The sequence below is a fragment of the Ambystoma mexicanum genome, chromosome 9, assembly GCF_040938575.1.
Source record: "Ambystoma mexicanum isolate Mex_15411 chromosome 9, UKY_AmexF1_1, whole genome shotgun sequence".
Lineage (NCBI taxonomy): Eukaryota > Metazoa > Chordata > Amphibia > Caudata > Ambystomatidae > Ambystoma > Ambystoma mexicanum.
In genome coordinates, this window is record NC_090931.1 from 1,505,590,291 (window position 1) to 1,505,662,379 (window position 72,089).

General features: G+C 47.9%; 1 protein-coding gene across 1 annotated transcript; it reads right to left on the bottom strand.

The window, feature by feature from the left end:
• Positions 1 to 6,129: 6,129 nt before the first annotated feature.
• On the bottom strand, positions 6,130 to 41,332 carry LOC138489351 (zinc finger protein 79-like). The gene is made up of 2 exons (XM_069617069.1): positions 41,156 to 41,332; positions 6,130 to 7,843 (listed from the first exon to the last, which is right to left on the bottom strand). The coding sequence occupies exons 1-2, from the start codon at positions 41,177 to 41,179 to the stop codon at positions 7,121 to 7,123; spliced, it is 747 nt and encodes a 248-aa protein (XP_069473170.1). The 5' UTR covers positions 41,180 to 41,332; the 3' UTR covers positions 6,130 to 7,120.
• Between the last annotated feature and the right edge of the window lie 30,757 nt (positions 41,333 to 72,089).

Below are 72,089 nucleotides of genomic sequence, written 5' to 3' on the forward strand. Positions count from 1 at the left end.
GGAGCCATTTAAAATGGAAAATTGTCTTATTTCCATCAAAGTTAACCATTTTTCTATCCTTGATGTAGAACCGGGCTTATAGTTTGTAAAAAGGTTCATATTGAAATCACTGGCAATAATCGTTGTTGAGATATTAGGATTCAATATAGACTGATCTAGGATCTCTTCAATTTTGTCAATAAATTGGGCTTCAGTTGGTGATAATGGATTCCAATTTAAGTTTATTAACATCATCATTGGATAAAAAGGAGGATTCTTATTCAATGTATGTATGATAACTGGTTGAATGCCATAATCAGGGGAAAGAAATGGCTTAATGGTTAGTTGTGAATCGTAACGCGCTGCTATTAGGAGACTGGCAGCCGGTCTACCTTTAGCAGCTTTAGAGGCCAGTATTAAGGCAACCTGATGATCTGGCCACACTGGAGGGGACATCATCCAGGTCTCTTGTATAGGACTAAATCATATTGATTCAATAGTACTGGTTTGGATGTCATTAGGGTAGTAGTCAGTTTGCAAATTATTATTTACTTCCTTGTCACCAGTGTGAGAAAGCCAGGCTCATTTTGAGATCACGGTTTGAGGAAGATTAGTAGGAGCAATCTTACAGTTGCAGCACGTATGAGCACCAACAATAGAATTGGTACTAGGATTGTTATTTGAGCAGGACTGTGAGTCAATTGCTTTGTTTGAATTGCCTTGTACAGGTACCGTTGTAAAGACAACTTCCAAAGCTAAGCCTTTTTCAAACAAGAGATGTCTTTGCTGCCACACGTAACTTTTTATTATTAGCGAAGGAATACGAATATCAACAATATCCTGATGAGCTGGTTTTGGGTAAGATACCCGTTGAATGTCATTTGAGTTAATTTTCCGTAAGGCAGGAATAACATGGAAAATAGCCAACAGGGTGACTCGACTTGGAAAGGGATCAGAGTAAACCCTATCTATCATGGTAATTCTCAAAGTTTCATCTTGCAATTTGCTCATTTGTGGAGGGTGGAAGGCTTTCATGTGCTACTGCAACAGGGTCTTTTATTGTCAGAGATGACTGTGAGCGTTCAATATTGTCACCTTTTTCAGACTTGGGCGGAGAGCCTTTGGTAAAAGGTAATCGTTTAATAAGGTCATTGCATTTTTGTTCAAGAGTTCTGAAAGATGTAGCATCATAATTTAGGTTCACACAAAACTTAGGACTTTGAACAAGAGGAGGGACATTACTTTCATGCAGACTCTGATTAATAGCGTCATGAATGAATACATTATTATTTGAGTAAAGAGAGAAATGTATCAATTGTTCATGATATTATTTGCAATGCTAAATTCAGTTGATGGAATGGTAGCCATGACAGGGTTACACATGGGATCTTCCAGTGTCTTACCTTCAGATAGTGCTAGACCAGGAATAGAAGGGCGTGAATCAGCCGGAGAAGGATCAGTCAGCCTTTCTTTGTCGACTGGAGGACTAAGATCTTGTTGAGGCTCCGCAATGGAGAGATTTGCCACAAAAGCTTTAGTTTTAGATCTCATTTTTTAATTTTTTTTCAGAATGGGAAGATTTTTCCTTTTTTTCCTTTTAGTCTGCTCAATAGATAGGTCTTGATCAAAACCAAGAACAGAGGTACGCTTCCTATTCCGTTTTCGTTTTCTACGCTTATTCTGGGACGGTCGGCAAAAAACATCATAAAGTGGTAGCTCTAATTTGGATTGATCAAGAGTGTCGACAATTATACATTCCTCATTGGTTGGAGGCAATTTATTATCAGGTATCACTTCAACTGGTATCACAGGAGAGAATGGCGTCACCGGGGATGGTGTATCGTTCGGCCTAGACACTGGAAGCACTTGACTGAATGTACAAGGTATTGCGCAGGGCAGAGCACTTTTTAGCTGCTCTGTAAATTCAGGGCTAGCCAGTCGAATTAATTGGTAAGAGCTGATAGCATGATTTCTTGAGAAGAAGCTCTACTTTCAAGAGATTCAAAAAGTTTAGTTAGTGTAAAGATGGTTGTGTTAATCGCCATGAGGGCAGCATCCAATACTGAGCTGGAGACCGAGTGAAAGCCGAATGAAGGTTGTGGTATCGGCTTGGCAAAGGAAGGAGCAGCAGATACAGCTGAGGCTGATGGAGAAATTATATCATTGGGACAATCAGTAGGATATAGTTCTGGTGATATGGATAGTCTGGATTCTATGGAATCATGCACAGATGCTATATCATTGGTTGAAATAATGGGAGCAACTGCTTGAGTTGACTGAGCCACAGGAAGTGACAAATTAGGGGTCTAATGCTGAAATCGAGATTCTAGTTTATCCGCAAAGGCAGCGGCTTCAGCCGCGTTGGAAGAACCTCTTAAGACTTGAGAATAAAGAGAGCAAGTAGTGGGAGGTATGATGGATTGTGATGCCTCAGAGTATGGCCTTGTTTGCATAAACTGGATCGCAATTCGTAGTATGCAGACCGGCCTCATCATGAGTAGTCATATGCTCAGCAACGTGCTCATGCATAGTGTTATCCAAAAGAAAATGCACTTGATTAGATTCTTCTGAGGCACATTAGCTGGGAGTTGTTTAATGCTAAAGGAAGGGCAGTTTGCATTCCCCTTTCCTTGCTGGATTGTTGAAGCTGAATGCCTCAGGGGCCCTTTTGAAACAATTGAAACCCCAGGGGTATATTCAATGGCATACGGTAGGAATAGCATAAAGGAGGAAGCGGCATACCAGTTGTTAACCGCATCATTTTAAGACCAATTATTCTCACAAGTAATTATATTATTTCGATTGAGGCTTCTTATAAATGTAAACAAAAGGGCACAGTGCCGGGATCAAGCGGAGCCAGATGCTTTAGCTGCTAATGATTGTACAGGTTGGAAACACAAAGAATACGTACAATCTTCAGCATAAAAGTGTGGCCATTAAACGTTGCACAAATGTCTGTGACAGCATCTACAGGGGGGGCAAAATTAGGGGGGAGAGAGAGAGAGAGAGAGAGAGAGAGAGAGAGAGAGAGAGAGAGAGAGAGAGAGAGAGAGAGAGACAGAGCACAATGGACCCGCCCACTCCCAATTTTACTCTGCTTTGCTAAATGGATACGCTGGATTAGGACTTAATATCAAACCTGCTTGGTTTACACCATGAAAGCATGCATGGGTGTCAAGTAAAGGACGCAGTGAAAAAATAAAAAAGAGAAAGAAAAAGGAAAAAAGGTGAGTAGCATGGCACAGCAAAGCAGCGTTCAGCAGACAGTACTCGTCCGGTACTCACTCACGGTGCGCGCACGAGATTTGAATTTGTAGCGTCAGTGGGCGTAGCTACAAGAAAACAGAGAAATATTAGCTTTAGCATTGCACACTAAGATAAAGAGTTCTTGTCAAAGTCCTTTGTAGTGAAGTCTGTTGAAGGATGATATACCCAAGTTGATTGATAGAGATGAAAAAGATGTAGTCAGCAGGCAATCCGGGCATAGTAAGCAGCAGAACAGCTGACAGTACCCATCCGGTACTCGCTCACGGTGCGCGCGAGAATTGAATTTGTAGCGTCAGACGCTAAGTGGGCGTGGCATGGCATATTTACCTCCCAGCATCTTAGGACTCACACTCAACGGTGAAGGTTCTGAAATATTTGAATTGCCAAAAAAAAGATAGCTCTTTGACCAGCTCACTCATCTATGCTGTTCATTGCTCACTCAGAGTTGAAATCCATTACCCAAGCCCTCGTCCTCACCCTCCTGGATGCTGGTAATTAATTTCTCAAAGGTGCCCCAGCTTTTATCCCAGAACAAATACCACTGGTATTCAGAAATTAAAAAAATCTTTATTTATAACACATATAGCCTCATCACGACTTCGGCGGTAACCCTTAAATCTGGCAGTAGCGCTATTACCGCCGGATTTAAGGGTCCGCCGAATCAGGGCTTCGGTGGATTTCGCCCCTGCTCTGAGCTGGGGGGGAATCCGCCGAAAATTTGCGCTTTTACCGCCAGTGGGAAATCCGCCGGCGGTATTAGCGCGTAAATTCCCCATTGAGCCAAATGGGGAATGGGGCATTCCCGAATGGGCTCAGTGGGGAATGGGGACTTACATTACTGCTGAACTCGTGATCCGGCGCTATTAGCGCCGGGGAGTTCGGCGGTAGGGCTAATACCGCCCGCGCTAATAGCGTTACCGCCCAAGTCGTGATGAGGCCCATAGTATTTAAAAAAAGCATTTTTTTCATGCAAATGGGAGAAATACAGATTTCAAAACACATTTCATCAATTCAACAATCAATATTTCATCAGAAAAGTCAATCCACCATTAGTTTGCGCAATATAATTTATCAGAGCATATTCTCTAGTCCGCTGAAAAAAATCAGCCCGCAAACATTTAGCAAAAGGAATTTAGACACATTGGACCTCATTACACGGATGGCGGTGAACCATGGCGCTATTAGCGCCATGGTTCATGCCGGTAAAATACCGGCACCGCCTTGGTGGAAAGGGGAATTACCACCCTATTCCAAGGTTGGCAGGGCGGTAATTCCCCCTTCCACCATTGCCCTTCCCATTCCCATTTTTGCCCCATAGGGCTCTATGGGAATGGGGAAGGCGCTAATTACGGTACCGCAAATTGCGGTACCGTAATTAGCTCCCTGGTCCCTTTGCGGGTTGGTTTTTACCGCCTGCAAAAAGCAGGCGTTAAATTCCACAACCCGCAAAGGGACCTCGTAGTAAGGCGGTAAGGATTTACCGGTACCGGTAAAATACCAGTACTGGTAAACCCTTACCGCCATCCGTGTAATGAGGCCCATTGTGTTTCAGCCTGGCAGGAGCCCCACACAGAAGGGCACTTCTTTATTTTAACGGCCTTCATGAGGACAAGCTTAATTATCAAAATCCAATTAATGGGGACACTCAAGTGTTCTTCATTGAGAAATAATATTCTGAAGATCTAAAAATAATTTTAAAAAACAACTGTTGCTTCCTTAACACTGTGCCCTTTAAACAATGGTTGCCTATAACCAAGTGTATAATCAAACAATTAATGAGTTACATCATGGCAAGGTTCTCTGTACCTGGTTTATACGTCTATCTTTTCCCCTTTCTCTTTAATTTTCAAAGCATTCACATTCAGGATTTAATCCATAAAGGAAATCGGTCTGGGGAGCCTGCTCATTACTAATGACTATTAGAACCTCAGCGAGGGTCAACCAGAATGTAACAACCATTCTGATTGGCCCTCGCCAGGGCTTTACCTGGCTGGGAATCACTCAGCCGGGATTACACTCCTTTGTTCCCTTCAGGGGGTGTGGCAGCCCCTCAGCCAATGAAGAGGCTCGAAGCGGGGTCATCCCCGCTCCGAGCCTCCACACGGCTGGAGGCCACCATCGTACCCTGTCGTGGATTCAGGTAAGTTTCCTTTTTTTTTCTCCCCTGCACACAATCCCCTCATGCCCTTCCAACCCCACTTATCTTCGTATTTCTCCTTTTCGGGAGCGAACGTACTAGGAACACTTCAGTCCCCAGCATGTCCGCTCCCGATGGCTGCCATGGAAAGGGAAAACAGACTGTTTTCCCTTCCCGGCGGCCATTTCCTTTGAATTTATTTTCTGTTCAGAAATGCTGCAACGTAACTATTGGCCCCGGGGCATTACCTAACTCGGTAATGCCCCCGCGGCTCGGGTTTATTGCTTAATTAGTCCTTATGACCATCAAATATTAAAAATATTTTTTTAATAAATGATTGTATTGTATTGTAAATGATACCTTATCAAGGTTGGAGGCAACTTCTTATTCATGTATATTTTGATATGTTAAATGTCGGCGTCTCACTCATGCCACCACGAGAAATCAAGGAGTACATGCTACTTTTACATTTATAAAGAAATCAATATTTTGAATATTTGAGAGGAGGAGGCAAGGAGCAGAGGAGGGGAGGTGTAAAGTACACCAGAGGGAAATATTTACAGTAAGAAGAGGAGTGAAACATGAGGTGACAAAGAAGTGGAGGAGAGGCAAGAAGCTTCAGAGAATATCAGAGTATGGAGACGAGGAGGAAGATAAGCTTTAGAAGAGAGAGGTAGAGGGACATCAGAAGCTGTAGAGAATGAGGATCAGTTTTTTTGCTTGAACAACTTTAGTTCGAATTATTTGCTTCAATCTTTTTTATTGAAAGTGAGGGGAAATCCCCTTCTCCCTTCCCACTGCCCCTACATGCCCCTCCACCCCCAATATTGCCTAACCACAAATCACCATATACATTTTTAGGAACTATTTGACCAAAATAATTTGACTTAAAATGCTTTGATCGATAGATCTACTTCTGAGAGACACCAGAGGTGAAGAGAGCATCAAAGGGTGGAAGGGAGGAGGTGGAAAGAACAGCAATGAACGGATGCAGGTGGTGCTGAAGGAGCAGTGTTGGAATGAACTATGAAGCACAGGGAAAGGGAGGAGATGCAAAGGGCGCAAGACAGTACCAGTCGAAGCGATGATGTGGAGAGGAGGCAGGGACAGTTCTATAACAAGGAGGGTGTTGGTAAATAATCAAAAAGGAAAGGATGGGTGCAAGGAAGAATGAAAGGAAAAAGAAGAATGGGTTGGAGCCGAGTAGCCTCAAAGGTTCATAGAAAGACCTACTAATGTGTTACACCCCACCACCCCAAACCCAAGGTGACACTGGGTTCCTGGGGCAGATGACACCTGGCCTATGAGCACACAGTGGCTGGCCCGACTAATATGGCTTCAAAGAACATGGGACGAGAAGCAAAGGAGCAACATCCTTTCAAGAAAGACAGTGGTCAAGAAAGTAGTGCAACGTCACAAAAAATCCTAAGGATTGTGAGTGAAACTAGTTAAACTTCAGGAGGGCGCAGCCTACGAGAGAGGGCGTGGACTGAGGACTAAGAGAAAGCATTATCCTGCATTGCTCAGTCTTTCTTAAAGCCCATAGACTGCCCAATCTTATCACTTAGTTTATTGTTACATTAATAAAGTCCAATTGAACCTTTATCCTCGATTCAAGTTGTCAAACTGAACAGGATTATTGATAAGGCATAGACATTGATAGGGCTTCACCCCTGTGTGGATGAACTCATGCTTGATCAGATATGATCTACAAGTGAAGCTTTTCTCACGCTTCGTTCACTGGTATGGTTTTCCGCCAGTGTGCCATTTCTGGTGAGTCCTCAGGGTTGATGCCAAATTAAAGTGCTTGCCGCATTCTGTGCACCCATAGGGCTTTTCCCCACTATGGATCACTCGATGGCGGTTCAGCAATGTGGTACGACTGAAGTTTTTCTTGCATTCTGGGCATTGATAGGACTTCAACCCTGTATGGATTACCTGGTGCCTGATCAGATCCGAGCTACAGGTGAAGCTTTTCTCACACTCCGTACACGAGTACGGTTTCTCCCCGGTGTGGCATCTCTGGTGAGTCCTCAGGGTTGATGCCTGAGTAAAGTGCTTGCCACATTCTGTGCACCCATAAGGCTTTTCCCCAGTATGTATTCTTTGATGGCGATTCAGCATTGAAGCACATATGAAGCTTTTCTTGCATTCTAGGCATTGATAGTGCTTCTCACCTGTATGGATCATCTGATGTTGGTACAGATTAGAACTACAAGTGAAGCTTTTCTCACACTCAGTACACTGGTATGGTCGCTCCCCACTACGGACCTTCTGGTGCTCATACAGATTTGTGATCCTTGTGAAGCTTTTCTCACAAACTGAGCACTTGTATGGTCTTTCTCCTGTGTGGGTTCTCTGATGTCTCTTGAGGTGTGACGCCCAATTAAAGTGAATATCACATTCTGTGCACTCGTTGGACTTCTCCATAGCATGGATCCTTCGATGGCCGCTCATTCTCTGTTGAAAGAAGAGGTTCCATGTAATATTTGACATCACCATACAGACTAAAAATCAATACACATCATGTAGAGCTGTTCATTCTCATTTTATTCCCCACTCACAAACTCACTCTGGGTGACCACAGATCAATTTCATGAGTGAAAAGGAAGAAGATCTTGAAACCTCAGCACATTCCAACCCTCGGTAAACATAGCAATATATATCGTTCTGAGTCTTCACCTATCAGGAGAGATAAATTAACTAAATATACTGGCATAAGATTACAATCTTTATGTGCACAATGCTGAGCAAATATTTTACGGAATGTTCCCTAACCCAATTCAGGAACAGGTGAGACCCGGGTATGAATCTCACTTTCACTAGTTGATGCAATGTTTTTAATATAGGAAATGTACTGTGGAAAAAGAGAATTATAGATGGGCAGCTGTCAGGGGGTTCTGAGTGAGATCTGATGGACCATGAGAGCGATTGTCAAGCAGTCAATGACGTAACTAGGAATCCATAAAACAGAATATACACTGTAGCGAGAGTTACCCATATATAATGTTATATTGTCTATGGCCACATGTACCTCTTACACTTCTTGTAGTATCCCATAGGACCAGCCTACAGGAGTAGAGAGGGAATGCATGAGGGACTATATCCTGCATCAAAGATAAAGATAGCCCCCTCCACATGAAGAAAATGTGCATGCGGCATTCTGCGACTCACGCTCAACTCCATCACCAACTCCCACTGTGCACCGTTTACTGACAGTGCTGTGACTGAGATGTGTACAGTTTGCAAGAGCCATGGCTCCCTCTCTGTCGAAGGTAGAGTGGCCTTTGAAAGTACATGAGTCACTGCGCTCACAAACTGTCAGAATCGTGGCTCCTACACTACCAAGGAAGCCAAGGATTGATGTGGCTGGGCTCTGGGCTTTTCCTCCTCCCACTCAGGTTTTAGAAGAACCGAGAAGCCAGAGCAAATGTTGTTGTATTCTCCTACCATGAAGTGCCTGCAGTTGAGTCTGGATTCCATAATGTATTTGAAAAAAATACATAGTTTCCATTGGAAGTCATCGGCAACTATCTGAAATAGAGGTTATTATAAAAGAAACTAAATATAACGGACCCCAAGTTAACATATGGTCCTCATTACAAGTTTGCCGGTCCAGAAACAAGGGTGCTGGTAAGCTCACCGGCACCCTTGTTTCCGGACTGGCAAACTACAAGTCTGCCTGCCGGAGCCGCTGTGCCCGACAGGTCTGACCGTTAAAGGTGCCGGTGCTCCCGTGTCCCCACTCCCATAGAGTCCCATAAAGTCCAATAGGACTTTTACAGAAATGGTGCTAGTGTGAATTCCTTGTTCATTACCTTTGGGTATAGTGTATCCAATTTATGTATCCAAAATATTTCTCTTTTCGACACCAATATCGTGAGATTGCCCCCGCGGGGTGCTTCTTTGATTGTTTCCAAAATTACAAACTGCAGTTGTGATATGGCATGTTTCAATGCTGTGAAATGTCTAGCCACTCGAGATTTTTCATTCTTTGTCCGAAAGTTAGATTTATGTTCGGTTATTCATTCTTTTATTTTATGTGATGTTTGGCCTATGTATAATTTACCACATGGGCAAATAATTCATATATTACATTTTTGGAATCACATGTTGCAAAATCTGTTAGCATTATCTTTGTTCCCGTGTTCAGGTGCCTGATGTGATCTCCTTTCTGGATGTTGTTGTCCACAATGTTGACATGGGAACGTCCCCTGTTTTGGTTTTGATAAGAATGGTTGATTCAACATTTTCACTCTTTCTGCTTTCACTAGGCTATCTTTTAGGTTTCTCCCTCTTGTGTAGGCCACCATTGGAGGGTTCGGAAAATGTTTGTTAGGTTGAGAATCCATTTTGTTATTTTCCAGTTGTTTTTTATCAGTCTGTTTATCTGTCTCGATAATTTCATAATATGAATTTATTCATGAGCGTTGGTGTGTTGTTTACGTGCTAGCAGAATGTATGTACTCTAAGACACACATCTCGTGATTGCCTTGGTCAGTATGTCATCTGGATAGCCTGTCTTTTTGAATATATTAGATATCTCATCTGTCGCTTCTTTTGCCTTGTTGTCATTAGATATAATTCTCTTCATCCTCAAGTATTGGCTCAAGGGGAGATTATCCCTCAAATGTTGAGGATGGAAACCTTTGTAATGTAGGTTGTTAGTCACATCTGTGGGGTTACGATATACTGTAGTTTCTCGCTTATTTTCAAAAGAGGTGACTTCATCCAAGAAATGAAAATCTGGATTTCCCATTTCTAACATGAATTTAATCATTGTATGACATGTGTTCAAATATTCATAGAATTGCTCAAGTTCTGCTCTTGCGCCGATCCAGATTCAAAAGATGTTGTCTATGAATCTCTTCCATGTAAGTAATGTCTTGAGATGGAGGCTTATCACCCATAAATATAATCAAGATATTCTTTGAAAATGAGCACTTGTGACAACAATTTTATCTATACAATCTGGTTGACATGGTTATTATACACTTAATATAACTGGGAGCCCTGAATGAGACCTGAAATATTGCAGAACGCTGTTATGGTGCATGATGTCATCAAAAAACTACAAACTATGTGATGATATCACATTTTAACGTCACAAAGGTGACGTTACATAAAAAGCAGCCATTTTGGACTGGGCATGAACGTCGGCACAGCCAATACATGAAATTAATACTGCTTAGCATCCAGGGGGTAAATAGACTTCATGTTTCCCAATTAGGATTCAAATTCAGCTAATGTGCATCGTATGTACAGGAGAGAAGAAGGATTACTAACCTTCCACTTCAAATCACTTTTTCCTAATTAGATTTACATTTCTAATGAACACAGAAGTTCATAAACCTACTGGGAACACATGATGGTTCTTATAAAATCACTATCAAGGAGCAGAGTTTGAAAGACATTCACATTCATGCGAGTTGGCTATACAGCCCACTTTTATTTTTTAGCTTTTTCTAGAATGTGTGGTGAGATTTTAAAACACTGTGGTTGGTACCTATCTCCACAGGGGAATGCCTGAAATGAAAGTTAAGGATTGCACACCATACATTACTGAGAGTAGCCCTCGTGGACAGACTCCAGAACAGGTGAGCAAGCTCACATAATCTAAGTGGAATAGATAGATGAAAACAGAGAACCTAAGGAGAATATATTACATGATTATACATGACCATACATTACTTCTCTTATAGGCAGCGGGCAGTGAAGACCCATACACTGCGATTCTTGAAAATCTACCTGAGGTTGGAGCATGGCATAGTCTAGCCAGGTGAAAAAGTATTTGATTTCAGATAATAATCAATTAAAACGTGAATACTAGAAACCCTTAAAATATATTCCAATGTATCCTTTAGATATTTTTGAAAACTCATGGAAGAAAGATTAATCAGCTCCCGGAGAAGGAATTCTCCTGAAACGCCTTTAGCTATTTTTATGTTTGGATTATTGCAGTTTTGAATTTAAGCGTTACTGTGATTAACATTTATTAATATAAAGTTTTTGGATTTCATAAACACTATGCCTAAAGAATGAATTTAATAAGCCCCACCATTGCCACTCCTGATATATCATCAGTATTAGAATATTAGGCCTCATTACGAGTCCGGCGGTAAAACCGCCTGGTTACCGCTGGACTCGTATTACCATTCCGCCTACGTGATTCCTGGAATTACCGGGGCATTACAACCCCGGTTTTCCGGGAATCACGGAGGCGGAATGGTGTAAATCCCCATTCCCATTGAGTCCTATGGGACTCAATGGGAATCGGGATCATGGAAACACCGGCAGCATCTCATAATGCTGCCGGTGTTTCCTCGTCCGCCTGCATGCGGGAGGTGTTAAACCCGCCAGGTCAGACCTGGCGGGAACATCACCTCCTGCCTGCAGGGGTCGGGATCAGGCGGTCCGGAAACAACGGTGGCGGCGGGTTTACCGCCACCGTTATTTCCGGACCGCCAGGGTCGTAATGAGGCCCATTGACTGCCTTTTTAGACAGTACTACGTACGGGTGTGCAGGGGATGGTAGTGTCCATTAACATAGGAAACGGTTTTTGTACTTGAACCAAGAAATTAAACAATTTTAAACAACAATAAATGATAAATAGATGCAGATTCTTCCTCCATATTGTTTAACTGTGATCAAAGTCCAGTAGTCGTTTTGAAAGTTCAAGTAGTGTCCGAGGCCATGCACGTACACCAAACATCCACAGTTCATTTTAATTGACATCAGCATGTTTGTAGCTCGGGTGCCATTTAATACTTTAAATACTACAAGGTAAGTCATGTGACCCATCAGAGTGTGAGCGGTTCAGGTATCTCTCTCGTATGGTGGAAAGCTAACACTACGGCCATGTTGGTCTGTAGGGGTGTCACAGTATTAGTTTTATGACGGTACAATAACCTTCTTGCCAAATGACGGTATATCATGGTTATCTCGGTATAGCAGGTGGAGTTAACTAATCTTAACAAATATTTTCTAAAAGGTCATAAATTGTCAGATTTATCATCACAAACAAAACCAGGCACCTAGGGCCAGAATTGGGCTTTTCAACATACTTTCCACTGAAATGCCACCCTTGCTTCCACCAAACACAAACACACGTGTGGAGAGGAGAGGCGGAGGGGAGCCCTGCTGCGACTGGCAAAGCAAACTGAATAGCTTTTCTTAAGTGGTCATTTTGGCTTTTAGCCCCCCCACTGGTACTGGTGAAGATGAACATGTTGCCATCTTGATAACCTGCATGCCACAGATCAATGGAGTCTGATGGTAGTATACGCTTGTGCACATACACACACACGCACACACGCACTCTCTCTTTACATTACAGCCTTCAGTTTACTTGCGGGCCAAAAGGTGTTCAGTAATCACGGACATGTTACACTTTGGCATGGCAGCAGAGAATACCCACAGAGATTAGTACATTTCGCACTGTGACTTATTATATGTAAATTCAATGATGGAACCAGGGAAATCCCCCATTGTCATATGTTTAGAAAACATTATCCATTATAAATATATAAACCCCAAACCGCCAACCCAAAGTAAACCCTTTTCCTTCTTGGCACTGTATTTATTCTTCCTATTGCTAACATATTGATTTTGTGTCAGGCACGTGTGGTTTATGGAATGGCATTAAAAACTGCTCCAACTGAAACTACTTGGCAGACGGCACATCCAACAGTGCAAGACCAAGACTGCACAGCACTTGCTTACTGCAGCCTTTCCAAATCAGATTGAAAAGCACACTTAACGGTATGACGGTATACCGGTATAAACAATGTGACGGTTATTATTGTTCAATTAAGTGGTTCACGGTATCTTTAACGGTATACCGTAATACCGTTACATCCCTATTGGTCTGTCTGCCATATCTTAACGCTGAACCTTATAAAGTACATCTACACTTCTAGTAACTGGTGATAGTCGTTACACTTGTTATTGACATAGAGAATGTTGAATGTGCTTTGTGAAAAAATGTGTATAGTAGTTTGTCATAAGGTGTTACTACTGAAGAGGGGCTAGAAAAGCATATGTTCACAGATCATTTTACAGTAAAGTTGTCCATACCAATTGATCGTTTAGTCCTGAGATGTGGGATTTGAAATGGAATATTAATTTTTGCTCAATCCTACTGAAAATGGTCTCCACACTGTTATGTTATGTTATTGTGATTTATACAGTGCACCGCTGCCATTTTCATGGTTTCCATGCACTCTGGCAGATCTGATAAGGAAGGAAGGCTGGGAGGGCTTTGATGGTGGGATCAAGAGGGAAAGCACAAGGGAGCTTTGATGTGCTGTTGGTAGCTTCAGTTGTGTGCTGGGTTTGTTTTCTGTTGGTACTGGTTATGTGGTGTTTGGCGCATGAGTGAGTATGGGAACAGATGTGTCTAACTGGTTTAGTTTATGTTTAGTCGGGTGCTGCCGAGTGTGAGCAGTTTGCAGTAGTTTAAGGTTTCTGCTGCGGTAGAGGTATATGTGTGTTTTGATTGGTGTTTGAGAGGGAGTAGGCAGGATATAGGAAAGTGATTAGTAGGTTTAGTGATGGTTGATGTCTGTTCCTCCTATGCTATGGTTGTGCTGGTATGGCAAGGTTCATGTTCCTCTATGGTGGATTGCATTAGAAACTTTTGTTTCCTTTGTTAGTTGTTTTAGGTTTTGCCGTTTTCGGTATTTCAATTGTGTTGGCTTTTTCCATTCAACAGTGTTTCCCGCTTCGCTCAGAGAGATAAGTAGCCATGTTTTTTCAGATTTTCTGAATTTAAGGTGATCTTCTGTTGCTCGTATTTCCTTTGGTAGTGAGTTCCAGAGTTTTGCTGAGATTCAGGAGAAATCCGATACAAGAAATGTCCACTTTGGGTATTGTTTTGGCTTCAGGCAAATGTCGTTGCTGGACCTTAGTGTTTGGTTTGTAGATGGAGAGGTTTACCTGTATGAATCCCGCTCCTTGGTCATGTATTGCTCTGTAGATTATGCAGAGTGTTTGGAAGAAAATTATTTGTTTAACCGTTCTCAGTGCTGGTGTAATGTGTTCTATCTTAGGGAGTGTGAGAAGTAGTCCTTTTGCTGCATTCTGTACTCACTGTAGTAGTTTAGTATATTCTGAGATCGATGCAGTTGGCATAGTTGATTCTTGACATGACAAGCGATATGACTGCAAATGTTCTATGTGGGTGGGAAGGTGTGAAAGGGTAATATCCGCTTGACCTTGTGGAGGCGATTGAAGCATTTCTTTACTACTGGGTTGACTTGCGTTTCAGTGTTAGGTCGTTGTCCATTAACAGGGATCGAAATTGGGATTCATGGAGCAGGAGCTGAAACTAGCTCCTGGGTATCATGATTTGTTTCGGACTAGGAGTCGTTTCTTCTGACCAGGAGCTATTACATTTTGTTTTCGAAATGCATTCATAGCTGTCCTTGAGGGACTTGTACTGACATGTGTAAGAAACTCAGCACAATTTAAGACAGCTTTAATAGCCCATATAGCTTGCACACTGTTAAAGTGGTGCAGAAACTTTAAAACAAACTTAATTGCGCATACAATGTGTGCATTGTTATGTTGCATTACCTCAGCCGGCAACGGTTTGTACGTTTGCCAGCTTGGCTAGGAACAAGGAAGTGCGTTTCCTGTCTCAGCCAGCCGGAGCGCAAACCACAAGGCTTCAGATGGCAGCTTTTAGCTGGTGCAGATAGCACAGGAAATCACCATCAGTGGAAGATCCTTCTGACATAGCTCGCAGAGAACGTGATTCAGAACCTGATACAGAAAGCCTTCTGACATAGCTCGCAGAAGAACGTGATTCAGAACCTGATACAGAAAGCCTTATGACATAGCTCGCAGAAGAACGCGATTCAGAACCTGATACAGAAAGCCTTCTGACATAGCTCGCAGAAGAACGCGATTCAGAACCTGATACAGAAAGCCTTCTGACATAGCTCGCAGAAGAACGTGATTCAGATCCTGATACAGAAAGCCTTCTGACATAGCTCGCAGAAGAACGCGATTCAGAACCTGATACAGAAAGCCTTCTGACATAGCTCGCAGAAGAACGCGATTCAGAACCTGATACAGAAAGCCTTCTGACATAGCTCGCAGAAGAACGTGATTCAGAACCTGATACAGAAAGCCTTCTGACATAGCTCGCAGAAGAACGTGATTCAGAACCTGATACAGAAAGCCTTCTGACATAGCTCGCAGAAGAACGTGATTCAGAACCTGATACAGAAAGCCTTCTGACATAGCTCGCAGAAGAACGTGATTCAGATCCTGATACAGAAAGCCTTCTGACATAGCTCGCAGAAGAACGTGATTCAGATCCTGATACAGAAAGCCTTCTGACATAGCTCGCAGAAGAACGCGATTCAGAACCTGATACAGAAAGCCTTCTGACATAGCTCGCAGAAGAACGCGATTCAGAACCTGATACAGAAAGCCTTCTGACATAGCTCGCAGAAGAACGTGATTCAGAACCTGATACAGAAAGCCTTCTGACATAGCTCGCAGAAGAACGTGATTCAGAACCTGATACAGAAAGCCTTCTGACATAGCTCGCAGAAGAACGCGATTCAGAACCTGATACAGAAAGCCTTCTGACATAGCTCGCAGAAGAACGTGATTCAGAACCTGATACAGAAAGCCTTCTGACATAGCTCGCAGAAGAACGTGATTCAGAACCTAATACAGAAATCCTTCTGACATAGCTCGCAGAAGAACGTGATTCTTCAATGTTACAAATACTCTACCTCTGATAAATAAAAGTGATACGTCACCCATTTACTGTTGAAGTGGATGTTACAAATCCACACATGCAGAGCAGTCATTTTTGCAAATACACATATAAATATATAGCCACAGCATGAAGAGCACATACACACAGACGAGAGACCATCAGACTTGCCTACGCTTTGAAGCCAGAAGGGCTGGGGAGAGGAGAGGAGAAAGGAAGGTCTAAGGAAGCAGATGCCCATCAACCTCAGAAGGAGCCATTTACTTTTATGCTGGTTCCTCTCTAGAAACGAGTACAAGTGAATTCCCTGTTGCGTAGAGAACATAGGTATGTAGTGTATTTTAGCAGGGGAAATGTGTTTCCAGTGTTTTTAAACTAAACATCATTTCTTTCATTATTTGAATACTCAACATGCTCTTTGCTTACATGATAATCGTGTTAACAGGATTGATGATATGTTATATCTGCTTTTACACTTGCTTGTAAAGATAAGAACCTCCCAAAATAAGGGATCATATTAAATACATTAAAATGATAAATCTTTGTCAGTGTATATTTAGAGCAATGAGTCAGAATGTTATCTCTGAGTGAGTCCGGAACCTTCTTTCCCTGACTATGGGCCTGATCACGACTTGGGCGTTACCGCCGGTGGTATTACCGCCGGCGGTAATAGCCCTACCGCCAAACTCCCCGGCGCTAATAGCGCCCAATCATGAGTTCGGCGGTAAAGTAATTCCCCATTCTCCATTGAGCCCATTCGGGAATGCCCCATTCCCCATTGGGCTCAATGGGGAAAATCTGCGCTCTTCCCGCTGGCGGTAATAGCGCAAATTTTCGGCGGATTTCCCCCCAGCTAAGAGCTGGGTCAAAATCCGCCAAAGTCCTGATTTGGCGGACCCTTAAATCCGGCGGCATTAGCGCTACCGCCGGATTTAAGGGTTACCACCAAAGTCGTGGTCAGGCCCTATGTGTTTAATCGTGCTGATAGCACCTGTCCTTAGCGCTGAGAGTCGGTCTAGGGCGTTTCAGACATGAATGACTGATGACCAGGGGTCACTTGTCACAGCCTTGCAAGGGGTGGAGCCAAATGACTCGTGGTTACGCCTGAATCATAGGCAATCAAGACTCTACTTTCTGAATGCTAACCGTGTCTGCACTCCTTGCCAGCAACACATTTGGAAACCATGAAGATCTGTGTTGTAGGTATGCATGTCAGTGCCCGTATGTTAAAGCACAGATGTACTGAATACTGTGAGCCTGAGAAAGCAGGGTTTTGGAGGTTTTGGAAAAATACACTCTGCATGTCCAAGGATCCGAATGTACCCCTAGTTCCGTGGGCAGAGGAAATAGGTTACTGGGCCGTCACATTTTCAATACAAAGCCACAAAATATATGTTCACATTTAAAGGTGTCAAAATCCAGTTTTAGCGAGTATTTTACAATAGTGTGATGCAGTCATGAAAAATGGATGTGATCGTGGCCATACAATTCTTGTAAATATTCCAATGGAGTTCAATCAAGCAGCATCTATCCTCACTGTAATGGACATTAGCACCCTAACGGGGGAGCTAGCCAATCAGGTTGCTAGGAACGTGGGCTTGAACCGCTGGTGCAAGCCCGCATTCCCTCCCACCTGACGGCTGGCTCCTCCCACTGCCATCTCCCCCCCACCGTCTGTCCTGTTTCTTTTCTTCCCCTTCTCACCCCCACTTACATTATTTCTTCGGCGGCACTAATCCCCTCATTTGGGTTCTCATACCAACTCTTTGCAGACGACACCCAAATCATCTTCTCTTTTCCTGAACTCTCTTCTGATCTTTCAAAATGTCCAACTGTCTCTGCCATTTATTTTCTTTTTTTCTTTTTCTTTTTATTGTAGTTGGTTTATTACAAACCTTTACAAAAAAGAAAAAAAGAATACAATGGATCTCATTTCAAGTCCGGCGGTAACCCTGCGGGTGCTACCGGCGGGCTGCCGTCGGACTTGCAATATTTACTGGTGCCTAGCTTGCCGGTAACACTGGGGGATTACAACAAGTCAGGCGCCGGTAAAGTGTAAATCCCTATTCCCATTTGAGTCCCATAGGACTCAATGGGAATGGGGACCATGGAAGCACCGGCAACAGTTAATAACCGTGCCAGTGTTTCCGTCAAACTCAGACCGGCACAGTTGTAATGAGGCCCGATATCTAACAAATTAATCTCCAGAAAGTATCCCATCGGATATATGCATCTTTAAATAAAAAAAGGAAAACTCCGACATAAAAAAGAAGAAGCAATGTTCTACTATGTAATTTTGACAGCTTCATTATCATTAATTCAATTTTGTAATTTCCTCACAAAATTGACTTTCTTCTTCTATGTTTAAATGCCACCGCCAGGGCGTCGGAAGTTCACACCGGGTTCAACACTCTTTTCCACAGTTATTTAAACTCCTGTTGTCCCCGATACCTTGTAATCATGTTAAAATATGCCATTCTTTCCATAGCCAAGGCTCCACATTCCATAAACAGATGCTCAATCGATTCTACCGACCCTTCCATTTTGCAGATTCTGCACTCGTTATCTGTGGAATCAATTAACCCTCATCTTATCAGAATCTCCCTAGTGGGAAACAAGTTCCAGCGGAGACGCATGATAAGCGAGCGAAATAGATATTTGGGAATATTAGCAAATAAGGCGCTATCTTCCCTCTGCGCTTGTGTTCATGGGACAAATGACTCAATGAGGAGTACTCCTAAAAATCGATTGGCGGCGTTTACCCAATCCCATTTGTCCAGCGCTTTGTTGACCTTCTAAGGGTCCAACGTAAGAGACTCACACTCATGACCTAGTTCATTTAACATGCATTCGCAGTTCTCCTTCAATTTTCCCACAAATGTATCATGATTTGGTAGGGAGTTCCTTTTTGTTGACAATGTGAGACGAAGAACCGTATACACATTGGGCATCATTACGAGTTTGGAGGTAGCCATGCTGCTTTTAGCGGCATGGCTATCCCCAAACCGTGTACCGGTCCCACAAAAGGGGACTTACTGGGCCATTCCGACTTTGGAGGGCCCGGTAATTCCCTTTCGCGGGACTCTGTACATCCCCATTTCCATTTAAGCCCCCATAGAGCTCAATGGGAATGGAGAGGATACTAACAACGGGCCCGTTAATGACTGGCCCATTGTTAGTATCCTGGTCTGCTAGCGGGTCCCGCTAAGGACGCCTGGTCTGACCAGACATCCTTACCCGCTGCAGACCTCGTAATAGGGCGGCCTGGAATGAACGGTGCTGGTCCCTTACGGGCACCGTTCATTCTGTGGCCGCCTTCCTCATAATGATTTGAGCTTATGATTTTTCAGTATAGTGACAAACTCTGCCATTGTACCCAGACATTTAGGGATAAGAGGCCAAGCTCGTATCGAATTGCAGCAACCCGGATACAGTTATGGGCCCTCAATACCCATCTCCAGATCTTCCCTTCTATTATAACCAGACAGGCTTGTAGATTTTTTTCCTCCATAATTCTAATCTGTATAATAACTTTGGTGCAACCTTTCCTTCATAGAATTGGATCCCTGCTCTGAGAATCTTCCAAATCTTTTATCTACCAGTATTAGTTGGTCTGTCAGCATTTTCACTTTCATACTAAGTAGAACTTCTGTGTCTTTCATTTAGGCTTTTGAAGAGAAATGAAACCCAAAAATGTTAAGCTTGTGGCAATGCCCACCCACTGATTCTCAAACTTCCACTTTCTCTGAACCCTTTCCTTCCCCTTGAAAGTTCCAGTATTCTAGTTTTAGATGTGTTTATAACAAGTCCATTGATTTTTGCATAATTGGAGAAGGTACCCAAAAGCCTCCTCATTCTGATTCTAGAGCGATCAAAGAGGAGGAAATCGTCCGCGTATGATATCCACAACATTTGTGTCGCACCCAGCTTAGGTGGAATCAAGGCTACTGGATTCAGGACTTCTCCTATGTCTGACACATATGGATTATAAAGACATGGGGCCAACATGCATCCCTGCCGCAATCCCGTCTTGGTGACGATTCTGTGGGACAGATTTCCCTTTTGATCCAAGCAAACGTAAATACCTGAATTATCATGCAGACCAATGATCAATCTTAACAAGCCCTGGGGCAATACCCATTTGGTCAGTTTTGCCCAGAATCTTAATCGATCCACTCGATGAAAAGCCACTGATAAGTCAATTGAGGCTATACACACTGAGTTTTTGCGTTCCCCTAGTTTGATCCTGCAGCTCCCTAATAATGGCTCCACTGATATTTGTAGAGGTTTGATGACTGAAACCCATCTGAAATCTATCCAATCTTCCAGTTGAAGCCGCCCATTCCTCTAGATGCAGTAAAATGAGGGCTGCAAATATTTTACTTCCCAAATCCAACAGGGAGATGGGCCTATAGTTTCTCGGGTCACATTGGTCTCCCTTTTTGTAAATAGGTACCACATGGGCGGACTTCCATGATTATGGAAGCGAGACACTTTCCAATATACTTGAAAACAAAAAGTAAAGTACTACCGACCATGAATTGGGATCTCTCTTTAAAAGATTGTTCGCAAGACCACTTGGTCCCGGGCCCCAGAGGCATTTGCCTTCTAAATCAATGTACTAATTGAGCTATGTGTCCACTTCCAACTTATTCTCAAAATGAATTTTTGCAACTGTTCATCCTCTGGGTCTGCCTGATGCACAGAATTCAGTGTACAAGGATTCAAAATGTTTAACCCATGTACTCTCCGACACTGTGTTCAGCTGACTAAGTGTCGGAGATCGGTCCAGAGCGTTTACAGTGGCCCAGAAGGAATGAGTATCCTTTTTCCTCAAAGTTCTCAGCATGTACTCCACATCCCCCTGTAAAAGGGTTGCTCTATGATGTTTGCAGAAATTTCTATATTTTTATTTCAGGACTCGTACTATTCTTCTTTGCTTTATTCGCTGGACTATTCTCGATTGGTCTCATACCTTTTCTCAATTCCTGTCTCATCTGGACCAAGTACTCGTTATAATTGTGTGCATGGGTGTTTCCTTCCTTCTCCGTTTTGGGCCCATAGATGGATAGTTTGTCTAGGCATTTGGCTAAGGTTTCTGTATAATTCTGCACTCCAAAGCGATCCATTTTCGTCGTATAGGAGGTATTTTGCCTCATGCGTGACAGATCAGAATTGAATCTGGTCACATTACCCATTGTTCATTTCAATCTGTTCCCACTTTATTTACAGTAAGGTCTTTTAGGTTACGGCATCTAACCCTTGTGTAGATGATATCAAATTTCACCAGTACCATATTCTGGTCACTCTGATTGTTCTGTGTGACAGTAAATTCAGCACAGGCCTCGTATAACCCATTGTCCACAAAGGCATAGGGGCTCATTACGGGTCCGGCGGTAACTGTGCCGGTGCTACCGTGTAGTGCGTGAGCTAAATGAGCCAGAAAATGGCACTGATGCACGACCGTCTTGGCTAGTCACTTCCAGTTACCGCAAGAACACAGTAACAAAAGCCTACATTTTCCTGGGCTCAGCTAGCAAACATGTATTTCTGCTGCAGAGACAAGGGGTCTCATTACACGGTAGGAGGTAACCATGGCGCTATTAGCGCCATGGCTACCCCCTTACCGCATTCCAGGTTCATGTTCCGGGAATATGGAGTTACTGGGTCATTCTGACCTTGGAGGACCCGGTAAGTCCCCATTCCGGGAACCATTCTACATTCCCATTGAGCCCCGATAGGGCTCAATGGGAATGGGGATGGAGCTAATAACGGTACCGCAAATTGCGGTACCATTATTAGCACTGAAGTCCCTTAGCGGGTCCCGTCCTTAATACCTGGTAAAACCAGCCGTTAAGGAAGGGACCCGCTATGGGACCTCGTAGTAGGGCAATAAGGGATTACCGGCACCGGTGCCCTTACTGGTGCCGGTAATCCCTTACCGCCTACCATGTAATGAGGCCCAAGGTCACATATTTATGTCAGATGACCGAGCGGGGGAGAATAGTTATTGGGGGTGACATTTACTATGCCCAAGCAGAGCAGGGGTTGCGGTGGTGTACCTCGCTCTACTTGGGCGCCGTAACATGAGTAAGGGTTGCAGGGTTGTCCCCTGCTTACCATCTTGGTAAGCGCGGACAAGAAAATAAAAAAAGGAAAAGCACCATGCAACGTCATCTCTAACCTGTGTTAGTGGGGGAGGCAAAATGTGGGCTAAGGGGTGCAGGCACACTGATCTATCTGATCACTGCACCGCACCATAATTGGCGTTGACATTTTCGTCAGTGCAGTGACGGGCGATGCAGTGATCCCATAAATTCGAGTCCCATAGGACTCTATAGGAGTGGGGACCACGGAGCACCGGTACCGTTGCTAATGGTGCCGGTGCTTCTGTGACGGTCTGCCTACCGTGGCCGCTGTGCCCGGCAGGGTCACACTTGTCGGGAACGGCAGCTCCGGCAGGCAGACCTATAGGATGTCAGTCCGGAAACAACAGTGCCGGTAAGCTTACCGGCACAATTGTTTCCGGACCGGCATACATGTGATGAGCCCCATAGTCCAGTACTGTCTGTCTATCTATCTATATGTATTACATATTGCACCACTCGCCCAAAGGCCTCAGGGCACTCACAAGCCAATCAGAAAACCAATAATGGACTGCAGTGGATGGTGTATCAGTTATAGCTGGGATCCTGTACTCATGAATCTATCCCTCTACTGAATTACGATTTCCTCTTTGCCATGTATACATTGGCTTTCCCGAATCTCTATCTACATGGTATTGATCATGTTCAGACCCAATGACATCATAGAAGCTGACCATTTTAGTCCCGCAACATGTCTGCGGTTGCTTGAGTTTCCGTGTAGAGGAGACCCGGCCTAGCAGTTCATGCGTGGCTTCTTCCATTGGTGGCAGTATACGACTGATTTTCACATGGCTGGATCCCTTTTGCTATGGCACAGAAAGGCTAAAACATGGTGGTGAGGAAGCATTGCCCAGAACCGTGCCAGTGGTTCACATGTATGCAAAACCTTCCATGCATCCATTTTTGGGTCTTTAGAATACACGTCATGATCTCTGTGCCTACAAGACAACATGCCAGAGGTGGCTCTGAAAAGTGCACATCATGATCCCTGTGACACAGAATAACATGCCAAAAGTAATTCTGCTAAATACACATCATGATCCCTGTGACACAGAATAACATGCCAAAAGTAATTCTGCTAAATACACATCATGATCCCTGTGACACAGAATAACATGCCAAACGTAATTCTGCTAAATACACATCATGATCCCTGTGACACAGAATAACATGCCAAAAGTAATTCTGCTAAATACACATCATGATCCCTGTGACACAGAATAACATGCCAAACGTAATTCTGCTAAATACACATCATGATCCCTGTGACACAGAATAACATGCCAAAAGTAATTCTGCTAAATACACATCTTGATCCCTGTGCCTGCTGCCACAGGTGGCACTTTAAAAACATACATCATGATCTCTGTGCCCACAGAACATGTCATGGGTGACTCTGTTATATGCACCTCATGATTCCTGTGCCCAAAGAAAATTATGCCAGCAGCGGATCTGTGAAGTACACGTTAAACAACACGCCAGAGGAGGCTGGATAAAATGCACACCCCGATCCCACAGAACAGCATGCTAGAAGTGGCTCTGAAAAGAGCACATCACGAGCCCTGTGTCGACAGAACATGCCAGAGGAGGCTGGATACAATGCACACCCCGATCCCACAGAACAGCATGCTAGAAGTGGCTCTGAAAAGTGCACATCACGAGCCCTGTGTCGACAGAACATGCCAGAGGTGGCACTGTTTATTTATTTAATGTGTTATAGTTTAACATAATGTAAAATAATATAGTACAAAAGAATAAAACCTATTACATTCTGCTTATAGTTCTCATAATAATACAAGCAGAATAAAAACAGTTATTTTGGTCAACAGACTACATGGGATCAGTACAAAAACAAAAAGGCATGCATGCATACATTAAAGGTGATAAGAGTGTTATTAAAAATGAGAATCAATACAATCAAACGTGCACACATGTCCGCATTCAAGATTCAGAATTCCGCATCTTTTGATTACTTCCACAATCTCACTCAAGGGCTTGTCAGCCAACCCTCTCTTCGTTCGACGTCTGGCTTATCCGCCCCTCCACTATCTTCATACTCTGAACAAAGCCATGTGCAGCCCCCCATTTAAGTAGTTAACACATTGCTTCCAAAAATATTCATCTGAATGGATTCTAGATGGTGAAGATACTTGCCCAGGTGTTTCACATGATCGGCCCCCATCCGAGGACATTCTGTCTTAACATGCTTAGCTGTTTCAATATTTGATTTAATATGGCATAAATCGACAGGAACAGTCTTCTTCTGTTATTGAGTGGGAAGGGCTAAGTGCACTCAAAACGGGCAGGCGAATAATGGGCAGAAGCAGTATGAACCTCCTTAATCCTCTGGATGGGCATAGCCTTAAATATGGTTGCACTTTCCTGAAAGTATATAGTACGTCAGGGACGAACAAATAGCTCTTCAAAGATTCAAGATGGTTGAAGTTTTCGTTCCGATCCCATAATCCCAACTGCTTTTCAAATTTGTGGGTAAGGGTGCCGATGTTATCACCCCACTCTCGTGCCCAACCAATATCTCTAAAAAGGGTGTTCATGGCACACTGGAAACCAGATCTAGGTCCCAGCCTGCATTCTGCTTGGTGAAGGCTCCTAAGAGGAAATTAGCAGAGGCCGACATCATTTTAAGAAACAAACAGGCTCTTTTCTTCAGCACCAGGGCCTCAAGAGACAGTAGGCCCAGTTCTAAACGCAATATTGGCATAGGTACACATTGCGGCAAACCCAATGTGCTCCTCCAAATATCGACCTTCCACACACTGTGACCAGGTTACAATCGATATTCACCAGACTCTCAAGGCCATAAATAACTGCAGGAGTCAGGCATTGCATATACCGCCTCATTACACCCGTCAGCGTACAGCAGCCCCGTCTTTTATTGAATTGAGCAATCAGAGACGTTAGTTGATTTGCCTTCTGAATATGGGTCTCAATGCAGATTTTATAACCAGAATTCATGTCGAATTCTACTCGGAGATATTTATATGACATTTTGTGTATGAAATTGCCAAATTAGAGATAGTATGTAGTTGGAGGCAGGCTATATTTTTTGCAGTGAACAGCATAAGCTGCGCCTTGTCCTTATTGATCATGAGACCACTGACGAGATCGTCAGCGTATGCAAGGACTTTGCAGTGTGTCTGATCGATTTTGGGTGAGCAACCTCAAGTTAATGACAGGAACCAGGGTAGATCTGAAGTGTACAGGTTATACAAGAGCGGGCCGTAACACACCCCTGTTTCACCCCCTTAGATGTTTCTACCGGTGGCGTCATGGGTCCTCTCGAGTCTAATCTGATGGAAACTGTGGTGTTCTTATATAATAATTTGAGGTAATACAAGATCCCCATCGGGCAGCTTAGATGTTCCAATTTTTGTCATAGTAGTGATCTATCAATGGTGTCGAAAGCGGATTTAAAGTCGACAAATTAGGCGTAGAGTGGAGGTGCATTTTTCCCCTGAGATTGCTCTACTAAAAGGTCCAGCAACCGCAAATTGTGGGCTACGGAGTATTCAGGCTGTGAACCACTCTCATATCTATCGAGTATACCCTCTCGTTCAACCCACTCTGCAGCTCTGATAGGAGGAAAGAAGCAAATATTTTCCCTGTACAATTGAGCGTCGATAGTAGGCGGTAGTTGTCAATATCTCTAGGGGAACCCCTTTTAAGGACAGGAATCAGTATCGCGGTCTGCCAGGAGGAGGAGGGTATAGTCCCTTCTTCCAATATTTTATCAAATAAGATCTTAAGAAGGGGAGCCCCGAATTTAGGGTTACTGTTCATGACCACATTGGCAAGGCCGTCAGTTCCAGGGACCCGAGAGGATTTGAGTGTTATTTTTGAGAACATATCGGCTTCCTCCATCTTGAGAATCTTGCCCAATGGTTTGTGCTCGATCTGTGGTTGTGGACAAGGGAAATTAGTGGAATTGCGTTTATGAAGAAAAGCCACCCATGTATGTTCATTAATCGGATGTATCATTCTCTTTTCTCTTCACCCTTTAGCCTCACCCAGCAGTGTCGATATACTGTGTGAGTGTCAGCTCCTAAGGGCTGCTACCATAGTTTGCCATTCTACATCTCTGTTAGAGCGGTGCCACCAATGCAGCCAGTTACGATATGTGTTTTTAAGGCGTCTAGCCTCAATGAGATAAGAGCGCAAACAGAAAATAGAGGCCTTAGCTCTAGTAAGTCCCCACATAGTTTACGTTTCATATCTCTGATGCCTATGTCAAAATTAAGATGTGGTCTGGCTTCTCTACTAATTAATGGCGTCCTAGTGGTTGCATGGAGAGGATCCACCTCTCAATATCATCCACATTCCTATTGTGGAAGGCATTGATATCACGGTCAGTCTGGAGCCCTACCATATTTCGAGGCCTTTCTATATTCATTTTGGTCCATCTAATGCAGCCAGCCTGGTGATTTGTCACCAAGTCTGCAAGATTCTGCGTGATGAAGCGAAGGATAGGAGCTCCGAGCCTTAGGACAAGCGCCTCATGGTCGCTCCAACTACTGGTACTAACTCGGCATTCCAAGACTATGGGCCTCATTACACGGACGGCGGTAAGGGTTAACGGTCACCGTTAATGGCAACAGTGACTGTTAACCCTTACCGCCGTACTACGAGGTCCCTTTGCGGGTTGGAGGAATTAACGCCTGCTTCTTGCAGGCGTTAAAAACCAACCCGCTAAGGGACCTCGGAGCTAATTACGGCACCGCAAAATTGCGGTGCCGTAATTAGCGCCTTCCCCATTCCCATAGAGCCCTATGGGGCAGAAATGGGAATGGGGAAGGGCAATGGCGGAAGGGGGATTTACCGCCCCTCCAACCTTGGAATGGGGCGGTAAATCCCCTTTCCGCCAAGGCGGTGCCGGTAATTTACCGGCATGGTCCAGGGTGCTAATAGCACCCTGGATTACCGCCTTCCGTGTAATGAGGCCCTATGTGTGCTGCCTCCCTGTTGACAAACACAAATTTCAGGGTAGCATGCGTACTGCCACCCGTCCAGCCAAACTCACCAGGGATGTCACCTTGTGTACGCCCCTTCAAAATCTCCATCTCCCAGCTGGTAAAAAACCTCAACCAGCCCAGGCCCTCCTCGTTAGATTAACTCTGCCTCATTATACTCCGGGGCAGGAGTGTATCCTTTATGCTGGCACCCACCCCATCAACACATCTGCAATTAAAATGTCCCCTGATAATAATGCAATCTTCCCCCTGTCCGCCATCCCAGCTAGTCATGATATTGTGTAAATTCCCCGTGAAGCTGTTCTCTATCTGTGGCCCCGGGGGTTCAAGACATTTATTAACATTATTTTCCCTAGATCACCAAACAGGCCAAAAGAAACCTCAACTGCAAGTGCGTGGTCATGGTGTGCACTAGAAATTATACAGGAGTTCATGCTATGTGTTACCCTTATAACTAGGCCCCAATATGGTCTACCTCTGCTGCCGTTTTTGGCCATTGTCTGGTAGATGGTATAACCGTCCACCACCACTGCTGTAGTTAACCATGTTTCTTGCAGTAGGAAGAACGTGTTGTGTGACATGAGTCAATGAGCCAAGTGGAGAGAAAAGATGGGAGAAACCCTGCGTATTCCACAATAGCACTGTCCATTCTCATTGTTTACCAATCGCTATCAGCAGTGACTCTGCTAGCCACTTCAACATTGTTTGAATGTCCGATATCTGGACTTTGCCCTTCTCAGGGAGCTGCGCTAGTACCGACGATGATGCTCTACCCGGACCCCCTCCAGCTGGTAGAGCAGGATCATCCCCCTCCACTTCCACATCCAACTCGACACCCGCTACAAGCAATTGCACCTGGAAGTTGCGCAGGAGGGGAGCTGTTTCAAGATGTTTACAATGTATTGTCAAGACGTTCTGGTTAGAGCCTCTTAATGGCTCAAAGAAGTCAAAGTCTTCTCACACCAGAACACGTAACTGAGTCACTCGCTGTAGGCAGGCTAGAAAGTCTGACCGTGAGAGCCTTTTATCTCGAGTCTTTTGGTTCAAGGTCTTTTTACAAACCTTTTTCCCCAATGACGTTTCCTTGAGGGGTTGCTCACCTTGCCCTCCCCTTCCTTCTTTTGCAGGGTTTTAATGAGCCCTGACATTTTACGTGTGATCAGGGGTGGAGTTATTGTCAGGGAGGAATCGATGATTAAATTAGGAGAAGCAGACAGGCGGTCGGGAGCCGTATGCACGGACGGCCTAATGTCCATCCTTAGGACTTGTCCATTGATCATCAAAGGCTCCGCTCTCCCAGCTGGCACTGCTTCAGTAGCTGTTATCATACTCTGCTGTATGGAGGGGCATAGATCAAGGAGAGAATTGTTATCGATATCTTCAAACTTCATTGAGTCACACTGCCTCTCTCCCTCTTGCATTAAGGCTTCAGGTTCAATCGTTGAGGGTTGCGGGGTGATTGCCTGCTGGTCCTGCAGAAAAAATGCGGGCGTTAAATCCCCCAACCCGCAAAGGGACCTCGTAGTAAGGTGGTAAGGATTTACCGGTACCGGTATTTTAATCAGGCCCATTATGTATAATATTTACAAAAGGAGGTGGGAATTTCTGGTGCATATAAGTTGAGAAGTTAGGAGTCATTTTCCTTGATCCAGCGGATGACGTTAGCTCTAAAGTGTGGACAAGGTAAGTCGTCCCTCGGGGCCGAGAGGAGGGAATTCCAGTATTGGGCCGCTTTCACCGGGAAGCTACTACCACCAGTCTTCATGCGTTTGAACCTGGGCACAGTTAGGAGATTGGCGTTAGCAGTTCTTGTGGGTCGGTTGGGGGGTTGTCTCGTAAATCTATTTATAAGATATTTTGGGGCTGCCTGGTGAAGGCATTTGTGTATGAGGGACACTGTTTTGAGTAATATTTTATCTTTAGTGGACAGCCAGTTACTAGGCTCTTCTATGATCAGAAATGTTTGTTTTCTTAGGAATACATAGGGGTTGCTCTCAAGGCGCTGTTTTGTAGAATCTGGATTTTATTGGTAATGTATTTATTACTCCCTAGCTATAAGGCGTTACAGTAATCCAGTTTGGACAAAACAAGGGCTCCTGCCAAGGTGATACAGTTGTTATGTGTGAGGAAGGGCTCGGCTGCTCTGATTAGCTTGCATGTGTATGCTGTGGAATCAGCCATAGAGTTAATTTGTTTTTTAAAACTTAACGTGGAATCTAAATAAAAGCCGAGGGTTTTGACTTCCTTGGCTACTGTGATGTTATTGTCCATTATGAAGTTGGAGTAGTTGTGGCCTAGTTTGTTTAGGTTTGTGGGGGTGCCTAGGATGAGGAGTTCCGTCTTCTCATCATTCATGCATAGACCATGAGAGGCCATCCATGCCTGGATGATGAGATGAAGTACAGCTTATTCACAAAGGCCAAATCCTTATTGTAGTCTCCCGTCAACGGGATGAGGATCTGGGTATCATCAGCATAGTGTCCTGACGCGCGCTCCATGGAAGCTATGGAGCCGATGGAAGGGCTGATTCCGTACCTCCACCAGCGGTCTAGTCTCCCACGCACTGCACGTTACCGTCATGACGCATATATATAGGCGTCACACGCGGTAATCGATGCGTTGCAACCTTGCTTTCCTCGCCAGTTTCGTACGCTAGTGCTCCTCTCTGACTCCCCTTGTTTATTCCCGCTTGTTTTCTCTTCTCAAAGTCCTCAGTGATTGCCCGCTCAGCTCCTAGCCTTTGATCTCTCATGGTGCTTCCTCCACTCCTCTGTTCCTCCCGCTTTGTAGTCCTTGTTCCTTCTTCCGCTCTAGTGCTTTTCCCTAACTTGTTGTACATACATCTATGATTGTATGCTCCTTCCCATCGCAGCCTTCTGCAGACCTCTTCCTCATTCCTCGGCTACGGTCTCCATCCAAACAGCGCTACGTACGCTAGCTCGACTCCAGCAGTGTCTTCTGGGAATTGAAGTCCTCTCATCTACTTCAACGGAAAGCCTTCAGCCTTGATATTCGTAGTGCTACTACATCCAAGCACACCAGGGTTTTTCAGCCACGCTTTTCCCTGGAATTGGGGGCGGACTCCCTGAGGGTCCCTTCTGCCTTGCTGTTTGACAGCGGGCAGGGTGGCTTCCAGTGGAGCTCGTCCCAAACTCAACAGGAAAGGACTGGACCTCTGGAGAGAAAGGAGAGCCATAGACACAGACAGTTCCTCAGAAGAACTCAGTACAGGTGAGGAGGAGGAGGAGGGAACCAAGGAGGGTATTTGTCAAGCAACTAATACTTCATCGCATGACAGCTTGCAACGCCAAAGGATGGCTAGCTTAGAGCAGTATCAAGAACTGGTCAATGCCATACAGGGGATAACTGCTGTGCTCCAAACCATGAGGGTAGAAAACACTGCCCTTAAGGCTGACAATGCCGCTCTGAGACAACAAATGATTCTGAGAGAAGAAGTTCGGGGAGATCTCCCACCTATGCCCTTACCTTGTGGGAAGTATGAAGGGAACCCCAAGAAGATTAAGGAATTCCTCGATGCCTGTAGAGTATACTTCACTTTTCGCCCAAAGATGTATGAATTCGACAAAGCAAAGGTTGGCTTCCTCGTCGCAAACCTTGGGGGTAACGCTCTAGCATGGGCCACCCCGTTGGTTACAGAAACTGATCCTGTGCTGAATGATTACAATGCCTTTGTACTACAATTCAGAGAACGCTTTGAAAGGACTGAGACTTTGTACGCGTCCTATGAAAACAAACTAGACCTCAAACAGGGTCTTGTTGATGTACAAACCTATGCCTCGAACTTCCAGAGGATAGCTTTGGAGACAGGATGGCCTGACTCAGTTAAGCAGACTCTCTTTCGGAGAGGGCTACATGAAGACTTGAAGGATGAACTCTCTCGAGTAGCAAGACCCTCCTCCTTCCAAGAACTGGTCGCTCTGACCCTCCAGATGGAATTTAGAATTTCCGAGAGATGAGCAGAAAGAAGGAAGACCAGATCCAATCCGCCTTCTACACCATCCTCCTACACGCCAGCTGCTCCAGACAGATCTCTTCCCCAGACTGAAGAGCCCATGCAAATAGGTGCAGCAAGGGGTCCCCTCAGCGCAGCAGAAAGAAAGAGACGAAAAGACCTACGCTTGTGCATGTATTCCGGTTCTGAGAAGCACCTTCTAAGAGACTGTCCGGAAGTACCTCCCCGAACATCGGGAAACGACAGACCCCGACCCTGAGCAGGGACACAGAAGGGGCTTCTCTTGCTAATCCCTGTGTTACAACTCCACCTATACCATGTACCCCCTCAAACCAACTTATGGTCCTAAAGATCGTCCTGGAATGGACCTCTACCCAAGCAGTTGAGTGTCTGGCAATGCTTGACTGTGGTGCAGCTGGGAACTTTATGGACGACCAATGGGCCAGTAGATACGCCATTCCTAGGAGAGAAAAGCCTCAACCCATACCTGTAGAAGGAGTGGATGGTACCCCCTTGTCTTCCGGTCTTATCCGACAAGAAACCACAGAAGTCATGGTTAAGATGAAGACTCACCATGAAACCATGATATTCGATCTGATTAAGGCTGCCCACTTTCCAGTGATACTCGGGATATCCTGGTTAAGAAAACACAATCCGGGAATCGACTGGGTAACTAACATTATAGAGTTCAGGTCAGACCTTTGTATGCAGTCCTGTTTGAAGGAGGAAGGGCAACATTCACATCAGGGTGACACAGTGCCAGCGAGGAGTATTAACTCCATTCCTGTTGCCTATCAAGAATTTACCGACATCTTTGCAGATACTCTTCCCAGACCTCTTCCTCCACATCGGGCTGAGGATTGTAAGATCGACCTTATACCTAATGCGGTGGTTCCATTTGGGAGAATGTATCCCTTATCCCTCCCGGAGAAGGAAGCATTAAGAGACTACCTAGCCAGCAATTTACAGAATGGCTTGATACAAGAATCTACTTCCTCGGCTGGAGCTTCTCTGTTCTTTATACCAAAGAGGGGAACCAAGGAACTCAGACCTTGTATTGACTTCAGGGGCCTAAATAGTCAAACCATTCGAGATCGATACCCGATGCCTCTGATAAAGGAGATCATGGAAGCAGTACAAGGGGCAAAATGGTTTACCAAACTAGACCTCAGAGGGGCTTATCATCTCCTATGAATCCAACAAGGGGACGAATGGAAGACCGCCTTTCGTACTCCATTAGGTCATTTCGAGTACAAGGTAATGCCCTTTGGGTTGGTTAACGCGCCAGCCCAGTTCCAAAGGTTTATGGACAAGGTCTTCAGTGATCTTCTGTTTAAGTCCACTGTAGTTTACTTGGATGACATCTTGGTTTACTCTCACACTTTCGAACAACATTGTCTACACGTAAGAGAAGTTCTCAAGAGACTTCGAGACCACCACCTACTAGTCAAGCCAGAGAAATGTCTTTTTGAGGTTTCTACAGTTTCATATCTGGGCTTTATTCTGTCAGAAAACCGCATTGAGATGGACCCTAACAAGACTACATCTATTAACAATTGGCCTGGTACCAGCTCAGTCAAGGACATCCAGAGGTTCTTGGGGCTGACAAATTTCTATCGAAAATTCATCACAGGCTTCTCCAACATAGTCCTACCTATCACAGCTTTGCTAAAGAAAGGGGTGAAGTTCCGTTGGACGCCAGAAGCAGATTTCGCTTTTCATCAGCTCAAACAAGCATTTACCTCCGCACCTATCCTCAGGCAGCCTGATCAGTCTCAACCCTTTATCGTAGAAGCTGACGCCTCACAAGGGGCTATTGGAGCAGCTCTACTACAAAGGAAGGAGGATCAACTCGAACATCCCATTGCCTATTATTCCAGAACACTCACCTCCAGTGAAAGAAACTATTCAGTGATTGAAAAGGAACTGTTAGCAATTAAACAGGCTTGTGAGGAATGGCGCCATTTGTTGCAAGGAGCGAAATACCCGTTTCAGGTACGAACAGACCACAGGAACCTAAGTATTCTCCAACAGATGGAATGCAGGAACTCTCGTCATGCTCGTTGGGCTTATTACTTCTCCCAATTTGATTTCATACTCACATACCTACCGGGTAAAGACAATCACTTAGCTGATGCACTCTCCCGCAGCCATCAAGAAGGATCAGGGAATCACCCCGAACAGGAATGGCTGCTCAATGGGAAGAGATTCATAGGAACAGTAAATAAATATTTACAACAAGTTCTGCAAGCCCAAAAAACCACCTCTCTTCCAAGAGTCCCTTCTCTAACCTACAAAGGAGAATACCTGTTTAAAGATGACTTGCTTTACCTACCCACCCAAGATCTCCAGAACCAAGCTCTTTCGTGGTGCCATGATCTGCCCATGGCTGGTCACAAGGGCCGTACTGCTACACTGGAACTACTGAAGAGGCATTTCTGGTGGCCAAAGATGAATAAGGATGTTGTGGAGTACGTCTCTTCCTGTCCAGTCTGTGCTCAAAGCAAACACAGTTCGGCTAAACCATTGGGGCTGCTACAACAAGATGAACCACCTGCCGGACCTTGGCAACATATATCTATGGATTTTATTGTTGAGTTACCCAGATCGGGAGGATGTTCTGCTATCATGGTAGTGGTCGACTCCTTCAGTAAGCTGGCTCATTTCATTCCTCTTAAAGGCACCCCTTCTGCCACTACCACAGCGGACGTGTTCTTAAAGGAGATAGTCCGTCTCCATGGTCTACCTTCCTCAATTGTATCTGATAGAGGAACCCAGTTCACCTCCAAGTTTTGGACAACCTTGTGTAAACAGTTGCAGATTCAGAGAGCGTTGTCTTCTGGCTTTCACCCAGAAACAAACGGACTGACCGAACGCCTCAACGCTACACATGAACAGTTTCTAAGATGTTACTGCAACCAGACTCAGGATAACTGGTATCATCTCTTATCGGTTGCAGAATTCTCGTATAACAACACCAAACATACTGCAATAGGAATGAGTCCTTTCAAATGTACATATGGGTACGAACCCAAACACATCCCATTTCTTACTGTTCAACCCACTAATGTCCCTACCATAGACCTACTACTGAACACTCTGAAACAAACTCATAAGTCTGCTCAAGAAACCCTGTTAGCCAGTCGCCAGACCTACAAGAGATGGGCTGACAAAAATAGAAGACCTAATCCTGATTGGAAGAAAGGAAGCAAAGTATGGTTATCCACTAAATACCTTCCCCGGAGAGTCCATCCAGGTAAATTCACTCCGAGATATATTGGACCGTTTTCCATAAAACAACAGATCAATCCTGTGGCCTTTCGGCTAAACCTCCCGCACTCTCTTCGAAGAATACATCCAGTGTTCCATACCTCGCTTCTTAAGGAGTATAAACCTGATCCTTTTTTGAGAACCTCCAGAAGAAAGATACCCAGTGTGGATGATGACGCCAAAGAGTATGAGGTTTCACGCATCTTAGACTCACGTTACAAACACAGAGTCCTACAATACCTCGTACTGTGGAAAGGATACCCTTGGACGGAAAGATCTTGGGAACCAGCCAAAAATCTACATGCCACCAGACTCCTACGCATATTCCACAGACACCATCCAGGCAAGCCTGGAGGACGGCCTTGGCGAAGGGGTTATACTGTCATGACGCGCGCTCCATGGAAGCTATGGAGCCGATGGAAGGGCTGATTCCGTACCTCCACCAGCGGTCTAGTCTCCCACGCACTGCACGTTACCGTCATGACGCATATATAAATAGGCGTCACACGCGGTAATCGATGCGTTGCAACCTTGCTTTCCTCGCCAGGTTCGTACGCTAGTGCTCCTCTCTGACTCCCCTTGTTTATTCCCGCTTGTTTTCTCTTCTCAAAGTCCTCAGTGATTACCCGCTCAGCTCCTAGCCTTTGATCTCTCATGGTGCTTCCTCCACTCCTCTGTTCCTCCCGCTTTGTAGTCCTTGTTCCTTCTTCCTCTCTAGTGCTTTTCCCTAACTTGTTGTACATACATCTATGATTGTATGCTCCTTCCCATCGCAGCCTTCTGCAGACCTCTTCCTCATTCCTCGGCTACGGTCTCCATCCAAACAGCGCTACGTACGCTAGCTCGACTACAGCAGTGTCTTTTGGGAATTGAAGTCCTCTCATCTACTTCAACGGAAAGCCTTCTGCCTTGATATTCGTAGTGCTACTACATCCAAGCACACCAGGGTTTTTCAGCCACGCTTTTCCCTGGAATTGGGGGCGGACTCCCTGAGGGTCCCTTCTGCCTTGCTGTTTGACAGCGGGCAGGGTGGCTTCCAGTGGAGCTCGTCCCAAACTCAACAGGAAAGGACTGGACCTCTGGAGAGAAAGGAGAGCCATAGACACAGACAGTTCCTCAGAAGAACTCAGTACAGGTGAGGAGGAGGATGAGGGAACCAAGGAGGGTATTTGTCAAGCAACTAATACTTATTCGCATGACACATAGTTTGTGTAGGTGATACCCAGGCCGTCTAGATCATCAAAAAGGGGCTTTCTGAAAATATTGTACAGTGTGGGGGACAAACATGATCCCTGGGACACACCACATGTGATGGGTATGGGGTCAGCGGCTGCTATAGGAGAGAAGAAGCGCATTGTTCTGTTATTCAGGAAGGATTTAATCCATTTTATCGCTTCTTTTGAATGACCCCAAAGCCTCAATAGGTATGCTATACAACCTGTTTTTGCCATCAATTACGGTTTTTGGGTAGGCACTTCTCTGCATTTGCACACTCTGAGATTGTTTACATTTCTGAGATGTTTTAACTATCAGACTGTGAGAAGTTTACCCATTTTACTGGACGGGCGGTGGGGGTGGCAGGCATCTGTAATTGTGAGGCTACCGTGGGGATGTTCAACCAAGAAAGCTGGGTCCTGCTGTGCCTTTGCCCTTAGTGGCCTCCAGCTCTGTCTGGTAGGAGAGCAGGGAACAGTCTATAAATATGCCATGTCCGCCAGGAAGCCAAGTCCCATGGATTCTGATCAGTGCATTTGAGTTCGGGCAGTGGACAAAGGCAGCTGGGGGCCACCAGGTGCAGAAGCTTCCAAGATTGGGAGGGGAGCGGCAGGTATCCTGCAACAATGCCGGGGCCACCAGGGAACAAAGTCCAGTGGCCCCAGGTACTCCCGTTACATTGAGTGTGAGGTGGATTTTACATGGATGCATACAGACACCCCAAACTGCGGCAGCACACTCTGAGAACACAATGAGAAAGCTGTGGGGACCCCTTTCCCAAAGGGCAAGTGTGCAGAGCGGAGTTGGGCTAGAAATCCTTGAGGGAAGAGATAGACTAGAAATGAGGGAGGCTTCCCTTTGGCAATCGTAACTCCTCTATTTAGCAACTTTGGCATAAGAAGCGACAGACCCTGGTTCCTGACACACACTCTTTAACTCCAGCAGAGCCAGGCTGTGTTCTTATGGCAGCCAGCAGCAGCCAACAGACAACAAGCTTATTAGGCGTCTGCTGCCTCTGCCTGAATTGTACCGTGTAGTAACTAGGTACCTGAAGCAACACCCGGACCAGTAGATAAGTTACAAGTAGGTTTATTGCAGTTCAGTTGCCAGGAAAAACATTGGCATGTCCCCTCAAGCCAGCATATCTCTCAACTGTAAAACATAGAACCCAGCTTCAGAGCAAAACATCCCAACACTCCACTCACTCTGACATCACCACATTCCATGTACAGTGATGTCATCACCTCACCCAAGATACACATAACATACATCTCTCTATAATTGGCTGTACGCGCTCCAGGAGACAGACAATAGCTAATGACACTAATTATACTTCGGTTTTCAAGTCACAATTCGAGGCAGTGTTAGGCCGAAGTGGAATAGCTAAATATTGTCAATCATTCCTCCTACCCATCAGAATGGCCCTTCTCCAGGAACTCCATCTCACCCATCCCTCTCACAGTTGGGAATCCCCAAAAATCTGTTCTTGGCGTACTTCTTTTCATATTAAACACCACCTCTTAGCAAACTTACCACTTTTCCCCATCGCCAGTTTGCTAAAAAAGCACTCCTCTTCTTCTCCTTCCCAACTTTACACCTGAGCTATTAGCCTATATACCTGACCCACTCCTAAACCTTCAAGACCACCCCCCCAATGTCCATATCCTTGCTCCTAACCTCCTCACCCACCCCCATGGGTTTGCGACCCTAGGATCCTCTTTCAGTTCTCTACCTCTAGTTCCATGGCTGCCAATATCAGCCTACTGAATAGATACAAAATATGCCCCCGCCTAACCTAACACTCCACTAAAACCCTAATTTACACTCCTGTCCTCGGCTGATGTGGACCTGCAACAGATCCCTTGGGAACCCTCACTGTGAGAGGGTTAGGGATCGAGTGGCCACTGTTACATGTGATGGAGACAGACCAATTGGATAGGCAAGAGCAGATACAGTCAAGGACAGAAACAAAGATGTCCATGTTAGGGCGGGTGAGTAGCAGGGTGGGGTGAATGACAGCATGGACACGGTGGGGAGAGAAGGGGAGTGAAATTTTGGGTGATTCACAGCACAGAAGGGTGGGGTGACTGATAACATCAAAGGGAACAGAAGGATCTAGAATAAAAATGGAGGAAAGTTGGAAGCGGTGAGAAGTTGTAAGAAAGTTGGAGATGAGAGTGGGAGCCATTTCCTGCTCACTATTCACCATCTACTACTGTTAAGGACCTTGACGAGGTATAGTGTGGTATCCTGGTATGACTGTGATGAATGGCTGGTATCCTGGTATGACTGTATTGAATGGCTGAGTATGTGCAAGGGCCTCCTAGAATGTTTAAGTGGAGCTTGGAGTGTGGGGGGCCTGGGGATTCTAGAGAGTGACGGTTGGGACTGGGAGATGGACTAGGAACCAGGGCAGAGGCTTATCACCTACTCTCCTACTTCTTATGACTATGCTTTGTAACCAAGAAGAATAAAGCCTGTTTCCTTTTACACTTACCTGAGTCAGCCTGGTTCCTGCTCCCTGTCATCACTGGCTCAGGGATACATCATATAGCTCTGCTAACATTTTTACTTATTTCACGTGTGTGACAGGGTCAGAGGGAGGAAAGAACAGGAAGGAACAGGGACCCCTCTCGACGTGGGATAGGATGCCTACCACTGTGTAAGCCAGAGCCAGTCCTACCTCCCGAGGTGGGGTGAGGGAATAGGGAAGGCCCCGGTCCCTGAACTCTCTGAAGGTGCCTTGAGTGCTAAGGTTGATACACTTGCAACACCCAATGCAATGCCCTCAGTTCTGCCCCAAGTTCTCTCTCTACCTGGACCATCATGCACTCTAAACTGAATGGGCCTCATTACGAGATTGGTGGTAGTCATGGTGCTATTTGCGCCATGGCTGCCACCAATAACGTGTCCGGCACCGGTCTCGTTCAATGGGGACTTACCAGTGTAGTCTGATGTTTGCGGGACCGGTAAGTCCCCATTGAAAAAGCCATTCCCTATTCCCATTTGAGCCCCTATAGGGCTCAATTGGAATGGGGAAGGCGCTAATAACGGTACCGCAAATTGCGCTACCGTTATTGGCTCTGATTTCCCTTAACGGGTCCCGTCCATAATGCCTGGTCAGACCAGGCGTTAAAGGAGGGACCCGCTATGGGAACTCGTACCAGTGGAGAAAACCATTGACCCCTCCCTACCCCATGTAGAGTCTGACATTAAAGTACACGCCATAGAAGAGAAGCATTACTCACTGCAGCCTAAACATAGCAGAATGCCAAACCCAACATCCTGCAGAAGAAACACCAAAAATGATTAAAAAAGGCCATGCCAGAAGGGGGCAGGGCTAAGAGGAGTATTTGTAGCATTACGATGAGCCAGCCCCTGGGGAAAAACATTGTTAGGTTGGCCCACACTGTCAAATGAAACACAAGAGGCAGAGGAAGAGGAGGACAGAGGAAGGGCATTTGGCTGGGTTGATGAGATGCAGAGGTGAACTGAGAGACAAGCAGGAAGATGGAAGGTAGAGCAGAGGGCTGAAGAATCAGTGGAGGAGATAGATAAGAGTGCAGGTGAGTCATGCATGTGTCAAGAGTGGTAACCAGTAGAGAGGGTTAAGTTGTGATAGTGAGAGTCTATGTGAGAGTGAGTGGTAGAAGAGGGGGGAAGGGAGAATTGATTTAATTGTTTATTTTATTTAATTGGCTTTTTATAACACGTCTAATACCATCTCTGAGTTTGATTTCTAAACGCAGATTTGGGCTTCGAACCTCTGTTGTTCTGCATGGTCTTGCTTCCAAGACCAGTGCGTTGCGCCTGTGCTATCCTCCGTAGTTGAAGGAGAGAGTAGAGAGGCAGTGTGTGAGAGAGATGTGAACTGAATTGAGAGAGTCGTAGTGAAGAGAAGAAAGAGGCAGGAGTTGTAGAGGGAAGGTTTGAAGGGCAGGAGAGTAGTTGGTGGAGGAAGAAAGTGGTAAAGGTAGGAAGGAAAGGATTTTAAGATCAGAGGGAGAGAGGTGAAGAGGTGGGAGAAGAGAGAGGAGAGAAAGTAAAGATTGAGTAAGTGAGAGTGAGGGGGTGATAAGGCCAGAGATGGTAGGAGGTGGGAATAGAAGGTGGGAAAGAAGGAGGGAGGAGGCCGGCGCGACTTGGATGGAGCAGAAAAGGGAGACGGACAAGAGGAGAAGTAGGAGTTGAAAGTAAGGTGGCAAAAGACTAGGCAGAGCAATGAAATTGAGTGAGAGAACGGGAGAGTGTTTAAAGAAACAGGCCCCATCCCAAACAACATTAATACAATCAATTTGGGCAAAGACCACAGAAGCGTACCCTTAGGAAGTCCCAGAGGGGTAAAATGAATAAGTATTTGGCCATTAGGCCTTCCCCGGTAGAAAGGTATCCTTAGACAGTAGGGGTTACTGTTCTTTCATGATTATGTTTACATCCGGAGACAAGTAAGCCGGTACACTAAAGTGGAGGGAGCCCATGAAAGACGGAGTAGCCAGCCAGAACACCCGCTTAGTTGAGTAACCCTACAACCTCAAAATCCTGACCATAAATATATTACCATTTTGATAATGTTCCTGTAGAATTTTCTATTCAAAAACTCTTCAATCTCATACCGTACACAAATCTGAACATTCCAAGAGCACATCGTCTGATGCCTAGGAAAACAGTCAGTAAAGGTCAACCACCTATTCAACAACCCAAACCGAGAGGTCTTATTATATATTTCCTGGAGTTTACGCAGGCTAGAATGGGCCTACAAGCAGCCAAATCTCTCAACAATCTTTCCTGGAAATCCAATAAACTCTTTCTCTCAAGAACTAACAGAAATAACTGCTACAAAAAGTTTCCTGCACCTTAAACCATTCATGACGAGTTTGAACACCCGATATGGCATTCTTCACCCAAGCAGATGCAAAATAGCGTAACAAAGAACTCCAATACATAATGATCCCGACGCTTTAAAAATCTTTCTGGATTCAATATCCACAATGGAAATGCACATGTCCAGTGCAGCATCCACATCCTCACTCTATACTGAATACACTGGATAACGTTATCCTCACAATATTCCTGATGGCCGGTCTGGCTGGCGCTCAATGAGAGCCAATGGAGCTGTTGATGGTTGGACTAGGCCCACCCATTTACCTTCATCCTTATCCGTTCAACATGCATCACACTACCCCATCTCCACAGATCACTCCACATACCTCACCTTAGAATTGATAATGCAGTTGAACATTACAACCTGGCGCCTCTTACTCATTCAAGCACCACTCCGGCACCCATTGAAGGCACGAAATTAAGATTGGATAAGCAGGAGCTAGAAGCAGCTCCTGGGTATTCAGCATTATTTAGCCAACAGCTCTGTGCAGGCTGTGAATTAAAGCCCCTGTGGGCTCATGTTTAATGTCCCATGTCCCGGAATCCAACGCGTTGCAGCTCACCTCATCTGAACTCTGTTCAGTCATTTGATGTTGGGTGGATTTTTCCCCAGCCTCTTCCTGTGGATCTCACAGTGGGATTTCGATAGACAGAACACTCTTCTAGGCTTCCGAGCACCGTGGGAGAGCTGACTGCATGGCCTAGGAGGCAGAAACGCACTCGCCCCTGCGAGTGCTTACTGAGGCTGCGCAAAACTATAGACACTAATCAGCACTCCTATGTACTGAGGGCGCGCAGAACTAGAGATACTAATCAGCACTCCTATGTACTGAGGGTGCGCAGAACTACAGACACTAATCAACACTCTTATGTACTGAGGGTGCGCAAAAGAAAATTCGCCACCAATGTTGCACTGAGACTGCGCAGAAAAGAAGACATTTCACCGAAACAGTTAACCTCAGCTCTGAACTTATGCTTTACGAAATTGAATGTGCTTATAGTTTAAATACGCCCCCTATGGACTCATATGACCCTCAAAAGCGGTGAGAGGACCTATTCTTCATCGTCACAGTACTTACCTTTAGCGGCCACGGCCACCGCGCCTCCGTTAACAACCACTGACAGCTTTTTTTTTCTTTCTGACCACGAGTTCTTTCACCACGTGTTCCATATTGTTGGGGCATGTATACCTTCACAATTCAGACCCCCTGTTACTAATAACCACTGACTTTATTTGTCCCTTCCCTCTAGGGTGGCCAACTCTTTGATAGTATTTTGCGGGACACTTACCCACAAGGCGCAGATGACGCCACAATGTCATTTACGTTTGGCCTGCCCCTTTTTTTAATTTGCATTTTTTTATGGCTCCTTTAGAGCCTGCAGGTCGAGCTGTAACGCTCTGACACCAGGCTTAATTGAAATGCAAATGGTTTGTCCTTGTGTGGTGATGGTCACGTTTTTTAACTGCAAACACATAGCTCTCAACTCACACGCTTTTGGCGGGTGTCACCCGCCTTGTAAAGGGCTGAATCACCCATCAAGCCTCCTGCACGCCCATTCATTCCAATGGGCGTCTCACCCGCCAAAAACAAAATCAGGTGATTTCACCCGCCTTTGTAGTATAAATGGTTGAGAGCTATGCAAACATGACCATCACGACCCAGGAACAAACCATTAGCATTTGAATAAAGCCAGGTGTCGAGAGTTACAGCTCGACCGGGAGGCTCAAAAGGAGCCAGGGCTGCAGAGCTGCCGGGAAAAAAAGCAGGAGGCGGCAGCGCCGTGCTGTTTAAATGCCCATGTCAATTCGCAGTGTGGCTGTAATGGATGCAGTTTGTCCTGACGAAAGTCTGGACAACCTGCGTCCCGCACAGCCACTCTGCAAACGGCGGCACGGAGTCCCTAATTGCGGGACAATCCCGCGAAAAGCGGGACAGTTGGCCACCCTACTTCCCTCATATTGGGAGGCAGAGGAAGCCGTAAGTACTCTAATGAAGATTACCAGCAAGTAATCCGCTCATTAGCTCCACATCCATCCTCCTTTTCCAAGTACAAAGCCGCAGACATGAGGGACCAATGATAAAGAAGCACACAGACCATACAAATGCGCACCACCCACCCCTTCTATTATGTACTGCAAAACTAAGCTTTAAATAATGCTCGCTCTATATGCTTGTGTCAAAGGTGAAAGTAGGACGCCCCTGTACATTCGGCGTATACTGTGCTCAGGGGACGGAGCAAGCCACAACATTTTGGGGAGGGGGCTGGATGGCAGTTTTGAAATCTGGCAGGGGGGGGGGTTGTTAAACTTCTTGCGCAGTTGATTCCCACCTCAGGAGGCTGAATAGACATTACACCTTCCTATGGCCCATTAGATGCATCTTTCTGTCACAAGTCTCTCGCCGTCTCACCTGTTTTTGTTGAGTACTTGTGACCTTCTGGGATTTCTTCTTTTTTACGGTCTGGGATTTGTATAGACCCGAACGCTGATCTTCAGCGTCCAGCGTGAGGATAGCGGTTCAGTTTCCAGGAGCATTCAGAAAGTCCAGGGTAACATCAGGAAGCAAACAAGTTATGCACGGAGGCACGGAGGACCGTGACTTGAGCACAGAAGGTTTTCCAGGAGATTGGAGAGGGTAGGAATAGGACAGGGAATCAAGGAGCTGGGAACAAGGAATCAAGCGAGAGCCCTGATCGAACTCCGGCAAAGCACGTTCGACTACAGGCAGCGGTAGTGTTGAGACGCGCAGAGCCGCGGGGGCGTGTCTCTCTTGTAGGATGAGCAGCGTGGAACGCATAGACTGATCCGGAGCTTTCCGTTCCGAGCGGCCATGTTGGAAGGAATACTGCATGCAATCCTCTGTGAGTCAGGGACCAGGAGGACCAGAAAGGACGTAGACGACGGTTCATGACACTTTCGCCCCAACTCACCAGGGGCATAGACAGGATTGTATAACAAGTGAGGCCTGGAGCTAATGTAATAGGACTCCCTCTAAGGCAGAGGTATTCACCCCCGAGGAACTGGACATCTAACTATGATAGATGTAAAGTAAAAAATACCATGCTTTCACCGTGGGCCCCCAGTGCCTTGCATACACACATAGGCCCTAATTATATGGCGGCCCGGAAATAAGGGTGCCGGTAGCAACGTACCAACACCCTTTCCGGACCGCCATACAACAACAATGCCGGTAGGGCCCATGGAACCCCCGGCAGACCCGACCTGCTGGGTTTTCAGGCCCCTACCAGCATGGTCGTCACTGAAGCACTGGCACTGTTTGCAACGGCGCGTGATAGTTCATAGCCATTTGGATTTACTGTCCATTTGGCATTTTTGGGGGGCCGGCCTGCCCACATTTTGCTCAGGAGGGGGGGGGGCATGCCAATATCACAAGCATCTTATGTAATGGGCCCAGGGGTCATCGCTGGACAACACTGGTCGCCGATCTTCAACACAGCTCACATGTTAATGATCCAACGTCTTATACCGCAAAAAAATCCAGACATGATATCCAAAAATGACGAACAAAGTAGGCTTGGTAAAACGGAAAAGCAAAAACAAGCATCAACAGGACAGGTTCTCAAAGACAGAATCCAACAGACTTGCCCCTCCCATAACATAGCAGTTCTTATACACTTATGAACACATTGAAACCTGTGGGAGAGGCGGGGACCTAGGCCTTCATAGTCATTGCTAAGGAGTACTCTTGGTTTCTAGCATATAACAAGAACTTCAAAGTAGTGCTATCTCTTTCACTTCCCCTGGCCCTGTTGGATTAGTCCACGTGTCATCTTAGAGGCCCACATGCCATCTTGTAGCCGTGAGCTTGTTACAGAGATTTATTATTGCTTATCTAGTTAAGACTACAAGCAGTGTCAGCCAGTATACGGCGGATCAATTAGAAGTAGACATAGTTTAATAAAAAACAACCTCACTGTAGTAGCTGAGCAATGCTACATTAATATTGCCACTTTAGCATACCAAGCCGGGCAAACACCCTGTATGATATGATATGGAATTTATAACGCGCCTATACACCAGTGTTTCAAGGCGCGACGAGGCAAGGGAGGGGAAATAGAGGGAAGACCGAGACAACGGTCCTAATGGGCCTAATAGGCCAGGTGACATTGAGATCGTACAAGTGCAGGGGAGGGGGAGGGGAAAAGTGCAGGGGGAAAGGGGTGGGGGTAGTGCAGTACATAGGAAAACAATGAAATAAAGACCATAAATAAAAGTGCGGCCATCTGGTGGCAATTGCAATGGTAAGTGCAGACATCAACAGGGTAATTCATAGAATCCAGCGCACAAGTAGCGCACGCGGCTGGCGCACAGCGTGTGCCTGCGATAGTCTGCGCCAGGCACGTGCGCTAAAACTGATTTCCGCGCACAGCGTATTCATGGATTTCATGCTCCCAAACCAGCCGTGGCGCAGAGAATCGCAGCGAGCCTGCAGCAGCGCCAGTAACGCCCCCAAGAACGCCCTTGCGCAAGGAAAAGCCATCAAAATCGCTAAATCATCGCTAAGGGCTGCGCTAACCCTGGACCACTTCACAGGGCAGGCAAACAAGGAAAGCAAAGCGGGCAATCTTCAAATCAGGAGTACGCGGGAAGTTCTACACGCGACTAGGCAGGGTACGTGTATTACAGGGGTACGCGTGAAGTACAACACGCGATTGCCCAGGGAACGTGTATTACAGGGGTACGCGTGAAGTAGAACACGCGATAGGCCAGGGAACGTGAATTACAGGGGTACGCGGGAATTATCACACGCAAACAGCCAGGGAACGTGTATTACAGGGGTACGCGTGAAGTAGAACACGCGATAGGCCAGGGAACGTGTATTACAGTGGTACGGGTGAAGTAGAACACGCGATAGGCCAGGGAACGTGTATTACAGGGGTACGCGGGAATTATCACACGCGAACAGCCAGGGTGCGTGTATTACAGGGGTAGCGGGAAGTTCAACACGCGATTGGCCAGGGTACGTGTATTACAGGGGTGCGTGGGAATTATCACACGCGAATAGGCTGGGTGGCCCCTCACAGGTGTACCCTGTACACCCTCCACGGCCCCTGCAGGCAGCCCACAAAACAGGGGACTACCCTGCACACCTGATCATGTCCCCCTGCACCCCCATCCACCAGGGGCACCCTCCACCAGGCCCCCACCCATGTCTCCCACCACCCCCACCCCCCAGCAGTGCAGGGGCACCTGCCAGCAGGCCCCCACCCATGTCTCCCACCACCCCCACCCCCCATCCACCAGGGGCACCCTCCACCAGGCCCCCACCCATGTCTCCCACCACCCCCACCCCCCAGCAGTGCAGGGGCACCTGCCAGCAGGCCCCCACCCATGTCTCCCACCACCCCCACCACCCATCCACCAGGGGCACCCTCCACCAGTTCCCCACCCATGTCTCCCACCACCCCCAACCCCCAGCAGTGCAGGGGCACCTGCCAGCAGGCCCCCACCCATGTCTCCCACCACCCCCACCCACCAGCACTGTGGGGCACGTGGCCAGCAGGCAGTCAGGCAGCAGCAGATGGCAGGTGGGAGCGTGCTCAGGGCTCTGGGGGACTGTAATTTGGCCTCCTGGCCAGGAGCGTGGTCTTTCGTGTTTGAACGCGTGGACAGCCTGATAGGGAGTGATTTTGCACGTGAAAATCCCACACTCAGCGAATCGCGCGAAAACCCGTCACCAGCATATGTGCGTCTCTAGTTACCTGCACGTGCAGTGTCAAAGCGTGTGATTGGTGAAAATGGATCTACACGCAGGAGTGACAAAGCGTGTGATTGGTGAAAATGGATCTACACGCAGGAGTGACAAAGCGTGTGATTGGTGAAAAGTGAGCTACACGCAGGAGTGTCAAAGCGTGTGATTGGTGAAAAAGGATCCACACGCAGAAGTGACAAAGCGTGTGATTGGTGAACATGGGCCAAGCACGTACACGCCGTAAGTGACGCTGTACGTGTGGGCCTGTATATAAGGTAGTGTAGAACACCATTTCCTTGTACGTGCTTTTCGTGGAGAGCGAGTGGGTGAATTCTGTACTTCTTGTCGTTTCACACGCGATTTACTTCACGGCGTTTCCAGTTCGTACTCCCTGTTACCTCTGACAGCTTTTTCTCTTTTTCCTCTTGTACTGGTTTACCTGGGCCTGTTCCCTCAAACAGTGTCCCCTTCTACTGTTGTCCTGTCTCCTCAGACAGCGTACACATCTTCTTTTGGCGGGGGTGTTGCCAACCAAACGCGCTCATTTTTCACGCTCTTTTACCTGGCAGACGGTGAGTCACGCACGTATCTAACTTCTGTGCTTGCCCCGTGTGTAGCCTACCCCTTCAGAGGTCATTCTAGGCTGTGTGTGACACGCATACGTTCATTTTTGTGTTACTGGATGCCACAGCGTAGTGCAGGGTTTTCCATCAGCACACGTGGTCTAGGAGGGGTATTGTGCACGTTCCTTAACTTTTTTGGGGTGCCTGTGCGTTGCGTGACCCGTCATCTTTCCCCAGGGGTGTCATATAGCCTTGCCACTGCACTAGTGTACGAATACCATCTGGTACCCAACCCCTTTGACACCCAATTGCCCAGGACAATTGTGCACACCGACTCCCATACGCACAATAACATCAGTGCCATGGTTGGGAGGCGTGCAAGCCGTAAGGGTGGCAAAGGTGGCCGAGCCACACGTGGTGGCCGTGGAGGATCCACTAGGGGACGTGGTTGTGACTTGCAGGGTGCCCCTGTCCCCCCCAGTCTGGAGGACCAGTCAGGGACACCCATGCCCCCCCCCCCAGTTGAGGGTCATGTGGCTGATACCAACCCTGATCAGCCCTTGTCGGACCAGCCCATTGTGGCACCAGACCTGTCCGAGGGTGATCCCATCGCTGACATCCAGGTCAGCAGGTCCACTGCACGTGCACCGGTGCACATTGGTGTCATCAGGGCACGCGCATCTATGCCAGATAGGTCATCTGCTGGCCCCCGTAGCCAGGGTGTGGCTCCATCCACCCCACCTCTCATACACCCTGCCAAGACTGTGTCGGTCCTAGTTCATGCACCTCAGATCAGGCCTGACCCCATCCCTCTACCCCCAATGCCTGCACCTACTCCCATGCTGAGTGTGCAATCCCACACACCCAGTACTGAGTCCACCACGGCTCCTGCCCCTAGTGTCCACAGCGGCGTAGGACACTCTGGATCCCCACCCCCTTCCAAGCGCAAGAGGAAGAGTGCACGTCCGGCACAGGCTGATGCCCCAGGCACGGCTGCACAGTCCGGCCCATCAAGGAAGCCAAGCTTCACAGACGCCGAACTGAATGCACTTGTTCAGTATGTGTCAGATCATGATAGGGAAATGGTCATCGTTGCAGGGTCCAAGACCACACATGCCAGACGCCAGGCACACTGGCAGACCATTGCTGACAGAATAAGTGCCCTTGGAGTAGTGAGGCGCACAGCTAGTGATTGCCAGAAGCGCTGGAATGACCTTAAGCGCAGGGCAAAGGATAAGCTGGCCTCAAGTCATGCCGCAACCTTGGTGACTGGAGGTGGGTCCCCAGCACAGGAAATAGAACTCACACCACACGAGTCCGTAGCTGGATCCTACGTCACCGAGGGACAACTCCAAGGTGTGGGAGATCTCCCTGAGTACGAGGCATCATCCGGTGAGTGCACATGCATGTGTGTATTATCCATGTGCATGGTGTGTGTGTGAAGCATTCATGTTGGGTGCCTGTCAAGGGGGTGTGTGGCAGAGTTGATAGTGGCACACATGTGCCTCATCCAGTATGTTCAGTGCAACACCATCTGCCCACAGCACTATCCCTACTGGCAACAGTGCACATATGGCCCTACACCATGGAAGTTGCCCTTGAATTGTCATTTTGTCACTACATTGTTGCTCATACTCCCCTGTCTATTCATCTGATGTCTTACATACCATTCCTATACTTTCCCCCAGCCATTCAAGTTTCATCTTCACATGCCTGACATGCAATGATACCACATGCTAATGCGTCCTCTGTATATAAATGCCAACCAACATGCTGTCATACTGTGGATGTTGCCTTGACATCCACCTCCTACCTGTGTGCTTTGGTACCGTCTGGTTTCGAGCCCCTTTCCCTCACACTCCATGCTGCTCTTCATGGTCTATCTTCCCTGACTTCTACAGTTCAGACCATCGTGCCCTACTCACAACACCTGCTTGCTAACAGTCAAATGAGGGCACCCTGCCCTCCAATGCGACCCACCCTATTGCTGACAAGTGCATCTGAGCCTACTCAAAGCTAACTCTCACTGACATCTGCTCATACATGCCTTTGCCTGTCCCATAGACCCTTCACATGGTCCCTGTCCTCTCTCCTTGCTCCTCTTCCACCATCAATGGTGGGACCCGTTGGGGTGTACTCCTGGCCTCCTTCCAATCCTCAGAGGCCACAATTGATGTGTATGGTAATGGGAGCATCTCAGTCCAAGGCCCTTAGGCCAACCTCATTCTCCTTGAGAAATGCTACCCACATCTCATCAACTTCCTTTCCTCTCCTGCTGTCCCCCCTCCTCTCTCCTCATCAATCCTGCACTGCCTCCCTGCACCCTCCCATGATCCTTCTCCGCCTCCCACTCCAACTCCTACACATGCTGCACCTCTGATCTCTAGCACTCCCCGTAAGTCCTACAAGGCTGTCAACCTCCTCCACAATTACACTCCTTTCACTGCGGCTGCATCAGGCATTCCTCCGATATCTGTCACTTACATGAGGTTATGCACCTTGACATCCTTGGTCTCATGGAAACATGTCTGACGGCCAGCTCTGTCTGCATCCTTCACACACTCCTACCTGATGTTCAGGAGATCCTCTCCTTGGCCCGCCACTACTGTGCAGGGGGGGTGTGCCCTTGGCTTCCCTGAGGGTATTCCTGCCACTGTCACTCCTACTTAGACCTACTCCACTCTGGAATGGCTTGTGTGACGTCTCTCTCTACCACACCTTGACATTCACAAACTGTGCGTACTGTGTCTGGGAAAACTGGTCAAATGTACTACTTCCTTTCTGAGTGTCCTCACCTCTCCTCCTCACTCATGTCCCCAGACACAGAAATCCTCTTCCTTGGTGCTGTACGCATCCACCTGCATGCTTGTTGACCCCCCCACGTGACCTTTCTGTGACCTCAGCAACTCCCTCTCACCCTCTAGACTCCCGTCTGTCCCTACTCATTCTGCAGGGCACACTCTTGATGCTCTGATCTCATCTGACTTTCCCCTCTCCGTCCATCTCTGCACTCCTCTCTCCTGGAGTGATCACATTCTCCTCTCCTCCCAGCTCACCCTCACCACCCCACAGGCAAAGCCACCCTCACCACTGTCACACACCTTCTTGGTATTCCAACCCATGAAGTGTGTGTCAGTCGAGGCTTATGCTGCCAAAATCTCCCCCCCATCCAGCTCCCCCTTAGGCTCACTCCCATCCTGACAGGGCCCACTCCATGCTCCACTCTATGTCAGGTACACTGGATGTCTTTGCCACGGTCATGACAATCCGCCTGAAGCCCCATGCCAATGCTGACTCCTGGCATGACTCGGATCTTGTGAACCCAAAACACAGGTGCCGGGTGGCAGAGAGGAAATGGCCTGCATCATGCTCATCCTCTGGCAAACTGGCCTGCCACATGCTCCAAAGGCAATAGCGCCTCACCCTTTTCACCAAGATGAGATCCCCAATCCAAGGGCACATATCTGCGGCATGTGACAACTCTGCAGGACACATAGAAATCTGCAAGGACCTTGCCGAGCCAGATGCAGTGTGTACCTCCCCTGTCCCCTCCGAGCCCACAGCACTGCATGATTGTCTCTGTACCCCTATAGGCCACCCCCCCCAGCACTTGTCTGCACCTAACACCATCTGCCCTTGACGTTAAGTCCTACTTACCTTGTACAGCACTTCCAGCCGCCACTTCCCCTTGCACTTCATTGTGCCACCCACCCCTGCACTTGCGTGACATGAATGACACCAGCACCAGTAGGATTGTTGACTGGCATCCCCTTCTGCCCCACCACCCCTCAGTGCTCCGCTGTACCTTCATACATTTCTGGACCGGTGCTTCACGAATGCTATATGATTCCTTTACAGGTGATGGGGAGGTGGAATCTCATTGTTTACTGCATTTTGTTGATGTAGACAAGGCACTGTGCATCGTGGCCAATTGGGACTAGCAGATCCATGTACAACATGTTAACTTATTGATGTGATGATGCAATGTCAGGACCAGAGTGGTTGAAATCCAAAAAACTCGCCCTCCTCTCCCTCTTCACTTGGTGGCTATGTCACATGCCATGTGTGTGATGGCATGTGCCTTTGACATGGCAATCACCGGCCAATGTGTGATGGCAGTGCTAGGCAGCATGGTGAGCAGGCGTTGCTCTCCAATCTGTACATTGTATGCCCTCAGCCTCCCCTACAGACCCAGTGATGGTGAATGCATAGGAGGTCTCCCAGTCATGTGGGACATGTGTCGTAGAACTACTGCCTCTGTTGTTCATCAGCCCTTGTTGTATGCCATGGTGCTAATGCCTGTTTCCATTTTTCTCTTTCATGTCTTTGCAGGGGACGAAGCACTTGTTGATGCTGGGGATGTGGTGGTTGAGCCGTCCCAGGAGGGCAACCCGGGCCGACCTTCCACAAGTGAGGGACGTGGTGTGTTTGTGGGTGAAAACCCACAAGTGCTGCAGGTCGTGCTGTCGAGGGGTGTCTCTGGGGGTTCCTCCCCCGAGCAGTATTCAGGTGTAGACTCGGAGGATGACACCTATGTGCAGTCGCAGGTGAGTGTTCTTGGGAGAGAATCTCCTCTGTCCGACCCACCTGCAGCCGGGCCATTGCCCTCAATGGGGATGTCAGTGTCGGCAGCTCAGCCTCCGGTGGTTACGGATGCAGGGCCACACCACACAATCTCTGATCCTGTTCCTGGGGCTGCAGATCAGAGAGGGAATGCAGTCCTGCAGCCTGAGGCCTTGCCGGCACAGCAAGGCGCAGTCCGCCTTGCCCCAGGCAGGTGTGGTGCCCGTCAACGTGGTGGCCGTATGCCACCTGGCAATACCGCTTGGGAGCAATCCATCTACGGTATGGCCACCCAACAGGCAGCATCATCCGAGATGATTGCACAGGCCATGGATAGGGTGGCCACTTCCATTGTCCCCCCAGAAAGGCTGATGGAGCGACTGGAGCAGGCTACAGAGTCCATCTGCCAGGCACACAGGGAGGACATGTTGGCGTCCAACATGGACAGGCGGGCGGCACTGGCGACTCTGCGGGAATCACTTTCCATGGAGTCCCAGCGCCACAGGGAAGGCCTGAGGGAAGAATTCCATCACCTCAGGTCGACCCCGTTAGAGCTTGAGGCTTCATCCCATAGAAGGATAGAGGAGCAGCTGGAGCGTCTGACACGGACGCTCTCGGCCGAGATGCAGGCAACTCGTGCGGAGGTCAGGTCATCCCGGAAGTTACTGCATGGGGACCTCCGCATGATTATAACCCAGAACCAGAACTACCAGACCCGCCTGCTTGCAGCCATGGAGGAGCAAACTCGTGCTTTGCGTGGGCTGCCTCCCATTGTCACACCATCTTCTGAGGCAGCTCCCACACCTCCTGAGTCAGCTGCAGGGTCTGGCCAGAGCGATAGCGACTCATCTCCCACAACAGAGTAGCCGTGTGGGCCACGAGCCTATGGGGTGTTATATTTTCCCATGATCCACACAGGTGGATTGTGGCGTGCATCCTGTCCTCGGACCTCATAGGTGGCCCCCCCCCGCCGGCCCTTTCATGGCCATTTTTTCTCATTTTTTTTTTCTTTTTCAAGAGTGTTGCCTTGTGTGGGTACCTGGGCATACACTGTATTGTGGCTGGGCACATGCAGGCTTGTCCTGAGTTTGGTTTCGATGCTTGGGTACCAGACATCCACACCCCTCCTGCTTCCGTTTCCATGGGCTTGCAAAGGGTGTGCCCAAGTGACAGCAAATTACACGGTGACATTGGACTCCCATGAGCTGTTGGCCAGTCCATAGTCAATACTGTGTAGACATTCATAGTGTACATTGTTGTTGCACCTAACTATGCATGATGGTTTGATATGTGCCTCTACTTACATATGTTGCTCATGTTTTGCAGGTATTTCACACAGTTCTTCACACGGGCATACTCTCTGGAGTCAGACTACATGTCGGTAGATGTGCACTGACACTTTTGCGTGGCGCCATCACTGTACATCTGGACGGTGAGGACATACCAGCAGAATCAGGTATTGAGACTACCATTGATTACATGCATTGTGTCTTGTTTGGGTGGGCTTCAGGGTGGGTTGGTGTGTAATTTGATTGAAATTACTCTTACACAGGTGTGTAGTAGTGGCTCCAGCGCGGTTAGCTGTTCAAGTGCGGCTATGTACCATTTGGGGCACTGCTATTTGTGACACCGGTGTCATGTTGTGATGGCCAGTTTGTTTGCTCTCACATACCATGACATGGTGTCCTCAGTGGCGGGACTGTGAAGGGAATGGGTGACATGGCAATGTTGTCATGTAGTGAATCGCCTGTGGCAATGCATATTTGATTGATGGAGTTGTGTCTTTTCGTTGTGATGCATTGCTGGTGTATGTGTAGGTAGGGGTGCACACATAGTGACACTTCCATGTTAACAATCTCAGGCTGATGTGTATCTGACAGTTTATTGTCAAGTAATTTTGTGACATTGTCAGGTAGTGTCATCATTGATTGTCAGATGGTATGTGCCAGAGCAGTGTGCACTAGCCAGCACTGTGATTCCTAGGTGAAGAAGTTGGCCACCAGTTGCGTACGGGCTGCCTCCCCCCGTGCCATTTCCCCTCCCATGCGCAGCGGGCGTGCATGTGGTTGTGGATGTGGGGGCACCACCATGTCCACGGGCAGGCCCCGGCGTGTTGCAACGTTGTGCAGGACACATGCTGCCACTATGATCCTGCACACTATTCGGGGAGCATATAACAGCTGCCCGCCAGAACGGTCAAGGGAGCGAAAGCGTGACTTCAGCACTCCGAATGTGCGCTCCACTATGCCCCGTGTTGCAATGTGGGCTGTGTTGTACCTTACCTCGGGTGGCGTGGTGGGGTTCCGGATTGGGGTCATCATGTGGGGGCTGATAGGGTAGGCACTGTCCCCTGCGGAGGTGGTGATGGGTATCATTAGTGGTGTTGTGTCATGACCCAGTATCTGACATGCATGCATGTGCAGTGGCATTCATGCTCACCAAGCAGCCATGTATCTCCATGCTGGCCAGCCTCTAGGTCCCGGCATAGGGTAGACATTCTGTAGATGAAGCTGTCGTGGGTGGACCCGGGATAGTTGGCATATACTGATGTGATTATTCCCTTGGCATTGCATACAACTTGCACGTTGATGGAATGCCAGTGCTTGCGGTTTCTATAGATGTGCTCTGTTGCCCTGGGTGGACGTAGAGCCACATGTGTGCAGTCAATTGCACCAAGCACTTTGGGGAATTGAGCCACACCATAGAATTCCTGGATGCACGTCCGCCTTTCTGCATGAGTCCTGGGGAGATATATGTGCCTGCGGACTGATGGCCGTGCAGTGATGATGTTCAAGACCTGGTGTAGGCAGCGTGACTGCGTGGCCTGTGACACACCACCCACTATGGCACTTGTCCGCTGAAAGGATCCAGTGGCCAAGAAGTGCAGTACATTCAGGACCTTCTGCAGGGGGCTGAGTGCTTGGGAGCACAGGGTGGGTGATGTGAGGTCATCCTCCCACTCACTGACCAGGTCCAGTATGATGTGTGCTGGAAACCTGTACCTCCCATACACCTGGTCATCAGGCATCCCGAATAGGCTGGTTCTGGGTGTGAATATTCTGGCCCTGACTCTCCTCCTCCTCCTCCTTTGGTAGCCCACTGCCACTGCTGCTAGGAACGGTATGTTCATCCTGGCATCTGGCTTGTTTATTGAAAAGTGCGCAAATTAATGCTTTGCGCGTGTTCTAGGCGAGCGTGTGACCCTCGCACCCCTGGAATCTAGTTCCCACTCCAATAGCGTGTGGAAATTCCCACGCAGCAGGCATACAGGTGCGCTGACGTACTTGCGTGTGTAAGTGCCCGCGCACCCCTGAAATACACGTACATAGGCCAATGGCGTGTACGCGCACTTTTGGCCAATTACACGCTATGAAATACACGTACATAGGCCAATGGCGTGTACGCGCACTTTTGGCCAATTACACGCGATGACACTCTGACGTGCAGTATTTCCACGTGTGCTCCGTCATCACGTGCTGAGTGGGGAACGCCCGTGCGGATCACGTCAGACGCGCTTACGCGCTGAGGGACTCTGGTCCAATAGAATCGCGTATGCGTGCTGACGCACTTACGCGCTAAGGGCCTTTCCTCGGATTTCACGCTGACGTGCAGGAATTTCACGTGCCAAATCACTCCGTATCAAGCTGGCCACCCGAAAACACACGGAACACCACGCTCCTGCCCAGAAGGCCGAGTTACTGCCCCCCCAGTGCCCTGAGCAGCCTCCCACGTGCTATCTGCTGCTGCCTGCCTGCCTGCCTGCTGCCACCGTGCCCTGCCATTTGGTGCCTGCACATCAGCCATCTGCAGGGGTCCAGTTGCTGTGTCCACCCCTGCTGGAACTGAAGACTCCCAACTGGGATTACATCGCTCCACAGCCCAGCCCCAGGACCCAGTTGCCCACCCACACCTGCCTCTGGGGTTGCCATGTCGGGCACTTCCACATCTGGCACCAGTGGCAACCCCAGGCCAGAGGGGCAGAGGGGCACCAGCTTCACTGCCACCGAAGTTGGTGTCCTGGTGGAGCATGTCCTGGGGCAGTATGATGCCCTCTTTGGATCGTCCCGCGCCAGCAAGGAAGGACGGGAGAGGATCTGGGCCGACTGTGTGGTTGCCATCAACGCGGAGGGGGTGGCAACCCGCAACGTCCAGGAGATCAAGAAGCGCTGGGAGGACTTGAGGTCCAGGACCCTTGTGAAGGCCCGGCGCCTCGTGGAGGGGGGCCGGGGCCGCATGAGTTCCATCCAGAAGAGGGTCCTGGAACGCGTACGCCCAGCGCTCCACGCCCAGGTCCTTGAGAGGGAGGCCCGTCTGGAGTTGAGCGGTAAGTGTGCAAGCATTACTGTGTGAGACAGGGCATGTTGCGGTGTGCTGGTTCTATGATACTTGCCTGTATGTGTGCCATGGGCCATGTATGCATGTATGTGTGCAGGGACATCATGGTAATGCATGTGCGACCAGTGATGTGTGACCCACATGGTTGTTGCATGTGTTGAAATGCGGCATGGGGAGCCCTATGCAGATTTAGGACATGAGAGCATGCCAGTCTCTGTACCTGGACATGGATGGGGGTGAAGGATGGGTGCTGATGCCAGGTACATATATGGTAGCCATGTCTGTGTGCCTGACCTGCGTGTCTGTGACTTGTGCATGCCATGGATGCATGACACATGTGTGTGACAATGCACAGATTCAGTGACGCACCCAACTTACCCTTGTTTCGCCTGTGTTCGGTGTGTTTGGGGCCAGATGGATGTGACTGAGGTGAAGTGTGTGCATGTGATATGCATGAGCCATGATGCATGTGAGTTACATATCATTGAATGTTTCAAGAGTCAATTGGACATGCATGGAAATGTGCATGGCATGCACCATGCCTGTTACTGTGTGTGTTTTGCCTGGACTGACCCATGTGTTGTGGAGGGACATGATGGAAGTGTACTTTGACAGTGGTGCTCATCTGCTATTGCTTCCTGTCTAGGGGACCATTGTACAGTAGCCTGATGCTTGTGTCCTTTGTCTCCCTCTACGCAGCGGCTAGTGAAGAAGAGGGCGGAGATGGCGCTGTGGAGCAAGGCGGCGGGGATGCCCCCACGGCTGCAGCGGAAGGGGTGGGTGAGCCCCCACAGGGGCCTGCTACGGCGGGAGACGGTGAGGAGCCATCCAGGTTGGTGGTTTGCACAGAGGAGGAGGAGGCCGACACTGGTGCACACATGGGGCCTGGTGGGAGCATCCCTGCTGGTGCAAGTGGTGCAGTCCAGGGGCAGGAGGCAGCACAGGTCACCGTGGAGGTGCCTGTGCATGTCGCTGTCCCTGACCCTGTGAGTGCACCACCATGCACCAGCAGGGATGCCCCGTCCCAGGCCCGTCCGCAGGTAGAGGGGATGTCCATGTCAACTGACTCCCCTCCACCTGCGGACGTGGGAACCCCTGGCCGCGTGGAGCAGGTCCTGATTGGGGTCGCGATGCGCACGGCTGTGATTCGTGATGCCGTGCGTGCTTCCCGGGAGGAGCACGCACGTCATCACGAAGTGCACCGTCCCGACGTGGCCCAATTGGGATCGGCCATGTTCGGGGGGTTCCTGCATGTGTTGGCCAATCTGACGGCCCTCTCCTCCTCTGTGCAGGCTATCCACCGGTCGTTCTCCTTGCCGTCTTCCGGCCCAGATGCCACCATGGCCCCCTGTGGACCTGCCCCGACCAATGCAGCCAGCTCGGTGGGGATCCCATCCCTGCCACAGTTGGGAGTCGGAGGTCCAGCAGGGGTGGACAACACAGCAAGTGGACCCCAGCAGATGGAAGATGTGCCGGCATCATCGGGCAGGGCACGTGCACGACGGCGTCGGTGGTTACTATCAGCCTGGATGCCGTCGTGCTGGCAGAGGCAGTGGCGTCGGAGGCAGCAGCGGGCTCGACGTGGGAGGCATCATGGCTCAGGGCCATCAAGATCAGAGGGGCAGGCATCGGCCGGAGGGCAGGGCAACCCTGGCATGGCGGTGTGTTCCGTGTGGGAGGAGTTTGGCCAGCGGATAGGTGCGGAGCGGCAGCGGGCGGAAGAGGAGCGGCTCGCCATGGCCAGGGCGGAGATCTCCATGCGTCGGGCATTGAGGCGGGCTGAGTGCCTCGAGGAGGCTCGCAGGGATTTTGGTGAGCACATGGGGTTGTCCCTGCGAGACCTCGGGGCCAGGACAGAGTCCCGCCTCCAGGACATTGACATGGAGTTCGAGGATGCCCTGGCCAGCATCACCAAGTGAGCCGCAGGACTTGCCCGCTGCCTTTGTATATAGTTTTTTAGTTAGTTAGTGCTAGGTTTCCTTTATTTATTTTTATTATTTTGGACCGCTCGGACAATGGCCACTTTTTTGTACATATTTTTTGTATTAGTTAGTATTAGGTTTCATTTGTGGTGTTGGGCTCATGGACCCTGGAACATTCCTGTATATATTGTTATTTTTTGGGAGATACATTTTTTTATTTTCTTATTGTTTACACCATGACGTAATGGTTTTTCTTTGATTTCCTACTACATGGTTTTGCTTTGGACAAATTCTATTTATTTTTTAATCCTTTGTTTTTTGGTTTATCATTTTTGTTCTCGGACATGGACCTTTTATTTACTTTGCCACATAGTTGTATGTTTTATCAGTTTACTTATTTTTTTTTTTAATACATTTTTATATTTTCTTACACTTGTGTTATTTTCTCTTTGGTTTCTTACATGTCATGATATGGGTTTTGACATTCACTTGCACCCATTGTGTATGTGTGTGTGACGGACATGTGTTCTTTTGCATACTTGCCTTTGGGGTTGTGTCATGTGATTGCATTCACTATGTGGGTGCATGCAATCCTTGCCTGGGTGTTTGTGCTGGGTATGCTGGTCATTACTGCCATGATTGTGTATCGTCAGGACCTGGGGCCAGGGGGACATGGGTGGGGGCCTGCTGGCAGGTTCCCCACAGTGCTGGGGGTGGTGGGAGACATGGGTGGGGGCCTGGTGGAGGGTGTCCCTGGTGGATGGGGGGTGGGGGTGGTGGGAGACATGGGTGGGGGCATGGTGGAGGGTGCCCCTGGTGGATGGGGGGTCGGGGTGGTGGGAGACATGGGTTGGACATGGGTGGGGGCCTGCTGGCAGGTTCCCCACAGTGCTGGGGGTGGTGGGAGACATGGGTGGGGGCCTGGTGGAGGGTGTCCCTGGTGGATGGGGGGTGGGGGTGGTGGGAGACATGGGTGGGGGCATGGTGGAGGGTGCCCCTGGTGGATGGGGGGTGGGGGTGGTGGGAGACATGGGTTGGACATGGGTGGGGGCCTGCTGGCAGGTTCCCCACAGTGCTGGGGGTGGTGGGAGACATGGGTGGGGGCCTGGTGGAGGGTGTCCCTGATGGATGGGGGGTGGGGGTGGTGGGAGACATGGGTGGGGGCCTGGTGGAGGGTGTCCCTGGTGGATGGGGGTGGGGGTGGTGGGAGACATGAGCAGGTGTGCAGGGTAGTTCCCTGTGGTGTGTGCTGCCTGCAGGGGCCGTGGAGGGTGTACAGGTAATGCCTGGGAGCACACAGCCAATTCGCGTGTGGAACTTCCCGCGCACCCCTGAAATCCACGTACCCGGCCATATCGCGTGTGGAACTTCCCGCGCACCCCTGAAATCCACGTACCCGGCCATATCGCGTGTGGAACTTCCCGCGCACCCCTGAAATCCACGTACCCGGCCATATCGCGTGTGCAACTTCCCGCGCACCCCTGAAATCCACGTACCCGGCCATATCGCGTGTGCAACTTCCCGCGCACCCCTGAAATCCACGTACCCGGCCATATCGCGTGTGGAACTTCCCGCGCACCCCTGAAATCCACGTACCCGGCCATATCGCGTGTGCAACTTCCCGCGCACCCCTGCAATCCACGTACCCTGCCATATCGCGTGTGGAACTTCCCGCGCACCCCTGAAATCCACGTACCCGGCCATATCGCGTGTGCAACTTCCCGCGCACCCCTGCAATCCACGTACCCTGCCATATCGCGTGTGCAACTTCCCGCGCACCCCTGCAATCCACGTACCCTGACTAATCGCGTGTGGAACTTCCCGCGCACCCCTGGAATCCACGTACCCGGCCATATCGCGTGTGGAACTTCCCGCGCACCCCTGAAATCCACGTACCCGGCCATATCACGTGTGCAACTTCCCGCGCACCCCTGCAATCCACGTACCCTGACTAATCGCGTGTGGAACTTCCCGCGCACCCCTGGAATCCACGTACCCGGCCATATCGCGTGTGGAACTTCCCGCGCACCCCTGCAATCCACGTACCCTGACTAATCGCGTGTGGAACTTCCCGCGCACCCCTGAAATCCACGTACCCTGACTAATCGCGTGTGGAACTTCCCGCGCACCCCTGAAATCCACGTACCCTGACTAATCGCGTGTGGAACTTCCCGCGCACCCCTGAAATCCACGTACCCGGCCATATCGCGTGTGCAACTTCCCGCGCACCCCTGCAATCCAAGTACCCTGACTAATCGCGTGTGGAACTTCCCGCGCACCCCTGAAATCCACGTACCCGGCCATATCGCGTGTGCAACTTCCCGCGCACCCCGGTATACACGCACACGTTTATTTTTTCTCTCAGCGCGTGTCTGTGTTTGTGGGTACCCCTTTGTACGTCATTTGTCCTGGAGGGCCACAGTATTGGACATTGATCATGTCTGTATATAGGTGCTATTTGTTGGCGCACCTTTTAGCGCACATTTCTTGCAGGCGCAGAGACGCTACCGCCTGCTTTCTTGTGGCGGTCGTGTTTGTGCCTGTTTGTGCCTGTTTGTGCCTGTGCGCTGCTTTGAGCGTGCGCTTTTTTGCCCTATTCTATTCCATGAATACGTGTTGTATGCGAGCGTGTGGGCGTTCCGCGCACTTGCCTCCTAAACTTTCCCCGTGCCGCCCACATTCTTCCCCATTCCGAGTGTTGTGCCCCATTTTATTCCCCATTCCGAGTGTCCCGCCCTGTGTTCCGCCTACTTTAGAGCTGTGCGCTGCGCTCGGAGTGATAGCGCAGTGGCCGTGGCGCACGACGTTGGTTGACCTGTGCGCCGGCCTGCGCCGCGCGCTTTTTCAGCGCACGTCCTCTGCTTTTCTTGCGCACGGACTTCCATGAATCGACGTGCGCTGGTTTCCCTGCGCTTTTCGCTAATTTTCGGCGCAGCGCACGTATTGGCCCCTCTGCGCCGGGATTTTCGGCGCACATTTATTCCATGAATCGGCCTGCAAGTGTCAAGTGTTTTACTATTTTCAAAGATGGAGCTGACTATCTAACCAGACCAGTGCAGAGTATATAGCATATAAGCTAGCTAGCTAAAGCTACTATAGCAGCATTAATATTGGTTTGATTCTTAAGACTGCAGCACACCTCTATATGTTTTGACTCAACATTTCATAATAAAAGAAATTCTTTCCATCACAGCTGTTAGATATTTTGGATAAAATAAAATAACCAAGCTTTTCTTTTTTTTTAAAGTCAGAAGGAGAAGGGGGCGCTAGTGGTCTATACGTTCCTTCAAGCTCCTCCCAGTCAATGCAGTTATGTCTGGCATAAGAAACCCTTTCTTGCAAAGCTTTACCTGTCTCTAACATTCCTTCTCTTCAGTTTATTTGTCTGCCACTAAACCAGGAAATGGAATAACCTCCCTCCTGTATGGTCTCTTCAGGGGCGATTCACACAAATAACACAGCATGACATGCATAATTGCATTGCGCATAATTCTATGTTTTTTTGTTCTAGCCTGACACTGGCAGTGGAAGAAGGTCTGTTATACAGATCCATCATCTGAGAAAAGCAAGTGCTATTACCAAAAACCTGCACTTGTACTATTATTACCCCTTGCCAGTGGTCGAAGTGTACGAAAAGAAGTAGTGGAACTATGTTCCCAGGCCTGCACCCGCACCCCGCAAACCCCATCACCACGTTCCGTCCCACACACAATACACCCCCGCAAACACTTGCACCTGCTGTTTAAGGGAACATTCAGTGCAGTGCACGGAAAGTGCAAGTTTCAACTTCTTCCTACACATTTATTTTAAAACGAAACCATTCCGGAACGGTTTCTTTTTAAAATGAAAGTATAGGAGCTGTAAAAGGTCATTTAAAAAAGTAGAGGAGCACCGCTCCCGCTCACTTCGACCACTGCCCCTTGCTAAGAAAATGGTGTCCAAGTTGCCATGATTACACCATTGCATACTTTGTTATGTGGTATTTTCAAATAGAACTTTCCTTTAGATATTTCAAGAGCGTTTATAATAAATCATGCGTTTTTAAATGTAAAGATATGTGACGCACATTGTCATTTCTTTCGAATGTTATCATTTTTCACGTGGGCCTTGGAAATAACAAGGAACGCTAAACACAGACCACGTGACAAACAAGGGACATCAGCTGCATCAACGTTTACTTTGAAAATAAATATCTGCAAACTGTACGAACCTTTTCAATAAGTCACATGATGTTTTGAGTTTTTATTATTACACAATTTATTTACTGTGCATTTGTTAGGGGCCTATAGAAGAGAAATAGTGTTTTGAGACGACATCAAGACAAGTGTGGAGGGAACAGAGGAGTAAAAAACAGTGGCAAGAACAGTAAATATACAATCGTGGTCCTACTAGGCCTTGTGACATTTGCAAGTGCAGTGAAGAGAAGAACAGGAGATAGGGCGGTCGGGAGGATGGTCACCTCCCTGACCCAGGCCCTCTACCACAAAAGGCTTCACAAAATATGTGTTATCTATAGCCTAGGTGACGGTTTTTTGATACTCCGCATGTTATGGCAGTCTTTCACTCCTTAGCTTCACTTGCTCCTGACACTCCTCTTTTCTGCCCCTCACTACACTACTCTACACTTCTTCCCCCTCCTGGTTTTATTGCTTGTCTCACTTCACCTGTCCCCACTCTCTGACTACATCCTAATCTTACTCCTGCTCTCTCTACTCCTGTCTCTAGTCTCCACCAGCCCCCTGATCTTACTCCTTCCACTCCTAGTCTGACACCACATCTCACCCACTCCTGTCACCACTCCCTCATAACTCTCCTGATCCAAAATCTCCCCCTCTCCCCCTCTTTCCTTCCCCTTCTCCCTCCCTCACCCAGACACCTGTCATCACAGATTGATTCTCCTAGATTGAAATAACCCTCACCTTTCTTTCTCGAAACTAACTGACCCTCCATTGAGATCTCAAGTCAGCTGCTTCCCTGAGCCAATCTCTAGCTTACCTATTTCCAAGTCCTCCCATCACCTTCCCTCGTGGGCTAGAAATTCTCCTGGGAGACGTTACAAGAGCCTTTGGCCTAACCCGTTTTCTGCCTCCATGTCCTTCAAGCCTGCCATATTCTCACTGACATCATTTGTTCTTTGTTCTTCTCCAGTGTTCTGTAAGGTTTTGGGGAGTGTTACCTGGTATCCCCTAGTGCTGGCCAGCCCCCTGCTGGTCCCAGCTCTTGCGCTGCAGCTCCACTGTTTCCCTGTAGCATGGCTGGGTATTCTGTGGTTGGGTCTCCTAATCAGCTCCTGAATGGTGAATGATATGCCAGATTTATTGGAGAACATCTTCTTTTCTTCTGGCCCGGGCTGGGTCTTGGACATCGGAAACATGTGAATTGTCGTACTCATACTCCTAGTTGTTTGTCGTTGGAAGGTACTGCATCCTGGGATCCATTAGTCATTTCAGCGGTGTGGGAGGTTTTATGAATGCTGGTAGCTGTAGTCTCTCTCATCAGGATACCAAGTTGTTCTGATAGCCAAGGCCCGGGGGATCTACCTAAATGATTAGAAAGAGAGAACTGGTAAAGACAAAGGGCCTCATTCCGAGTATGGCGGTAAGGGATACCGGTCACCGTTAATGAGACCGGTGCCGGTAATCCCTTACCGCCACATTCCGAGTTCCCTTTGCGCCCTCGTCCTTAACGCCTGCTTTTAGCAGGCGTTAGGGACGAGGGCGCAAAGGGGCTTTTTAGCCAATAACGGTGACCGTAAAGTACGGGCACCGTTATTTGCAATTTCCCCATTCCCATTGAGTCCTATGGGGGCTCATTTGGGAATGGGGAAGAGCCCTGGGGAATGGGAAATTACCGCCCTGGTCAACTCGGAATAGGGCGGTAATTTCTCATTCCACCCGGGCGGTGCCGGTACACGTCCGGTGCCGACCAAGGCGCTACTACCGCCATTGGTTAGCGTCGGACTCGGAATGAGGCCCAAAGACTGATAGGAACCAGCATATGGAAAAATATATCAAGGTACATGTAGGACTGCCATGTACCGTATTTGGTGCTCTGCTGCTCCATTGCTCCGTTGCTGGAAACTATCTGGTTGAACCACAGTTTGTCACACTCCTGCACGTCGCCGCCCACATCAAGATGGTAGCTGCATCCTCCCTATGCTGGTGTTGATGCTACATCCAAGATGGCCAACTTCCGCAATCTGGCGCCCACAATGCAGAAGCCCTACAAAAGGAGTGGAGACAGTCAGCGAGACAGGTCACAACGCTACAGGTACTCTCTTGACCTGCTGCTGACGTTTTCCCTGTGCTCTCCTTATGTGTTGCCCCTTGTTCTGCCTCCTTCCGTACTCCTTCTGCTTGTTCCTGTCTTGCCTTCCACCAATCCTTATCAGCTTCTTTCTGCCTCCTTTGCCAGTTTCTGCTCCCTGCTCATTGGACCTGGATCCTTCTCAGCACCGATCTGTCTCATTCGCCAGTTTCTACTCCCTGCTCATTGGACCTGGTTCCTTATCAGCTTTTTTCTGCCTCCTTTGCCAGTTCGTGCTCCCTGCCCATAGGACCTGAATCCTTCTCAGCTTCATTCTACCTCCTTCGCCAGTTCGTGCTCCCTGCTCATTGGACCTGAATCCTTCTCAGCTTCTTTCCGCCCCCTTTGCCAGTTCGTGCTCCCTGCTCATTGGACCTGAATCCTTCTCAGCTTCTTTCCGCCCCCTTTGCCAGTTTGTGCTCCCTGCTCATTGGACCTGAATCCTTCTCAGCTTCATTCTGCCTCCTTTGCAATTTCGTGCTCTGTGCTCATCTGACCTCCTGCTTCCTGGGTATTGTTGGTCTGCTGCTATAGAGGTTCTTCCCTTCTGGGTTTATCTCACACTCTGGGTGTTCCCCCAGGGAGTCTCTGTGCCACTTGTTCTTTCATACTGGAGTTGGGTGCTGTCCAGGGATAACAGGACATTCCTATACACACCTCAAACACGACAAAAGGGAACAGGTGAGGAACGTTGCTGACAATGACTACATGCATTCTGGATTGCCTGGGACAGGCATCCCTCTAACCTTCACCACAATACTACTGGGTAGCTCTGGCTCTAGCATTGCGGCTTACCCCAGGATTATAGGGGCCATTGGCACCCACTGACAGGGTCAAACACATGAACCTGTCACAAAATATAGTCAATAAATATGTATATGTAGAGTGGCCAAAACCTGAATTAAATAGCAGTGCAAATCCATTGAAGGCTCTTAAAGATCATTGCTGTTCTCAAATTCATCCATCCAAGTCGACAATACATAATGAAAGAGGGAATTTGACAGGCCAATCTGTTTCAAAAAACTTTATTGAATTTAAAGTGCAAATTGGTTAATTAAAACTGTATGCACTATACTGAATAACAATCAAGTAATAAAAAAACCATGATAAAACAGCACAAGTACAATAAAACATGATAGAGCATATTAAAACAATAAGATACAGTAGACATATTACATTTCATCGTATATCAACACAACAGAATGCATTAGTTCAGTTTTCATACCTCCTACTCACAATCATATTATTCTAAAACATTTATTTTTATTTATTTATGACATATTAGGGAATTCATTTAACTATGAGGGTTCTCTCTTCCATATGTAGAAGGCTGTGCCAATGTAAACCACAGTTTCCGCCATATAAATGGTAGATCAAAACTGGTCAGATGGAATCATTCTTACATCACTCACCAACTTTCTGTATCCCTTATGGTACCATTCTTAACTTCTCACACCCTGTAAGTATATGTCTGATTGACTCGATCTCCCTGCAACAGTGCCTACACAATCTTTCCTCCCTGGGTATACCACACCAGGCACCCGTATACTCCTTACAAGGTAGTATATTAAACCTGAGGAGGGCAATAAATCTCACCAAATTTCTGTTTCTGTTCTTTAGCAAATAGCTTTGGGGTATCGCAGGTTTCATCCCTTGGAGCGCATAGACCTCATATTGTTTCTTTTTGGACAGGCAGGATAGATTATTACACACATCCCATTCAAGGGCCTTTTTTTTTTAAAGATATTTATTCATAATGTTGTTTTCCCCTAAGTTTGTGGGGACCTTCATATTTATTTCTTTAAAGAAGGAAAGTGTTATATCTTTTAAATTAGTCATATGTGTATTCAGTTTATCTCTCATGCAAATATTTTGCCAATAAAGCTCATTAAGCTCTCTCCACCCCCTTCACCTGCATGTTTAAATGAACGTAGTCCCTTCTTCCTTTCCATGGTAGTGGCAGCGTGCCGCAGATCGGGAGCGGACGCGCTGGGGACAGAAGTGTTTGCAGCGTATCAGGGAAGATGGCGACCTCCAGCCTTGAGGAGGCTCAGAGCGGTGGGATTACCATGTGGCACTGCCCCCGGTCTGAGCCTCCTTATTGGCTTGGAGGCTGCAACTCCCCCACCGGGTACTCATTTATTTTATATAATGGAGGAAACAGCCTTGCAGCTGATGCTGGTTCCAGCTCCTATGTGCCTGCTCTTCTGTCTTATTTTGACTAAAAATTGTTTGGGTCAGTTTTAAGGCTTTTCATTTATCCTTATAATGAGCATTAACTTATGAGCAGCAACAGCGGCCGCATGAATAGCATTCCTCTTCTCTTCAGCATGTAAAGGTGAAGGGTTTTCTTTGGAGAGAAGAAGGAAGGCCTCGCCCCTCCTAATGCAGCCCGTCTACACCACTGGTGCCAGATCACAGGTGAGAACCCTGGCAAAGCAAAGCCAGCCTCCCTCCTGCCCTCAGCAGATGAGAAACTCTACATTCACCAGAGTCACAAACTCAGCAGATGAGAAACTCTACATTCACCAGAGTCACAAACTCAGCCTTCCTCCTGCCCTCAGCAGGTGAGAAACTCTACATTCACCAGAGTCACAAACTCAGCCTTCCTCCTGCCCTTAGCAGATGAGAAACTCTACATTCACCAGAGTCACAAACTCAGCAGATGAGAAACTCTACATTCACCAGAGTCACAAACTCAGCCTCCTTCCTGCCCTGAGCAGATGAGAAACTCTACATTCACCAGAGTCACAAACTCAGCCTCCTTCCTGCCCTCAGCAGATGAGAAACTCTACATTCACCAGAGTCACAAACTCAGCCTCCCTCCTGCCCTCAGCAGGTGAGAAACTCTACATTCACCAGAATCACAAACTCAGCCTCCTTCCTGCCCTCAGCAGATGAGAAACTGTACATTCACCAGAGTCACAAACTCAGCCTCCCTCCTGCCCTCGGCAGGTGAGAAACTCTACATTCACCAGAGTCACAAACTCAGCCTCCTTCCTGCCCTCAGCAGATGAGAAACTCTACATTCACCAGAGTCACAAACTCAGCCTCCCTCCTGCCCTCAGCAGATGAGAAACTCTACATTCACCAGAGTCACAAACTCAGCCTTCCTCCTGCCCTCAGCAGGTGAGAAACTCTACATTCACCAGAGTCACAAACTCAGCCTTCCTCCTGCCCTCAGCAGGTGAGAAACTCTACATTCACCAGAGTCACAAACTCAGCCTTCCTTCTGCCCTCAGCAGGTGAGAAACTCTACATTCAGTCACAAACTCAGCCTTCCTCCTGCCCTCAGCAGGTGAGAAACTCTACATTCGCCAGAGTCACAAACTCAGCCTTCCTCCTGCCCTCAGCAGATGAGAAACTCACCAGAGTCACAAACTCAGCCTTCCTCCTGCCCTCAGCAGGTGAGAAACTCTACATTCACCAGAGTCACAAACTCAGCCTTCCTCCTGCCCTCAGCAGGTGAGAAACTCTACATTCACCAGAGTCACAAACTCAGCCTTCCTTCTGCCCTCAGCAGGTGAGAAACTCTACATTCAGTCACAAACTCAGCCTTCCTCCTGCCCTCAGCAGGTGAGAAACTCTACATTCGCCAGAGTCACAAACTCAGCCTTCCTCCTGCCCTCAGCAGATGAGAAACTCACCAGAGCCAAAAACTCAGCCTTCCTTCTGCCCTCAGCAGGTGAGAAACTCTACATTCAGTCACAAACCCAGCCTTCCTCCTGCCCTCAGCAGGTGAGAAACTCTACATTCACCAGAGTCACAAACTCAGCCTTCCTCCTGCCCTCAGCAGGTGAGAAACTCTACATTCACCAGAGTCACAAACTCAGCCTTCCTTCTGCCCTCAGCAGGTGAGAAACTCTACATTCAGTCACAAACTCAGCCTTCCTCCTGCCCTCAGCAGGTGAGAAACTCTACATTCACCAGAGTCACAAACTCAGCCTTCCTCCTGCCCTCAGCAGATGAGAAACTCTACATTCACCAGAGTCACAAACTCAGCAGATGAGAAACTCTACATTCACCAGAGTCACAAACTCAGCCTTCCTCCTGCCCTCAGCAGATGAGAAACTCTACATTCACCAGAGTCACAAACTCAGCCTTCCTCCTGCCCTCAGCAGATGAAAAACTCTACATTCACCAGAGTCACAAACTCAGCCTTCCTCCTGCCCTTAGCAGATGAGAAACTCTACATTCACCAGAGTCACAAACTCAGCAGATGAGAAACTCTACATTCACCAGAGTCACAAACTCAGCCTTCCTCCTGCCCTCAGCAGATGAGAAACTCTACATTCACCAGAGTCACAAACTCAGCCTCCCTCCTGCCCTCAGCAGATGAGAAACTCTACATTCACCAGAGTCACAAACTCAGCCTTCCTCCTGCCCTCAGCAGGTGAGAAACTCTACATTCACCAGAGTCACAAACTCAGCCTTCCTCCTGCCCTCAGCAGGTGAGAAACTCTACATTCACCAGAGTCACAAACTCAGCCTTCCTTCTGCCCTCAGCAGGTGAGAAACTCTACATTCAGTCACAAACTCAGCCTTCCTCCTGCCCTCAGCAGATGAGAAACTCTACATTCGCCAGAGTCACAAACTCAGCCTTCCTCCTGCCCTCAGCAGATGAGAAACTCACCAGAGTCACAAACTCAGCCTCCCTCCTGCCCTCAGCAGATGAGAAACTCTACATTCACCAGAGTCACAAACTCAGCCTTCCTCCTGCCCTCAGCAGATGAGAAACTCACCAGAGTCACAAACTCAGCCTCCCTCCTGCCCTCAGCAGATGAGAAACTCTACATTCACCAGAGTCACAAACTCAGCCTTCCTCCTGCCCTCAGCAGATGAGAAACTCTACATTCACCAGAGTCACAAACTCAGCAGATGAGAAACTCTACATTCACCAGAGTCACAAACTCAGCCTTCCTCCTGCCCTCAGCAGATGAGAAACTCTACATTCACCAGAGTCACAAACTCAGCCTTCCTCCTGCCCTCAGCAGATGAAAAACTCTACATTCACCAGAGTCACAAACTCAGCCTTCCTCCTGCCCTTAGCAGATGAGAAACTCTACATTCACCAGAGTCACAAACTCAGCAGATGAGAAACTCTACATTCACCAGAGTCACAAACTCAGCCTTCCTCCTGCCCTCAGCAGATGAGAAACTCTACATTCACCAGAGTCACAAACTCAGCCTCCCTCCTGCCCTCAGCAGATGAGAAACTCTACATTCACCAGAGTCACAAACTCAGCCTTCCTCCTGCCCTCAGCAGGTGAGAAACTCTACATTCACCAGAGTCACAAACTCAGCCTTCCTCCTGCCCTCAGCAGGTGAGAAACTCTACATTCACCAGAGTCACAAACTCAGCCTTCCTTCTGCCCTCAGCAGGTGAGAAACTCTACATTCAGTCACAAACTCAGCCTTCCTCCTGCCCTCAGCAGATGAGAAACTCTACATTCGCCAGAGTCACAAACTCAGCCTTCCTCCTGCCCTCAGCAGATGAGAAACTCACCAGAGTCACAAACTCAGCCTCCCTCCTGCCCTCAGCAGATGAGAAACTCTACATTCACCAGAGTCACAAACTCAGCCTTCCTCCTGCCCTCAGCAGATGAAAAACTCTACATTCACCAGAGTCACAAACTCAGCCTTCCTCCTGCCCTTAGCAGATGAGAAACTCTACATTCACCAGAGTCACAAACTCAGCAGATGAGAAACTCTACATTCACCAGAGTCACAAACTCAGCCTTCCTCCTGCCTTCAGCAGATGAGAAACTCTACATTCACCAGAGTCACAAACTCAGCCTCCCTCCTGCCCTCAGCAGATGAGAAACTCTACATTCACCAGAGTCACAAACTCAGCCTTCCTCCTGCCCTCAGCAGATGAGAAACTCTACATTCACCAGAGTCACAAACTCAGCCTTCCTCCTGCCCTCAGCAGATGAAAAACTCTACATTCACCAGAGTCACAAACTCAGCCTTCCTCCTGCCCTTAGCAGATGAGAAACTCTACATTCACCAGAGTCACAAACTCAGCCTTCCTCCTGCCCTCAGCAGATGAGAAACTCTACATTCACCAGAGTCACAAACTCAGCAGATGAGAAACTCTACATTCACCAGAGTCACAAACTCAGCCTTCCTCCTGCCCTCAGCAGGTGAGAAACTCTACATTCACCAGAGTCATTAGATACATGGCGCGTGACGCACACGCGTGCATCTCAGTGTTCTGGACAAAGGAGGAAAACTGTGGGAAGAGTTTCACATAGGCACAGTATCGGATTGGCCCTTGGGTAGTGGGGGCCGGTGTCTGGCCATGCCTGGTCCGGTTTGGAAGAAAAGAAATTGAAAAAAAATATATTATATTTTTCAAATTTCTTTTTTTTTCTTCAAAAAGCCTTTCATCCTTCTTAGGTTGATACATGAGTACCAACACATGTTGGGTGATATTGTATGCATATTTGTTCTATAAAAAAAAGAGCTTACGGGTAAGTGCTATACAATAACACATTATCATTTGGCCTTAGACATCTGCTTGCATTCACAGTAATTTAGTGTACTTAGAACCATGCTATTTGATGCCACTTCCTGTTTTGTCAAGGGGTGAAAGGTCGTGTTTCATCACTTCCGGAGATGTCACTTTGGGGTGGGGTCAAATGAAATCACTTTCAGTGATGTCATCAGAGGTCAAGGGTCGTAAGGCGAGGGGTGAGCCACTTTTGTGAGGCGAGGGGAGGGCCACTTTTTTTTTGGGTGACCAGGCCTATTTCTTGTCCCAGTCCGTCTCTTCGTAGGCACCTAATTTAGAACTACAGCATTGAAACGTGCCGAGCTCTCTGTAGCAAGGGTTGCCTGCAGGCGGAAGCCTTCCCTGGCACCGCAGAATAAACTGTGGACTGGCTGAATGCCTCAGGAATTGAGAGATCTCACAAATCAACTGTGTGCCAGGAATAGTTACACCACTGTTTGATTGAATACTTTTTTTGAAATGCCGCTACGTGTTTCATTTTGACTAGGAGGAAAATAAATAGTTGGCATGAATGGAATTATTCTTTCCATCGGCCAAAAGAACATTCTCTGCTGCTAGTGGCTGCGATATCCTTTTAAACGTACAGTTGTGTCTTTGCCAAAGCTACAGCTGCTCACACTAATGAGCCAAAGCTACAGCTGTTCACACTAATAAGCCAAAGCTACAGCTGTTCACACTAATGAGCGGATCGCTGGCCATCTGCCGAGCCATGGGAATTCCAAGCTCCTCATGAGGGCTCTAACTTGTAATAATCCACGTCAACCAACTCACTTTAACATTCAGAATTGATGAGGATTTAATTGTCATAGTACTATGCTTACTTCATGAATATATTCGTACTTGGACATCTGGACAAAACGACCTGGCGACATTTTACCTTGTGTAAGTACGAAAAAAGTGTTGCGCTGCAGGCACATGGATGGTGTTGAATGAGAGTGTCACAGTGCTTTTATGGTGGTGGGAACGCATGGCTCGTGTAGCCCGCACATTGGCCAATGGGGGAGTAGTCAACTACTTTTCCATTGCATAGGACTGAGACGAGTTGACAGCCCTTTGTATCCCTACAGAAGTAAGGTCCAAGAGGACTATGTCATCAGAGTAGGCCAGCCAACTCAGTCTCCAATGCCCCAGCCAATGTGGGAAGGAGATCACCTTATAGTGAGGTTCTTCCAGGTCTGAAACAAGCAGGTTAAAAAGACAGGATGTTAAGACCCATCCCATAGAAGTCCCATGAGCGTCTCAATCCAGGTCATACTAAGGCCCCCCGTGTTCAATTAAACAAGAACGAAAATGAATTAAAGTGAACACATTGTGGGATCTAGTAACGTAATCAAATGCCGTCGAAAGGTCGATGCAAGCAGCATAGACCAGGGTGAAGACGAGGGCATCTTTTTGCCAAACCTGCCTTTGTAAACAGGGGAGTTTAAATTTAACGATGTCCCAAATTTATGGCGAAAGCCAGTCTGAAATTTGGGCAGTCATTCTGAAAAATGTTACTGCGTCCATGCGTGCTATCGGCCTATAGTTAGAGGGATTCAGTCTGTCGCCTTTCTAATAGGTTGATACTACATGAGCAG

What these genes read in the sequence shown, in the direction of transcription:
- LOC138489351 (XM_069617069.1), bottom strand. Translation starts at nt 41,179, where the DNA reads ATGACTGAACAGAGTTCAGATGAG. An exon ending in CTGAACAGAGTTCAGATGAG is followed by an intron (nt 7,844 to 41,155) that starts GTGAGCTGCAAC and finishes TTCTTTCAACAG; the next exon opens with AGAATGAGCGGCCATCGAAG.